Source organism: Pungitius pungitius, chromosome 20 (assembly GCF_949316345.1).
Source record: "Pungitius pungitius chromosome 20, fPunPun2.1, whole genome shotgun sequence".
NCBI lineage: Eukaryota > Metazoa > Chordata > Actinopteri > Perciformes > Gasterosteidae > Pungitius > Pungitius pungitius.
In genome coordinates this window covers 1,476,257-1,537,871 of record NC_084919.1, presented here as the reverse complement: position 1 = coordinate 1,537,871, position 61,615 = coordinate 1,476,257, and the positions used below count along the sequence as shown (strand labels likewise).

Here is a 61,615-nt window from a genome sequence, read left to right as displayed (position 1 = left end):
GGGGGGGTGGAGTGTTAGATGAAAAGGCAACAGATATGAGAAGCGATGCGCAGAGAGAAAGAGAGGTGGCAGAAAGATGGAGAATAGCTGAAGCTAAAGGTGTTGATGGATGCAGGGATGAAGAATGGAAGAAGGAAGGAGAAGAAGGGTGGAGGGATAAAGATGGATGGGGAGGGAGGGGGGGGGCTGTATGGTGGTGGTGACTCTGGAGGCCTGAGGCTAAATTTGGGGCCTCAATTTCACCTTCTTCATTCCTCATTCACCACATGTTTTCAGGTCAGACGTCGGTGTCAGTTGTTTGTTACATCACACTGTGAATGTGACATTTTTCTTTCTTACAATGGTCACTTGTGTTGTGAACATTGTGCGTTTTTGTGTGCTGACATGAAGCGAGTTCATGAAAAGTCCACATTCAACATATCGGTGGTTGGAAGAAACGCCGACGTCTTCGACTGGTTTGAACCAGTCTCTCTTGATCTCTGACGTGACATCACAGGTGAGAAAGCGCGTTTTATGTGACATCATGAAACAGCAGCGCAGTGCAGCGCTAATCCGTGAGTCCCCTTCCTCCTTCCTCATCTTCTTCCCTTCTCCGACTTCTTAGATGACAATTGTTGTTTGAGGAGCTTCTCCTGGAGGGGCAGCTCTTTCCTCCTGAAGTCTCCCTCTGGAGGGATGAACGAGGAGGAGGAGGAGGAGGAGGGATTACGAGGAAGAACAGGGTCAAGTGTTGGGTGGGACCATAATTCAGACGGCTTTTTACAGCTGGTCAAATGAAACGCAGCTACGTGGATGAATGGCTGGATGAATGGGTGGAGGTGGGGGGGGCACCTGCTCAGTGGCGACCAGACAGCTGCACTTAAACATGCTGAATTAATGCCCATTGTGTGGCCTGCTTGCCCCCCCCTCCCCCCCTCTGCATGAGACAAACTGACTGTGCAGAGACTTCTCTTCTTTCATCTCGTTTTTAAGAAGATAAATATGATGAGATAAAATATAACAAGATGAGATGAACAAGATCAAAGCAAATGAGATAATTCACATAAAATGCTGGATTACAGCAGCAAATAGTGACAAATGTGGAATAAATGAGTCATTATAAAAAAAGAGAGTGAATGATAATAAAAACTGTTTAAACTAAAGTGATGAATTGGACTGATTTGGAAAACCTTCACAGGTTTTGATGTGGTACCACGTGATGAATGCTGTAAGCGGGGGAGGGGACGGGGACGGGGACGGGGGACAGGGGGGGTCTTGAATGGGTGTCTGGGGGGTGGTTAGTAAAGTACTTTGGGGTCCACGGGGAGGCAGGATGGGGGGGGGGGGGGTCGCAATAATTGCCCTGAGCTCTGATTGGCTGGTGTTGGAGTTTGAATTCATCACAAACGCTGCAGCTGTTTTGTCTTTAATTTGTCTCAGTGTCTGTCTCTTTGTCTCTTTGAATCTTTGTCTCTTAGTCTGTGAGGGAAAAAGCTCGTCCCACAATGCACTGCTACTTAACCCAAGTGCTCATGTACATAATACTAATTTATACCCGTTTGTCAATTTATTAAATACAACTGAAGCAACTTGCAGCCTGCGATGAATCATCTGTTTTTATCTGTCATTTATCCAACCTTCACTTGCAGCCTAAAGGATGGAAACACTAAAGAAACCTCGATCAACGGAACACATGTAAAAAAAGAACAATTGTACGTCTTTACACATGTAAACATGTTAATGTGTTAATCTAGACACATGTTTTCTAAAATCCACATTCAGGTAAATTAAATATAGTTAAGACTGATGATGTATTTACAGAGTGAGTTTTTATTTTTCTTTGCCGCCTTTTGCTTGAATGAACACATTATTTCCATCTTTGTGCTTCTCAAATCGGCAGACGGGGAATATTTGAGGAATATCGGTTTGTGCCAAACGAGATTCATGAGAAGTCACTTTGGATGGAGGAGCATCTTCAGCAGCACGTGAGAAGAAGCAAAAGGATGGAGACGATTTACACGGCTCCTTCCTCTCATTAAAAAGTGAACCAGATTCCATTCCACATCACGTGACTGAGCGAACCAAAGGGAACAGGTAGAACACGATGGACTCATCCTTCTGCTCAGCTTCTTCTTCAGTGAGGAGCATCGGCGCCACCTGCTGGCCAGCGGCTTGTATGACTCGGAGATATCAACAAGATGATTTCTAACATGAAAGAAATCGATTGATTTATTTATTTTTCAAAATGTTTTACTTGATTATTTCTTTGAAATTTGTTATTGAATATATACATTTTTTTTCATCCATTAGTTTAAAATGAATTTGGGCAAGTCATAGGTATCCCTAATTTCCTTTTATTATTATTGTATTTCTTCTGATTATGTAAATTATTTTTTTTGCATTTGTTTGAACATCTTTTTTGTTGTTTTTGGAAAAAACTACAATCCCACTGGTTCTTTAAAAAAACATTTTCCTCCGATTTTTGATTTTTTTTAATGTTTGTTGATAATATATTTTGATACATTTTGAATGTTTTTGAATATTCTAATATTCATTTTGAATTTTTTTTGTGACAACCGCACTGCTTCCTTCAAAACACAACCATATCTTCGGATTTTTTGCAGAAATATAATGATTCTTCTTTCATTTCATTGTCTTTCTAATTATGATCAATTTTCAAATATCTGTTTCACTCAAAACAATTATTCTTCAGTTTTTTTTACAGATCTTTGCAGAAAATAAGACAATAAGAAATACGGCAAACATAACTTTTTTGCCTTTTCTTTGTCTTTTGAATTTTCAACATATTATACCCCCAGTTCCCCCAAAACACAATTTTGTTTTTCCTCATGTCTTTGAAGAAAATCAATTGTGTGGCTTTGTGTGGTCATGTGTGTAATTATTTTAATACATTTATTTGTGACACGCTATTATCCCACTCAAAACACAACTTTTGAAACAATTTTTTTTCATTCATTCTTTTGAATATATTTTTAAATATCAGATTTTTTTGTTAGAATATTTCTCATTCAATTTTTTCTTTCTGAATTAAAAGTTTTAAACATGCAAATGATGCATCATCAAATACGCACAAATGTTTATACAGAACATAAAGTTGTACCTTTGTCCTGCAGAGTGTTCCACAGACAGACGGCAGGTGGCAGCACTGCTGCAGCTTGATGATTCACCTTCAGAACATGAAACCAGCAGCAAAGGAACCTTTTTCCACCCTTCACTCACAAAGACTTTTAATGAAACACTTAATGAAATAATAGCTTTATATTTCAAGAAACGTTTTTAGTCGATTTATCATTTTTAAAATCCACATTCTCTCTCTCCTAAAGAAACATTTTCTGGCCACAACAACAACAACATTATGTTTAAATGTATTTTATAATTAATGCTGAATCAGAAAAACATGATGAAATAATGTGAAAATAATGTTAAAGGAAGTAGACAAGGAACTCAAAAGAAAAGACAAACGGACTCCCCCTGCACCTCTACCGAGCCCCAGATGCAGCGGTTTCTCCCCTGGGGGGGAGAGGTGGGGGGGTCAGTCCACGAGGTCAGCGCAGTGTTGATCAGGTGGAATAAAAGGGGTTGTAACCCCCCCAGAGGGATCAAAGACACCCCTCTACCCCTCTGTGCCTGTTCTGTGAGGGCAAACTCACTGACCCTTCAAACCGAGCAGGGCGGGGGGGGGGGGGGGGCACAGAGAGAATGAGCATCAACAGTCAGCTTGAACCCCCCGACTCCCCTTCCTAATATTCCGTGCTTTGATTCATCGACATCATAAGCAACTTAATGTTACGTTTAAAGGGGTTTATACTGTGACCTCTTGGGATGAAGGTTCCTTAAAGCTGCATTCTCTCTCCTGACCAGCGAGGGAGCGACTCCTCTGCTCCCATAGACGTCTATGAGGAAATGACTCTACTTCTGTGTAGTGACCAGCAGGGGGCGACTCCTCTGCTCCCATAGACGTCTATGAGGAAATGACTCTACTTCTGTGTAGTGACCAGCAGGGGGCGACTCCTCTGCTCCCACAGACGTCTATGAGGAAATGACTCTACTTCTGTGTAGTGACCAGCAGGGGGCGACTCCTCTGCTCCCATAGACGTCTATGAGGAAATGACTCTACTTCTGTGTAGTGACCAGCAGGGGGCGACTCCTCTGCTCCCATAGACGTCTGAGGAAATGACTCTACTTCTGTGTAGTGACCAGCAGGGGGCGACTCCTCTGCTCCCATAGACGTCTATGAGGAAATGACTCTACTTCTGTGTAGTGACCAGCAGGGGGCGACTCCTCTGCTCCCATAGACGTCTATGAGGAAATGACTCTACTTCTGTGTAGTGACCAGCAGGGGGCGACTCCTCTGCTCCCATAGACGTCTATGAGGAAATGACTCTACTTCTGTGTAGTGACCAGCAGGGGGCGACTCCTCTGCTCCCATAGATGTCTATGAGGAAATGACTCTTCTTCCCTCTGGATTTATTCAGTAAACATCGTAAACATGAGTGTTAACTTGAGGCTTCAGAGCTGCTCGCTGGTTTTGTGGCCCATCGGCTGCAGCTCAATCCATCAGCTCCTCATCTCCAACCACAAACTACCATCGGGAGTATCCGTGGTAACGATGTAAACCCCGCCCTTTAAATTCCCGGCCTGTGAAGTTCATGTCGTTACCCGCTCGAAATCGAGTACCAACAGCACTCCGTCCAATATCCGTACGACCTCAGTCACGCCGTCTGTTGGCGCCGCGTCACACACGCAAATTCCACGCCGTTTGTTCTGAGCTCCATTCATGAGTTTTAAGCGGCGTCACAATAACTGGAGCTTTGTGCTCCTGGACAAAAGCTTCTACTCCAGCGGGATGTGAACCAACGCCCCGATTCTGGGGGAAATTTTAATTGGAAGCGAAAGCACTCGAAAACCGTGCAGCCGGGAACGTCGCCCGCTGGCCTCGGTCCAACTGGTTCATACGCGCACAGACACACACACACACACACACACACACACACAGCAATAGACTCACTAACAGTTAGTTTTAGCTGTCTAGAAAGCTTTGTTTGATCGTTTCGGGTGTCTCATACGAGGACACGTCGACCTGTGGACAGATCTGTGGTTAATGGACGTCTCTCACTTTGTCCCCTTTTGTCTTTGTAGCGGTTTTGTGTCTCTTCGTAGTAATTCTAAGGCTATTTAACGTTGCTTTGTTGTTGTTTCTTTGCCCTTCTTTCGGCTTGTCTGTGTCTTCGCGGTCCCTTTGCGTCTCTCTTCGGTGTCTTTGTGTCCCGCGTGAGGCCCAGTGGGTCCGTTCAGGATTCTATCATCTATCATATCTGCTCATCCAGTCCCCAAAGTGGATTTGAGGCCTGACGGGTGTTGTCTTTGGAGCAAAGGTTTGTGGTTTGTCCGTCTTTGAGGACGACGCAGACGATTCAAGCCAGAAACACCCGCAAAATCTTCAGACTGAGAAAGCTGGAACAAATATTTCACATTCAAATAGCGTCTTCTTCTCTAAAGTCCTCTTTCACTTGGGTGGTGTTTCATGTTATTTTTGGAGAATTTGTAAACATTTTATTCAAAGTTTAGTTTTGTAAGGTTAAAAGTGAACTTCTTTGTTTCTTTGTGTCCCGCTGGCTTCAAATAATGAAGCTTTTTTTTTTTTTCTTACTTGGGGGGCGGATTCTGGTCCAACGTTACCGGGCCGTGTGGCCTCTGATTGGCCGACGGGGGAACTGCCTGTGGTCGGCCCATACGAAGGAGGGACCGGGCCACAAGAGGCTTACAGCAAACCTCAGTCTGAGGCCGGACCCCCACCAGGGCACACACACACACACACACACACACACACACAGAATGGTCGCCGCTGATGAAGGAGCCCATTCATGCCCGCTGACAAATTACTACTGAAGCATGAGACTAAAGACCGCCCCCCCCCCCTTTCTGTCTCCATTATAGACAGTGTGAGACTCGGGTGTGAGGGAACATCACACGGGGCACCAGCGCTATGAAAGGAGCTTCATGGTTCTGAGGCTCTGAATAAAAAAAAAAGGAGAAATGTGGAACTAGATTTAAAGAAAGAAAACCACAACACGCCACCCTGGAGGGAGGAGTCAAAGGACCCGGGGGTCAAGGTGTCCGTTGATGTCACGACTGTTGCTTAGTGACGAGATGCATTTCCTCCGCGTCCCCCCCCCCCCCCACGAAGGAGGCCCCTCACTTCTGTGCCGAGTCCATTCTTCTCACTCGGAGACTATTTCTCGTCTGCAAAGAGTTTCAGTAGAAAAAGAGTAAAGAGCATTAGAAACCTCAACGAACAATGGGACAGATTAATGAGATCAGCTGCACAGAGATTATGGGGTTATGCAGGGTGTGGGGGGGGGAGCGTGAGGAGGGGGGGGTTGATTTGAGATGCAGGACGGAAGCACTTCAATGCAAATAAATAAGTTGACTAATGACTCAGCAGCAAACGCCGCTAATCGCTGCGAGTCGAAAACCCCAAACAGACGACGGCTGTTTCTCCACAAAGGGATTAGAGTCCAGGCGGAGGGGAGGGGGGGCTGGGGGGGGGGGGGGGGGTCACCTGAGGTCACCGCGCCACCGCTGGCTTTGCATGTGAGGTGAAAAAGAAGCTGAGAAACGGGCCGCAACCTCGAACGCCACTCGGAGGCCCCCGCGTGCACGGGGACGCGCCTGCAGGGACGTCCCAGGGAATGTCCCATGGGACGTCCCAGGTGATCCCCCTTAAAGGGGAACCTGCGTTGGGAGACCTTTTGATCCTTCTGAAGATCAGGAAACATCCATCAACCGGATCGATGCAACAGTCGAGTTCAGTTCAGTATTGTTCGTCCATTTCGACCTTCTGTCTGAAGTCTTTATAAAGTGGTAGATGCCAGACCTTGAGGCCGGTCCCACGGTCTCGTGGGATTTGGAGCTCTTAATGTATCACGTGTCATTTTATTAAGTTTCAACGTGTCTTCAGGGGACAAAATTCCATCTTAGATTCCCGACATGAGGTCGGTTCCTCCGAATGGAACCAGGCCATGTTCCCAGAAACGCTGAGAGCCTCAGAGCTCCTGTGAGTCTGCAGATAAAATCATCCTTCATCCTCCATTTATTAACCACACGAGGACAGATTGTTTGCTTGTGGAACACAGCCAGCGTTCCCTTCATGGTGAACCACGTTGTGCTGCTCTGCTCCTACCAAAAGGAATCGATGCTCCATGTGAGTCTGAAGCAGCAGAAGAAAGAGGAGAAACGGAACCTGACTAATGAGGAGAAGGTCACCTCCTTGGTAGCGGTGTGGGATCCGTGCGCTTCGCGGGTCAGAAGAAGCCAGTTCGAGACGAGGCGGTTAGATATTAAAGAGAGGGACAGTTTAAAGGGATTAGGGTGGAAGTCTGAGGGGCAACGTGCACACACACACACACACACACACACACACACACACACGCACACACACACACACACACACACACACACAGATTCCGGCTCCCCAGGAGCGGCCTGCTGGACGGCTCTACTGTCCTGACAGTAATCCCCAGATTAACTGGTTGTGGGGCACCAGTCAGCCACCAGTCAGCCAGACTGGAACAAAAGCACCAGCGTTAGCGGCGGGGGGGGACACGTGGGAGAACCAGACAAACACTGAGGGGGGGGGGGGCTTATGATCACGTTCGTCTTTTGTCTCATAAAGAGGACTTTTTCCTCCTGAAGAGGTGGAAAGATGGACGTGAAACCCTGTGCACATTTAGAAAATGTATTTAAATAAAATGCAATTTTTACAAATGGCCACACGGGGCATCTTGAAGCTACTAATTTAAACAAGTGAAACATCAATAAAAGGATCAGAAAGACCTTTTGAGTCAGGATTCATGTACATGAGAAATAGTAAAAGTATTCTGAGTATCTGAAGTACTTAAAACAACTTGAAACAAAGCGCATCAGAAGGTACGTTTGTACCCTGTTAACCAAATAAAGGTGTATTTGTACCTCTTTTTTCTAGTTTCACCCAAGGATCAATAAAGTTATCTTAAACTCTGTTAGAATCTGCATGTTAGTTTCCTCCGTCCTACAGGGGGCGCCGGCTGGTGAGTCACAACACAAATAGAGGCCTTCAACCTCATGTTCAGTACCACGAGGGTCAGTTTGTGCACACTGGACTGAGTCCAATGTAAGTGGAGCTTTATTTCGTTTATCCATATTACGATGCAGCTTAGTTTGTACATCATTGATTAGTTAGGACTGATAATATGTTGTAATCTCCTTTCTTTCCTTTATGTATACACCATGGAAATATGATGCATCTGAATCAAATGGCTGAATATACTGTTGGTTTGTGGCTTCAGTCGAACATTAAATCCACTACATATAGTTTCACTTTTATTATTATGTTTTATTATCAATCTGGATATGCAAAGTAACAGATGATTAACAAAGAAGTAAAAAGCACAAAATACTTCTACAAAGGTGGAAAAACGTCGCAGTTGCTCTTGTTTTGCATTATTTGTAAAAGTGAGTACACACACACACACACACACACACACACACACACACACACACACACACACACACACACACACACACACACACACACACACACACACACACACACACACACACACACACACACACACACACACTACTTTAACTGCGTTACCGAGGCGACCGAGTCCTCTCCATCGCCATGCAGGGCACCGTCTCCACGGTTACGTTCTGTCGGGCTCTGAGTGTGATGGTGAATGTTTAACAAACACTCACAGATCCTCAGGAACTTTCCAAACTCTCTCTCTCTCTCTACGACATGTGAATAATAAAGAGTTCGTGATTATTGATTATTCCGCGAATCCAGATTAAAAAAATACCACTTAATCTCAGTTAACGCTAAAGTAGCCGTTGCTAATTAGCATTTAGCTTCCCTCTGGTTGGCCCTGACCTCTTTAAACTAAAGTAAGTCCCCATGTTTGGTTTGTTTGATCAACTCAAAGGGTCCAAACCGACACAGTGACGTAGCAGCTTTTAACAGACGCAGCGACGATGGGTGGAGAACGAACTCCGTCACTTGTGCTGGTGCTGCTACGTCGTCTGGTTCTTTAAATCCTCGGCAGAGGTGCCGTCCACATTCTAGGGAGGCAGAGGGGACAAAAGAGCCGGGGTGGACAGGAGGGGGGGGGGGGGGGGGATACTTGAGCTGGAGGCTGAGAAACAGGAGGAGAAAAATGAGAAGGAGGGGGGGTCAGACGGGGGGGCGCTGAGCATTCAGACACAAACAAGCTGTTACTGTGACTTCATCGTCAGCTACAGAACGACTTTTATTTGAAGAAGACGTCTTTACATCGTAGAAAAATACACTGCAGCATAAAATACTAAAACCTCAAGTGGTGCTTTGGTCACAAAGTCCAACAGGAAGAAGATCACAGATGAAACATGAAGAAGAAACACGACTTTATACATGTGATCATTATCAAATAGAATCAGTGATCATCTGGTCATAAAGTCTCACCCAACCATTTAAAATCCCTTTGTCTCCACATAATACGTCCCTGTGTGTGTGTGTGTGTGTGTGTGAGAGGTCACCCCCCCGCCACACATCTGGAGTAGGCCCGTCGGTCCAGGTGCATCACGGCGCACACCTGCAGCAGCTTGCACTCGCCCTCGCACGCGGCGCCGCGGCCGTAGCTGACGGTGAAGTGAGCGAAGTAGCGCCGGAAGGCGTCGGCCGGCGGCAGCAGGAGGCGGAGGCCCAGCTGGAGGAGGCGGGGGGGCCGCAGGTCACGCAGGCCGAAAGCCTCCGTCATGATGTACTCCAGCCTCCAGTCGGCTCTTTGTTTCTCGTTGGCTTCCGTCAGGTTCAGAAAGTACTGCCAGACGTCCTTCAGAGGCACAGAAAGACCACACAAACAAGGGGGGGGGGGGCAGGGGGGGGCTTTGAGTCTTTTTGAAAAGCAGAAGCGGTTTTTGTTGTGATTAATCATCGTGACGGGCTGTTTTTCTAAAAGGGAGTCGGCTTTACTTCCTGCAGCTTCTTAAGTTCCTCATATGTGGCGCTCGACCCTTATATGTTCAAACGGGGGGGGGGGGGGGGGGTTATTTTTAGAGATGCTCAGAGAGACGTTCCTACTTCCTGATGAGGAGGCTCAAACTTACAAATCAGTCGACTCCGAAAGCCGAAATGGGACATTCACTTGCTCACATTCATACATTCACTATTTAACGTTTAGGATTTCCCTCAAACGTCTTTATGTATCAAAACATAACTAAATATCTTAAACCAACCGTTGCATAACGATAATTTTAACTAAAATGGAGCCTGAAGGCGTCGTGTAGCTCAATTCAGCCTCCGTTAGCTTTGGCTGTTTAGCATAGCATGCTAGCCACTAGCTGCTAACGTTAGCGTCGGTCCCCCTGCCGACTTCAAACCTTGGGTGTTTTGTTCAGTGTAACTTCGGTAACCCGTATGAGAGCTGGTCACCAGGACAGCGAAGTCCTCGGGGTCGTACAGGTAGGCGCGCAGCGCCGGGTTGTTGGAGTACGGCTCCTCCGCGTCTTTGATGGGCGTCACAGCCGGTGACACGAAAAGAGAAGTCAGCGGTTTGCCTGCAGGACGGAAACAAACGCCAAAGTGACGTCACCCCGTTGCAGAGTGTCCCTTTGCAGTTCAGACATCGGGACGCACGTCTCACCTCGCGGGTCCAGCAGCACCATGACGCTGTCCCGGTGGGTGTGGCCGTAGAAATGCCCCGCGATGACGCCGCTGTGCGCCCTGAAGATGGCGACCAGCCGCTCGTTGTGGCGCTCCCTCACAGCGGGGGTGTCCCTGGCGTAGGGCAGGTACCCCACGGGCACGTGGGCTATGACGTACACCTGGAGCGCAGGAAGCAAGACGCGTGGTTAATTGACGAGGGGGTGGGGGGAGGGGTCAAAGGTCAGCGCGCGTTCTCATCCCTGCGTCCTCGCCTTCTCCCGGCTGCGAGCCGCCTCCCGCAGCGTGGCCTCCAGCCACTGGAACTGCCCGGCCGGGTCGGTGGCGTTCTCCGTGGCTCGGTCGGGGCCGTAGTAGAGGACGGTGTTGAGGCTGAGGACCCGCAGGCCCGGCCTCGCCAGCTGCGAGTAGAAGCCGCCTGCGGCACCAGAGTCAGAGCGGTTGGTGACAGACGCGGGCGGAGGAAACGGTCGCGTGTCTCGGCGGGCGCGTTACCCCGTGAGAGGGTGAGCAGCGCGTCGGGCCGCAGCCAGGGCTCCCACAGCTGGGCGGCAGCCCGGTAGATGGCATTGGATGAGCCGGGCATCTGGTCCTAAGAAATGCATGCGGGGGACAGTGTTTGGAGCGCGGAGGAGAGGCGGCGCGCCGGGGACGCCGTCGGCGAAGGCCGGCGAATGAAGATACCTGCGGCCAGTAGTCGTGGTTCCCGAGGGCGGGATAGACCGTCAGGTTGGGGAAGTGTTGCCGGATGGTCTGCGTCATATTAGCCATCAGCTGGACCACCGCGTCCGTAGAGAGCTCGTCTGCGGGGACGTGGGGGGGGCTGTCCCTGGTGGGGAGGGACGAGGACATCCGGTACGTCATTAACCGAGGTTTACCTGCTCAGGTAGCTACATGGAATAAAAACATGCAATAAAAAGGTTCGGAGGGACAAAACCCCCACTGATGTGTGTCCACCGCCTGCAGGGAGTAAAACAGATTATTAGAATCCGGTGGATTTTTGCGGGTATTTGGGATTAAAAGAAGATTTTGGCAACACGCTGATTTGCAGGGTCAGAGGTCAGTTAGTTGGTTACTGTAATAAAAATAACTCTCTGAACCTCTGCAGTGGGACAATAGTGACTGAATGTTAGTCTTGTCTCACACATGATGTCTCATGTGCACAAAGAAGATACAAAGTTACCAAATGTAGCTTTAAAAGTTATTAAGGCGTATCATGGGTGTCAATCAACCTTAAAAAAAAGCACTTCATTGAGGAAGTGAGATCCGTTCAGAGTGACTTCTCAGCTCAAGAGCTTCCTCAATCCTCAAGTCTAAAACCGCAAAGTAGTAACCCACGAAAGCACACACACACACACACACACACACACACACACACACACACACACACACACACACACACACACACACACACACACACACACACACACACACACACACACACACACACACACACACACTCTTCAGAAGGCAGTGGGTTCTACGAAGAACTTCTTAAGAACCATTTCATCTATTTGTTTATTGGGATATTAAATGGTTCTTTGAGATATTATTGTTATGTTTCATTTATATTAAAACACATCTCTTCTGCTTACCCGTAGCCCCCCCCCATCAGCCCATGTGTTTCTATGTGATTGTACCTGTGTCGCCTTTTGTCACTCGTCTCCTGTCTTTCTGTCTCATACCGTTTTCGCCCCCGACTATGTTAAAGCGTCTTTGAGACTACTATAAAGCGCTATATAAATCCAATTATTATTATTATTATATTTTGTTAATCAATGTTTTTGAGAGAAAGATGGATGCTTACGGGCACACATAGAGGGCGCCTTCCACAAATTCTAGCCGCGCCAGTTAGTCACACTGCTCACTAACAATCTCCCCCCCCCGCCCCCCTGGTGGTACCGACCCGGTCCATATGATGAAGTCCTGGGGCCGGGTGAGCGGCGCCATGTGAGCGAAGGCGGACTGGATGAGCGCGTAGGGCGAGTCGCACAGGAAGTCGCCGAAGGGGCCGGCGTGGGAGGCGGGGGCCCCTTTGGAGGAGTGGCAGACCTTGGTGGGGTCGGGGGACAGGTGGTAGGACGGGTCCAGGTGGAGGTCGGTGATGTGCCAGAACCTTGCTGGACAGGTGGAGGCGATGGGGGACAAGGGATAGCAGAGAGGAAGTGTTTCAGAAAGACAAAACAAGAAGGAGGGCTGGAAATGTCTCACAATGTCAAAACGAGTCTCTGTGTTGCATTTAGTGTCTTTAAGGCTTCCGTAATGACGCTGGTTTGTGCACAGGAATAGGAAGCTTTTTCAAGCCCCACCTCTTTGTTATTACGTCATCAAAGCGCCGTCTCTATGCACATTACGCATCACGTGAGCGGTGTTCTTTCCTCAGAGGAAACTTTTCCGACCAAACTCCGTTTTAAAAGCTCTCGATCATCTCGTTTCTCGTCATTTGCAAATAAAAACGCAACCTTCACAGCAACAGAAAAACTGTTGAAGCCACAGCGTCTCATCGCGTGCGTGTGCAGCAGGAAGGAAGGAACCCCTGAGCTCTGATTGGACCGGGCTCCACTCACCTGCGGCCGGCAGGTATCCGACCCCCGTGGGGGCCCCCCCGCCGGGAGCCGCCGCGCACAGCAGCAGAACGACCCCCACGAGATGCGCCATGTTCGAGTTACAGGAGACGAAGCACAACACGCACGTGACTGTGATAAACACGGAAGAAGCCTCCGGGGGTCACGTGATGCTCAGAGCTCAGGGGGAGGGACTTATGGAGGCAGACAGTCTGCAGTGGGGGGGGGGATAAAGTGGTTTTTATACTCAAATAGTCTAATTATTAGCAAATAGTTTACATCCCAAACTCATGTAGATGTTGTAAAATAGACTTTGTTTGAACAAAACGTAGAACTTTTAAAATAAGCTCCACTTATCTCACCTCACTCACCTGTGCCATGCATTATATTTAATCTAAATCACAACATTCCCGTTGCAGGCTGTTTACTTGTAGTGGTATTTTGACCCCCCCCCAAATATTGCTGTTGGCTGCAGCAGAACGTGAGACCGTTTGGGTGTACTGGCCCTTTAAGAACAGACTACTGACAAAGCATAACTCTGAATGATGGAAGACTCATAATGAAATGATATTTTCACTGATTCATTCGGTAAAAGTCTGATAATGAAACCATCGAATCACAAGAGAAGAAGCAGACATTGGCTCTGTGTTTTCTTTATTTTTTTTTGTTTCACACAGGGTTACAAAGACGATCAATTCATGACGACGGAAATGTTTTCACGTGTAAAAAAAAGACGTTCATGCCGAGGAGGATGAAGTGCAAAGAGAAGCGTACAGTCAATAATAATTAATACAATCAGCACTTCCTGGCCGGGAGGCTCTCAGGCTCTCAGGCCTTCTCGTAGCTGCGCACCGCGTGGATGTCCTCAAAGGTCAGATTCTGCAGAGGAGAGACGGCGTTTAGGACTCAACTTAAAAAAACACTGGTCTTATTTGAATGACTGTTTTCCTCTGAGAGCAAACAGAAGAATGAGAGAAAAGACAGGACAGGAAACCTCCTAAATACTGCAAGACTCCATTTATGTGTTGTTTGTCATATTCCAATAATACACAACGTCCCCACAATGACACACACACTTTGTGCAGTGTGTGTAGACAGGTGTGTGTGTGTGTGTGGTCGGGGTGCGTTCCACTCACCATGACCAACTTGCCGTCCTTGATCTCCCTGACGAACTTGGTCTCCTTGCCGTCCCACTTCTGGACGTGGACCAGCTTGTCCCCCTCCATGGTCACCGTGGACTGAGAGACAAAAGGAGGAGAGAGCGGTGAGCGAGCTCCTTCGGGCCTCCTCAGAGGAACATCTCCTCCTCCTCCTCCTCCTCCTCCTCCTGCAGACGCCGTCACTTTCATCTTTGGGGTCATTTGAAATAAAAGCCCTCTGAGCTACTGAGGGACACTCGTCCCCGGGACACGTCGGCGTGGAGCCTCCACGGCTTCCCGCTGCCGCCTTACTTTGCAGCTCCTGTCGTCGGCGGTGGTCTCGTCGAACTCCTCCCCCAGCTTGAAGGAGATCTCCGTGTTCTTGAAGGTGCTCTGGGTGCGGACCACCACCTTGTCGCCGTCCTGGCTGATGATGACGGTCGGCTTGGTGACGTTGCCCACCTGCCGGGTGGCAAAGCCCACGCCTGACCAGGGAGAGAAGAAGGGAGGGAGGGGGGGGGGGTTAGATGTGAGTGAAGGGAATGAAAAGGGGACCCGGATGGAAGGCGGCCCCCACTCACCCAGAGCTTTCATGTACTCGTCGAAGTTGTCGCTGTCCACCAGCTTCCAAGTGGCGCAGAAGGCGTCGACCATGATGGCGTCTTACGGGGGGAAACGTCCGGAGCAGACTGAGGACGAGCTGCGGCTTCTGCAGGAGTCCCCCCCCCTCCTGCTATTATCCACGGCATGCCGGTGGCCCCGCCCACACCCTCCCTGGCTGTGATTGGGTGTTCAAAGTGGGTCAAAGTCGGTCGGACCCTCGGAGTGGGAGGAGAAGAAAGAAAGAGGCAAAGAGGCTAAATAAGCTCATTTGTATGCAGGATGATGTAATGATTCTCATTCATGGGGGAGGAGGGGGGATCAAGTGTGTGCTGGCCATGCCCCCCCCCCCCCCCCCCCGTCTTGGGGGCCGGGCCTCCCCCTGAGTGGAATGTGTCGTGTTCCACTGCAGCGAAGCAGAATCAGTCCGTCTGACAGCTCTTTGTCCAAATCGCCGTTAACAACCACACTGCGATTTGTTCATGCTCAACACACACACTAATTACTGTGTGTGTGTGTGTGTGTGTGTGTGTGTGTGTGTGTGTGTGTGTGTGAGTTTGAAAAGAAGAAAAGTGACTTTGATTAGATGAGTTTCATCTGTCAACAAACTCACCTTTCAGAGTTCATTCAAACATCTGAATCAATGCTCCAATTAATGATGAACTGGTGAAGTTTCATGGTGATTTCTACTCTTTACTTCTTTAAACCTCCTCACCTGTAGTGTCTTCATCATGTTGATCATGTGACTAAACATCCGAAGGTTCTTAAATCACCAAACTTCAGCTTCTTTCCTCTCTGGATTCTGGAGGTTTTTTTAACCTCATTCAAAACCTCCGTTTTTCTTCTGTCTCTTTAAACATGAAACAGTTTGTGCTTTAAAGCAGCTGAGAAGGACCTCTGGAGACAAAGAGCAGAGACGCTGCTGTTCTGTTGGACATTTTAATAAAGCCAACAATCCACTTTTCATTCAACCTTTATTTGAAATTAAAATGCTGAAACAATAAGAATTAAGCTCAAAATTTATTTCTATCCCAGTAAGCTGAAAACTTTACTCAGTTAAAACACGACAGAATCACATTTAACAACTAAAACAGCAAAATTCACTTAAATGGTGACACAATAAATGCCAAGAAGTCCTAAAGCGTCATTGTGTGTCTGCAGGGACGCAGTATAACGAATGCATGTGTCTCTAAGCGTCTGCTTCCCTGAACTCCCACAATGCATCACTGCAAACATCAACACGTCTTCACCACGCTACAGTCATGTGACCTCTTATCTGGCTGGTCGGTTGACGGTGGCGTAGAGGTCGCCGGGGTCAGCTGCAGCGGAGGAACGGGGGGGTTTCAGGGTGGTGTAGGTCACTGCGTCACCTTCATCCTCATCATCAGGATGAAGGGCAGCCTGCAGGGAGAGAGGAAGACTCAGGAACCCAAAGTCAACATGTAGAGTCCTCCCTCTGGGGACTGAGGAGACGGTGGGACACGTGGGTCCGGTTGGACCTGGTCCAGCTCGGCTCACCTGGGCTCTGCCGGCGGTGTTCTTGGTGAAGCTGACGGAGGCGTAGGCCACGCCTCCTTCAGGGTCGGCCTGCAGAGAGGAGGAGACAAGATGGCTGCTCAGAGACCCGCTGACTCCCTCTCTCCTCCCTCAGTCCAATGTGACTGGGCTCCTAGTGGAGGTCATGAGGTCAAGGCCTCACACGGCCTCATCACGTGGCTCCACGCTGTCCTCCACAGACACCATGGTTTCATCCCTCATCCACGCCATCATCAACATGGAGGTGTGAATGAGCCACAAAGCACAGCGCTGCCCATGTGGGACTGATGGAGTCACTTTAGAGGCTTGTGCTGCTTTTCATGTGTTTCTCATCACGTTTGTGTCTTTGGCTTCATGTTCCTCACTTTGCATCCTTGACCTTTGCTGCAGCCCAACTCTTTACTGTCGTCACCATCAAGTCACCAGTGTTTTACATCTTTTTAGGATCAAACCTTCTTTCATGTTTACACTCAGGATGGTTTACAAGTTGAATTATTCATATTTTAAACTCACCGCCTCGTCATCCGTCTTTGTTTTGTTCCCTGAAAAGACAAAAAAAGAGGAGGTGTTGAGCTGCATCATTTAAAACGTGTTGTTGGTAGCAGTTGGATCTGTTGATGTCGTCACCTTTAGTTCTCCTCCATGCGACGAGTCCCAGTGTGATCGCCACCAGAGCTGCAGCCCCCACAGAGACGGAGACCAGGACTGAGACAGAGACACAGGAGAGAGACACAGGGTTCAATAGATGATCTCTGATAGATGGTCAATAGATGATCTCTGATAGATCATCAATAGATGATCGCTGATAGATGATCAATAGATGATCTCTGTAATAGATTGTGTCTTATCTCTAACACAGCAGGATTTCTACTCGCAGTGAATGCAGTTTTTTTCTACTCATTATTAATGAGAGATGTAATTTATAAGATAAATAATGAACAAATACCTTTGTGATTATTACCACCTGAGTTCCCTGATTCCTCTTTTACAGGTGGACTTGTGGTCGTCTTTGTTGCATCATCACCTGGATGAACAAAATATAAAAATGAATCAAACTGAAGCTGCAGCCCCCACAGAGACGGAGACTCTGTCACAAGATTCATGATCAATAGATGATCTCTGATAGATGAACAGACTCTACCTGGAGTCACTGGTTTCTTGTCTTCAGGTGGACTTGTGGTATTTGGGGTTGTTGCAGAAGGATCTTAATGACAGAAGTTACAAAATATATCTCTGATATCTGAACACAACACGTCTTTTCTAGCTGTGAATGTAGTTCACTTCTCGGTACTCAAGTATCTGACGTCATGATTAAAGAGTGAACTAATTGTTTTGTGTCACTACCTGAGTTCCCTGGTTCCTCGTTTCCAGGTGAACTTGTGGTCGTCTTCTTCTCAGGTGTCTTAGTCACTGGAGGTTTGTTAGTCGTCTTTGTTACAGAAGGACCTTGATGAAAAACACAATATATCTCTGCTATCTGAACAAAGTCAATGAAGTTCTCATCTGCTCAGTCTCTACCTTCTTCCTTCTTGGTCGTCTTTGTTGCATCATCACCTGGATGAACAAAATATAAAAATGAATCAAACTGAACAGTTAGAAAAGAACTCAAGTATCTGACATCATGATTAAAGAGTGATGTGATTTAAAAGGTCAAATATGATCAAATACTCTGTGATCCTCTGAGAGGTTTGTGTCTCTACCTGGATCCACTGATTCCTTGTCTTCAGGTGGACTTGTGGTCGTCTTCTTCTCAGGTGTCTCAGTCACTGGAGGTTTGTTAGTGGTCTTTGTTGCAGAAGGACCTTAATGAATAAATAACAAGATGCATCAAACTGTAGAGTAAGAATCAGTATCTGACGTCATGATTAAAGAACAATGTGATTTAAGAGCTGAAACATGAACAAATCCTTTGAGTGATGATCCTCATGTGACTTTAAGCAGCTCATCATGTTCTCACCTGACTGAGGACACCTGAAGGAGAACTGATGACTTTCTGCACTTTGACTATCAATCACTTGACATCTCAGTGACTCATAATACTTTGACTCTGCTTTAAGGTGATCTTTTTTAATGCTGAATGAGGCTGAACAGACATGTGATGTCATCACTTCAGTGTGACTTCCCTCTTTGAGCCACTTCACTGTGTGTCCACACCGTCCATCAGTCCTCACAGAGCACTTCACCTTCACCTCATCACCCTCCTCCTCTTTAAGGACTTTCATCTTTCAGCACATTGTTCCAACAAGACAGTTTGACAACATTATGATGTGAATACTCACTGGTATCAACAGACAGATGATGAACGACGTCTTTTCCTACTTGTTTTCCTCCTCCTGATTCAAACTGTCTGCAGGTGTAATCACCAGCATCCTGACCTTTGACCTTCTTTATAACCAGAGAACATTTCTCTGTAACATTCAGTCTGTCTGATCCAACTTTGTCTCCTTCTTTCATCTCCCCAAGTTCAAACAGCGCTACTAATGCTGCTGTACTTCCTGAACTACTGAAGAGCCACGTAGTACCGTTACACTTCTTCTGATCAGGAATCACACTCTTACAAGGAAAAGTGACTTTATTTCCATCTCTCACAGTGACGGATGAAGCTTCTACAGATGTTACTGTTGAGAAATACAGAAAAATACAGTAAACATGAGCGTAAAGTGTTGTAATAATTGCAGATGTGTTTGTAGATGCGTCTCCTTCATTCCGTCTCACAGACTCCAGAAGACTCCTGGTGACGTTAAACAGAAGCTGCAGACTTACCTGTACAGCTCAACACCTGCAGCATCACCAATGAAGACATCATAATCCACCTGAGTTCAGCCATCGTGCTTCTCTCTCTCAGCCCTCAAAGCGTCTGCTGCTTCTTCAACATGGACGCAGTGGAGACGCTGAGCGTGGACTCCACGTCCTTCACACAGGAAGTCCGTCCTCTAAAGTCAGCGGCTTCCTCATTTGATCTTTGCAGCGTTTTCTCAGAACTGAAGGAGAAGTGTTTTGGTGAGAATGTGGGTAACAGCAGCAGAGCTCTGCAGGTTTGAGTCTGTGACGAAGACGAGACGGACACATGAGGACAGTCCTCACTTTGTAGTCCTTAAAGGACTCAAACACAGAGGAGGGTCCTGGTTTTTATGCTCGATGCTCTGTTTCATATTACATTCTACATGAATCTCTGTGTGCTTTCTGTCATTTGTGTTTAACAGTTCAGTGACTTTAAAAGTGATGAAGCATCCTGCAGTTTAAGTTGCTTTGGATTCTCTCGTGTCGCGACCTTTGCGTCGCTCAGGTGTTCACATGGAGGGAGCCAATCAGAAGGAGGGAGGGGGGCGGATGGAGAGAAAGAGAGGTGGAGGTTAGAGGAAGGGGAAGTGAAGCTACGTCACTTTCAAACAGCAATAAGGACGAGGACACACACACAGACTCAGATTGCATCACTTTTAGCTGCTTGGCTGCGTCTCAATTCCCCAGTCTGCATCCTTGTAAGACCTTCACGACCTTCTGCGTCCTCCAACCGTTAAGGCTGAACCTAAAGGTCTCTGAAATGAGACGGTCTGTCTTACGGGGGACGTCCTGCTTGTGTCTTTATAAAGAACAGATGGAGAAGATCTTATTTCATTTAATTTAGGAAGACGGGCTTCACTTCAGCAGCATGAGATATTTAAGGCTGAGAGAAAAACATGTTCCACTTTAAATTTAAATTAAATCGGTTCCTCCTCGTACTGTTGTTGTTGTTGTTGTTGTTGTTGTTGTTTCTTCACCTGAACAAGTGAACCATCAAGGGCCCGTCATGTTCAGTCTAACACTGGGGTTTTAACCTTTTTGACCCCAGGGCCTAAATTTCAAGTACAAAGTGGCCCTGTTGAAATATTAACTAAACATAAAATAATGTGTCTTGGTTAGAATCACTAACTGGTGGCCGCGGTCCGGATCCAGAAGACGTCCCATCTGGACCAGAAGTTGAAAAAAGAAGGTTGTGGTCTAAATGTGACGGGGCACATTAGAGCTTTTAATCATGATTTTTTTTTTTAATGCATCCCTACATTTATTTGGTTAATTGAGAGAACATTATTTATATTTACAGTCACACATATATGTTCAGTTCTTTGTTACGTGACAATAAATATTGTCAAAAGAGTTAGAATTCTACTGAATTCATTTGTTAGTTGTGTATTGATCAGATGCGAGTGTTGATACAACTTTATTCCTCTATTTAAACCCACTAAGTGGAGGCCTGGGGTCTGTAATCGGGAGAATATTATAATTAGGGCTGTCAGTTAAACATGCTTTTAACGACGTCAATTCTTTTATCGCGAGACTAACGTTTCTTTTTTTTGTTTTTTGGGGGGGGGGTGGATGACTGATAATGAAAATGTCCACATGTCTGTCTGTCTGAGGAGCTGCTGAAAGCAAAGAAGTAGTAGCTCACCTTTTATTGGTGACCTCACTGTTACGTTTCATTGGTTCTGAAATAAGGCCCGACTGCTTTGTTCAATATTAAACCCTGGTTTAACTGCACTATACGCTGAGTCCTTGTTTACCTCAAATGTCCACTTCATCATTTTATTTTGTTCCGTCCTGTTTGGCAATGTTGTTTTTCTGTAAAATAAAACATTTGCTAAGAGCATTAAAATGAAGAAAAAATGATGGAAAAAAATAAATGAAGAGACATTTAGAATAGATACAAATTTGCAATTAATCGTGATTAAATATTTTAATCGTTTGACAGCACTCATTTCTATAGTATAAAATATATGGCGATCCAGACTTTGCAAATATTGATAACAAAACTCAAACTTGATCTTAATGTTTCTTTGTAGCTTTTGAGCAGCTGATAAAATGATGAGCCTGACATTTTCAATGAGGAGGCCATGACTACAGGAGCAGGTAGAGAGGATTACAGAGTAAACACCATGGATTAAAGTTATTTAATGGAGGAAAAAGCTGAATATGACACAGTTATAAATAAAGGGTCTGAAACCAGTGCTGAGATGGATTCTGATGCTGTAGATGCTGTAATCTTTGTTTTGCTGCACCTTCAGCCTTCTTTCCAACAATTGAATCCTTGCCATCATGCACAGGTAGAAGTGACGTTATTACACAGACACACAAAGACTCTACAGTGATTATTGCAGTGGAGGATTGTTTTTTTTTTTTTAAGTAAAAACTATAATCAGATGAACATACGGGTTGATTTTGATCTGTTGGTCTATGATCTGTGGTCTGGTGAGAACTCTGTGCTCCCTCTACCTGTGTCACCTGTGCCCCTCATTTACAAACCAAGTGCATCTAATTACTGCCACCTAGTGTCCTAAATACCAACATAAATATGTCCCAACTAAATAAAATATCATGCCAACAATGAACATATTTATGTTATTTGTGCCTTCTTTTGAAAAGCCTGGTTTAAAGTTATGGATTAAACCTTTTTGTGTAAAAACCTTTAATTGCCGTAATCATCCATCATCTGTTGTGTTCCAGGAGCCAGAAGGTAACAGCAGTGTAGGCGCCGGTCCAACCCCTGACCCCACCCCCCCCTCAAGGGCCGGATTCCAGACGGCCCGCAGGGGTGGGGGGGAGAGGACCAAGGGACGGGAGGGAGGGGGCATGATCAGGGGACGTGGCTGGAGACGGGAGTCCTGGGGCCGGGAAGTTTGAAGGGAGGACTCAAATGCAGGATGTCTAGAAGTGTTCTTTAATAAACTGAAGACGTGCACCAACGACAGGTAGACTTAGACATTAACTTAGACAATGACGCAACAAGGGACAAGAGGCCCACAGGGCTTCAATACACTAGGGGGGTGCAGGTGATTGGACACAGGTGGAAACAATCAGTCAATCACACGACAAGGCAGGAAGTGAAGTTACCCAGGAACACAAGAGACATGAAACTACAAAATAAAACAGGAAGGTGAACCAAACCGTGACACCGCCGGGGTCAAAGGTTTCTGTCGTGGCGCCGATGGCTTTAAGTCACGTGTAGAGTTTCCAGTCGGTGAGATGAGGGACTTCTTCTGCATCTGGGGCCCATTTTCTAGTGATGGCAAAGTGAAGCTTTCTGAACCAGTGAAGCTTTTTAAAGCCAATTGTATCGGAAAAAGGTTCATTCATTCAATGCATCGCAGACTCTATGATGACGTCTGCTGATGAAAACTTGTAGTCCATGTTTCAAATAGACTACCAGTATACTTTGGCCGACTCTCTGTGGGTTGAACATGATTATGAAAAGTTGAACCAATAAATCATCTAATAAATACATGGATTCCTATATGAATACAACTATTGTTTTTCAGGTTTGAATTGTGCCCTTGTTTGTGTTTTTCAGTTTTGTAAATCGGGAAGAAGTAGAACAAACACTTATCTGTGTCTTTCTGCACCTTTGTGCATGTATGTTTGTGATCATACTAGCAGAAGAATTAATAGAAGATATATATATATATATATATCATAGAGACTTATCTGGAATGTGGGAAGTGATTTACAGAGGAAGGGGCAGTGATTGTACAGGTTTGTTATGACAGGATATTGAGGTACTTGTGGACACATGGGATGGGGCATGAAATTATTTTTATTGAGATATAATATCCATAATTAAGTAATAATTACACAAGACAAGTGACAGAATTGGCCTGCCTATTGCCAACGTTGTTAGAGGAAATCAAACTACCATTTTCCTTCCTTTTAAAAGCGGTGGATCTTTGGCTTCCACGTGAGGCTTTGATTTGGGCTTCAGGGCCTCGTTGGAGAGCGATGGTCCACACTCCACTGACTGGGCTCTGCACCTCATCACCTCCGTTTACAGAGACCACTTAATGCAGTCAGGGGGGGACTTTCACACAATTGGACTTTTGGGAGGGTTTGGCACCACTTTCCTCCATTTTAACAACTCATGTCATGTCTCATGTCTTCTTTCAAAATACTTTCATCACTCTTGTTTCTGCTGATTTGGAGGTTTAAACAACTGACTGACGCGTTAGCGCCACCGAGTGGCAGGACGCTGTATAGCGTGTCATGGATAACTAATATCTCTTTACATGTTATACCCAGTTCGGCCCTCTAGGTGGAGCTCGGGGCCCAATCAGGGGCCCTATGGTTCAGAATGTTGTCTCTCGTCCACAAACACGGTGGCTTCCTGTCTTCTTCCAGATGTGTTTCTGATATCCAGCAGAGGTCACGTGTCATACATGTGGCATTTAGTCACGTGCTTTACTCCGGTCAGACCGTCATGGAGTACAATGTGTTGTTCTACATCACAGACAGATGTTGTACCTTTTATTCCCTTTGCTTACGAGCTGCAGCTGTAGTTTATTTAGTACATTCACAGATAAACGCATCACATCTCCCTCCATCCTTCACTCTGTTTTTCTTCTGTCTCTTTAAACATTAAATATTCCTTTGTTACTTTCTTCTTTCACTTTTCTCTTCTCCATCGGATCTGAAAACATGAATCTTTGATCTCAGACTCTCTCTTTGCCTTCTAAAGTCGTTCCTTCATGTGCACACTGGGTGGCGCTGTTCTTGGGTCCGGTGCTGACCTTTATAAGCAGTCAGGTCATGATTGACAGCAGGAGTTGGACCCCAGAAGGGAAAGGGATTGGACCTCTGTCGCAGTGACAGTGAGTTGTCTCCACTGTAAACAAAAGAGTTTCTGTACACAACAAATGACCTAAAAGTCACTGGATGATGTCATCAATCAAAGGTGAGCGCAGAGGGACCTGAGGCTGACAGAACAGCGTCAGACGGATCAATCCGGAGAAAAAAGACACCTCAGTCGACCAAGTAATGGACCTTTAAGAGGCCGAGTGGTTGGTTGTGGTCAGTTTGTGCTTTAAAGCAGCTGAGAAGGACCTCTGGAGACAAAGAGCAGAGACGCTGCTGTTCTGTTGGACATTTTAATAAAGCCAACAATCCACTTTTCATTCAACCTCTATTTGAAATTAAAATGCTGAAACAATAAGAATTAAGCTCATAATTCATTTTTATTTCAGTAAGATGAAAACTTTACTCAGTAAAACACGACAGAATCACATTTAACAACTAAAACAGCAAAATTCACTTAAATGGTGACACAATAAATGCCAAGAAGTCCTAAAGCGTCATTGTGTGTCTGCAGGGACGCAGTATAACGAATGCATGTGTCTCTAAGCGTCTGCTTCCCTGAACTCCCACAATGCATCACTGCAAACATCAACACGTCTTCACCACGCTACAGTCATGTGACCTCTTATCTGGCTGGTCGGTTGACGTTGGCGTAGAGGTCGCCGGGGTCAGCTGCAGCGAAGGAACGGGGGGGTTTCAGGGTGGTGTAGGTCACTGCGTCACCTTCATCCTCATCATCAGGATGAAGGGCAGCCTGCAGGGAGAGAGGAAGACTCAGGAACCCAAAGTCAACATGTAGAGTCCTCCCTCTGGGGACTGAGGAGACGGTGGGACACGTGGGTCCGGTTGGACCTGGTCCAGCTCGGCTCACCTGGGCTCTGCCGGCGGTGTTCTTGGTGAAGCTGACGGAGGCGTAGGCCACGCCTCCGTCAGGGTCGGCCTGCAGAGAGGAGGAGACAAGATGGCTGCTCAGAGACCCGCTGACTCCCTCTTTCCTCCCTCAGTCCAATGTGACTGGGCTCCTAGTGGAGGTCATGAGGTCAAGGCCTCACACGGCCTCATCACGTGGCTCCACGCTGTCCTCCACAGACATCATGGTTTCATCCCTCATCCACGCCATCATCAACATGGAGGTGTGAATGAGCCACAAAGCACAGCGCTGCCCATGTGGGACTGATGGAGTCACTTTAGAGGCTTGTGCTGCTTTTCATGTGTTTCTCATCACGTTTGTGTCTTTGGCTTCATGTTCCTCACTTTGCATCCTTGACCTTTGCTGCAGCCCAACTCTTTACTGTCGTCACCATCAAGTCACCAGTGTTTTACATCTTTTTAGGATCAAACCTTCTTTCATGTTTACACTCAGGATGGTTTACAAGTTGAATTATTCATATTTTAAACTCACCGCCTCGTCATCCGTCTTTGTTTTGTTCCCTGAAAAGACAAAAAAAGAGGAGGTGTTGAGCTGCATCATTTAAAACGTGTTGTTGGTAGCAGTTGGATCTGTGGATGTCGTCACCTTTAGTTCTCCTCCATGCGACGAGTCCCAGTGTGATCGCCACCAGAGCTGCAGCCCCCACAGAGACGGAGACCAGGACTGAGACAGAGACACAGGAGAGAGACACAGGGCTCAATAGATGATCTCTGATAGATGGTCAATAGATGATCTCTGATAGATGATCAATAGATGATCTCTGATAGATGAACTGTCTCTACCTGGATTCACTGTTGTCTTGTCTTCAGGTGGACTTGTGGTATTTGGGGTTGTTGCAGAAGGACCTTAATGACAGAAGTTACAAAATATATCTCTGATATCTGAACACAACACGTCTTTTCTAGCTGTGAATGTTCACTTCTCGGTACTCAAGTATCTGACGTCATGATTAAAGAGTGAACAAATTGTTTTGTGTCACTACTTGAGTTCCCTGGTTCCTCGTTTCCAGGTGGACTTGTGGTCGTCTTCTTCTCAGGTGTCTCAGTCACTGGAGGTTTGTTAGTGGTCTTTGTTGCAGAAGGACCTTAATGAATAAATAACAAGATGCATCAAACTGTAGAGTAAGAATCAGTATCTGACGTCATGATTAAAGAACAATGTGATTTAAGAGTTGAAACATGAACAAATCCTTTGAGTGAAGATGCCAACGGTTCCTCACTAGTGTTCTTTGACCTCTGTGTAAATGGTCACAGGGTCAAGGACAGATGGTGAGGATAGTTCATGAGGAGGTAGGAAAGGACAGTCTTAAGGGAATCCGACCCCACTGTCACTAAGCCACGTCATGACGATGTGACGGGAGACGCTTGTTAGTGACGTCAGTCTGCAGCGGTGAAACTCTCATTTCTCCACAGATGGACCACAAAGAAGCCTGTTAGATGCCTTCATGTGTTGTTACAGTGATTCATGCAGACGACATGAACCACCAGCTTCAAAGTGGTCCTCCATGAACCAGGCTGCTACATGAATGAGTCCTTGCTGACGGTTAATCACATGATCTGCTCTTCTCCTCAGTGAGGAACCTTCCTAAGCAAGTTGGATGAATGGAGTCCAGCCGAGGACCTTTGAACTTGAACAGCACTCGGACTGCGACTGATGAGTAAGATTGATGCTTTCTGCTGTTCAAAAGCTGCAGTCTGTAAGCGAGACTTCATTCATCCACACTAGTGAGACGCTTTCACGTCCTCATGTGAGAGCAAACGTCCATAGAAGGAAACACGGATACAAACACATTTAAACATGGACGCTAATGGATGTGAAACATGTTCATGTCTTTGTAATCACATGCAAGACATTCACTTATTAAAGTGTTCAACAATATAAATACAACCTTCTCATATGTATGTGTGTCTCAGTATTTATGTCCTAAAGGTCCTTCATAGAATCTTCTCACCTGTTTCATCACCTGAGGGAGAATTCCTGAGAGAAAACTGCATCACTTTGTCCCCATCGGTCACTTCACACTTCAATGAAGTGAAGCTCGATGTGTAGAAGACATGAGAAGTCTTAAAGGACAGAGAGGTGGAGCAGGGAGACTGTGATGTCTTCATGTCTTTGTCCACATCTTGACCACCATTCGTCCACTTCACTGTGTTTGGACATCGATCAAATGTCCTCACAGAGCATCTTAACGTCACATCGTCTCCGTTCGTCTCTTCAGTCACTGGTGGAGACGGAGACATTATGAGAGAAAGAAGAGGAACTTAAACACTAAAATCATTATTATTATAATGTTTCATCATATTAATCTGATACGACAGTTTATAAACATTATGATGTAAATACTCACTGGAAACAACAGACAGATCAACCCAAGCATCTTTATATTGTCCTCCTGATCTGCAGTAATAATAACCAACATCTACATCTGTGACCTTCTTTATGACCAGAGAACAGTTCTGTGAAACACTCAGTCTGTCTGATTTATCTTTGGCTTTTTTATCAATCTGCCCATTTCTAACCAGAACTACAACTGATGATCTGTTTCTTGAAGGACCAAAGAGCCACTCAGTAGAGTCACAGTTGTTCTGGTCCTCAGTCACAGTGTCACAAGGCAAAGTGACTTCATCTCCATCTTCAACAGTGAGGGTGAGAAATGATTTTGCTGCTGCTGCTTCTAAGAAGATGAGAGAGAAGTAAAAGGAACAAGGAGAAATAAAACATGACTTTTAGTGTCAGTGTGAAGATCATTTTAGACACAACAACAGTTTACAAATGTGCCTCATTGTTGGTTTCTAAGAGTTCATTAAAGTCACGATTCACCTGCTGGAAACAAACAGACTACTTGTGTGTCTTCTTTAAATGAAGCTTTGCTTCTAAATAACATTCATCCATTAGTAAATGATCTTTCTAGTGTTTCTGTAGTCATACACACATTCTATGTGTTCTTACCTGCAAACTGAAGCATCACAATCAGGAACAAACAGCTTTCAATCCCTCCCAATTCAGCCATGGTTCCTCTGCGTCTCTCGTCTCTCTGTGTCCTCTACTCGTCTCTCTGTGTCCTCTACTCGTCTCTCTGTGTCCTCTACTCGTCTCTCTGTGTCCTCTACTCGTCTCTCTGTGTCCTCTACTCGTCTCTCTGTGTCTTCTACTCGTCTCTCTGTGTCCTCTACTCGTCTCTCTGTGTCCTCTACTCGTCTCTCTGTGTCTTCTACTCGTCTCTCTGTGTCTTCTACTCGTCTCTCTGCGTCTTCGTCTTAAAGACAAATGTTGAATCTACTTCCTCTTGTTGATAAAGAGTCACTTCCTCGTCCCTCTCGTCTCTCATACGTCACTTGATGCTTTTTTTACCCTCTTAAGGCGGACATGAGCAGGTGTGAAGTTCACACTGACATCAAACATCTGGATTTAACACCAGAGACAATTTAACCCTTTTGGTTCAAACTGTTTCCTCTCATTCAGTTCAGTTTGACTCAACTCTCAGAACTCAAAGTTACACCTTTCTGCATTTAATGATCTGATGGAGCAACAAACAAACTGCACCAAGACGCTGAGTCTCAAGTCCAAGAGTCCTTTCCCATGATGCATTTGTGACGCCGACATCCAAGCGAACCTTTAAGGGCCGTCGTGTTCAGTCTCAGAGTGAAAAAGAAGAAGAAGAAGACTGAGGAAGTCAAAGGTGTGAAGCTGCTGCTAAAGATACATGTTTGCAGCAGAGCAGCTTGTTTTCTTAAGATGTTTTTATTCAGAACAAATACCCGATTTATGGTGATTATTGACAGCATGAACACACAGGTCAAAGGTCAAAGGCTTTCTAAAGGAATGGTGTCATCCACCTTAGTCATGTCCCTGATGACGTCACTCTTTAACCACGTTGGTGAATTTTAACTACAGCTGAAGACGCTTTATTTTCTTAAATTTTCAGTGACTCATAAAACTTTGACTCTGCTTTAAGGTGATCTTTTTTAATGCTGAATGAGGCTGAACAGACATGTGATGTCATCACTTCAGTGTGACTTCCCTCTTTGAGCCACTTCACTGTGTGTCCACACCGTCCATCAGTCCTCACAGAGCACTTCACCTTCACCTCATCACCCTCCTCCTCTTCAGTCACTGTGGGTGAAGATGGGAACGTTGGGAGAGAAAGAAGAGTAACTTTATCATTGAGACTCATCGTTGGTTTATTGTTAAGCAGCAGAGACGCTGAGCGTGGACTCGATGTCCTTCACACAGGAAGTCCGTCCTCTAAAGTCAGCGGCTTCCTCATTTGATCTCTGCAGCGTTTTCTCAGAACTGAAGGAGGAGTGTTTTAGTGAGAATGTAGTTAACAGAAGGATGGATGAAAAGTTATGAAGCCTCCTGCAGTTTAAGTTGCTTTGGAATCTCTCGTTTAGCGACATTCGTGTCGCTCAGGTGTTCACATGGAGGGAGCCAATCAGAAGGAGGGAGGGGGGGGCGGGTGGAGAGAAAGAGAGGTGGAGGTTTGAGGAAGGGGAAGTGAAGCGCTGGTGTTTGTAGAACCAATAGTGAGCGTGGTGGAGGCCGCGAGCATCGGAGGGCAGAGGTCATCAGAGTGTGACATCAGCAGCTACCAGGCTACAAGCTAACACGCTAGCTGCTAACGGGCTAAAGCTGCTGAGGACTGTTGGGTTGTTGTTTTGCTCTCTGTCCGACGGGTTCATGCACCCACAACCCCCCCAAAAAGAAACACAAGAATTGGACCAATGAGAGAGCAGTTTGCTCACGTTTGTTGTTTGTTTAGAATATTTGGCTGTTAAATGTTGTGTGTGAACACAGACCAACAAAGAGGCAGCTGCTACGTCGTATGAATCCTGATTCACAACAAAGCAAACAAACTACAGGTGTGAAAAAGCCCTGAAACTCTGCAACAAAGTCTCAATAAACTCCAGTTACGTCACTTTCAAACAGCAAAAAGGACGAGGACACACACAGAGAAGAAAGAGAGCGACATTTGAGAAAGAGACGAGTGAAACAAATGAGGAACAAAGTAGAGATTTTAATCATGACTTTTTTTTTCTGATGCAGCCCTACTTTTATTTTATTTAGTCCATCTGCTCTTAAAGTAGGCGACACACGATCCATGACTACAGGAGCAGGTAGAGAGGATTACAGAGTAAACACCATGGATTAAAGTTATTTAATGGAAGAAAGAGCCGTATATGTCAGGATCCTCGTCTGACCCCGTCTGTCTTTTCCCTGTTTCCCCCCCAAGTCTCCTTCCCTCATGTGTCTGTCACCCTGTTGGTTTTGTTGGGCCATGTGCTCGTTGTCTGTGATTTCTTGGTCCCACCTCCAGACGTCTCTCATTGTCTCATCCAAGCAGGACACAGCTGCTGCAGATGAGGACTCTTTAAGGGCTGTAGTTCAACCCTGGCCCTGCAGGCTTGGGTTGTCAGTCCGTTATCGTCTTCTTCCCTGTTAGTCACCTGACATGTTGTGACTTAATCTGTCTGACCTCGAGCCTCACAGAGTTTCTCTCTTTCCCTGTCGGTAGTGATGGCAAAGTGAAGCTTTCTGAACCAGTGAAGCTTTTTAAAGCCAATTGTGTGGAAAAAGGTTCATTCATTCAATGCATCGCAAACTCTATGCTGACCTCTGCTGTTGGAAGCTTGTAGTGCATGTTTCAAATATCCTACCAGTGTATTCTGGCCCAGTCTCTGTGGGTTGAACATGATCATGAAAAGTTGAACCAATTAATCATCTAATAAATACATGGATTCCTATATGAATAAAACTAGTGTTTTTCAGCTTTGAATTGTGTCCTTGTTTGTTTTTTTCAATTCTCTGCACATTGGGAAGAAGTAGATCAAACACTTATCTATGTGTCTTTCTGCACCTTTGTGCATGTTTTCCGTGTGTTGCTATGGTGATTTCGCCAAACCTGCTTGAACCAAAAAGCCTGATCTACGTCATCTTATCCTGAAAATGATCCGTCTAACTCAGTAAACCACGTAGAGCACATGTGTCAAACTCAAGGCCCGCGGGCCAGATGTGGCCCGCCATGTCATTTTATGTGGCCCGCGAGAGCTTAAAAGTTTTGAGTGTCTAAAAATAAATACCAAAAAATAGCGTTCCATCCAAAAAAAGAGCGCGCTTTGACCAAAAACTACATTTCCCACAATGCCTTTCGACTACGCTAGCCGCGGCAGTGTCCATGCCAACGAGTGGAATTGAGATATAAATAATGATCCGAAAATGTCCGGAAAGAGAAAAGTTGATGCAGACGGAAGACTGTTTCAAGAAAGATGGGAAGGCGAATACTTGTTTGTGCTTCAAGGAGAAAGACCGGTATGTCTTTTGTGTTACGAGGCGGTGTCGGTTGTCAAAGAGTACAATCATGCGTCGACATTTTGACACCAAACACGGAGCTAAGTACGCTAAAGTTAGCCTTCAAGAAAAGCAACAAATTGCCCAAGAATTAAAAAGCAAACTGCGGTGGCAGCAGAGTTTGTTCATAAAATCCACAGCCAAAAACGAGGCCGCGGTGAAAGCTAGCTTCATTGTGGCTGAAGAAATCGCCCACGCTTCCAAGTCTTTTTCAGAGGGAGCGTTTTTGAAGCAGTGCATGCTGAAGGTCTGTGAGCAGGTGTGTCCCGACCAGTTACAGACATTTAAAAATGTCAGTTTATCAAGAAACACCATCGCCGACCGAGTGAAGGAACTAGCTAAAAATCTTACAACACAGCTGGCCGAGGAGACACGCAGCTACACAGCTTTTTCATTAGCTGTTGATGAAAGCACAGATAACACGGACACAGCGCAGTTATCAATTTTTATTAGAGCCTTAAAGTCTGACCTCTCTATCACTGAGGAGCTGTTGGATGTGGCTGCAATGCATGGGACCACGACGGGACGGGACATTTTTGATGCGGTAGAGAAGTCCGTAAGTAAAAATGCATTGCAGTGGGACAACTTGGTAGGATTAACTACAGACGGTGCACCGGCAATGTGTGGAGGAAAAGTGGGCTTGGTTGGACTAATGAAGGGGAAAATGCTAAAAATGAACTGTTACACGCCTCTGATAACGTATCATTGCATTATCCATCAAGAAGCTTTGTGTGGGAAGGTGCTGGGGATGGAGGACATTGTGACCACAGTCATGAAAACCGTGAACTTCATTCGGGCGCGTGGCCTGAATCACCGTCAGTTCCAGCAGTTTTTGCTGGAGATGGGCTCGGAACACGGGGATGTGCTGTACCATACAGAAGTGCGGTGGCTGAGTAGGAGCAAAGTCCTCAAGCGATTTTTTGAGCTCAGGGAAGACATTGCTCTTTTTATGCAGAGTAAAGGAAAACCCATGTCTGAACTATCAGATCCAAAGTGGATGTGTGACTTTGCTGTGTTGTGTGACATAACCGACCATCTCGCCCAGCTGAATCAGAAGCTGCAGGGACGCAAACCAGTCATCACGCAGATGTCCGACACGATCACGGCTTTCCAGCGTAAATTGGACTTACGGATGTGGCAAGTGAAACAGGACAAACTTGTCCACTTTCCTGTTTGTCAGAGCATGTCAGCCTCATTTCCCGAGACTTTTTCATATACTCAGTTGGCTACCAAACTGAGCAGGTTAAAGACTGAGTTTGATCGGCGCTTCTCTGACTTCAGAGCACAACAGTCTGGCTTTGACATCTTTGCCAATCCTTTCACCACCGATGTCTGCACTGCACCCAAACACCTTCAGATGGAGCTAATTGAGCTTCAAAGCGACAGTGGCCTGAGAGCAAAGTTCCAGGATGCTGCAATCCAGGACTTTTACCGTCTGCTGCCCCCTGGTTTGATGCCACAGCTTCGACTTCATGCTGCCCGTGTTCTGTCCATGTTTGGGAGCACCTATCTGTGCGAACAGTTTTTTTCCATAATGAATCTGAACAACAACAAGCACAGATCACGCCTCACGGATGACAACCTCCATGCTGTTCTACGCAGTATCTTCTCATCAAAGACTAACCGAAAAACATGACCAATATAGTTGTGAACTGAGTCAACCTTTATTTTGGTATTTTTAGTTGACTACATATTATTTATGTGTAGCTGCTGTTGTAATGATTTAATGTTTGCAGGTCTTATGTGTGAATGCAGACAAGTTGTTGTCATCAAACCATCTGTTGGATGCAAGGCTGTGTGCAGCCTTTTTTTGTAAAATGCTACATGTGTCATACATGTTCTTTGCAGCTCAGTTTTATGTTATTTTTCTTGTTCAGTTGGACAGTTTGATCCTTCATTAATGGAGTTATGTGGGTTTTCATAAGCTGACAAAATTTAAAAGGATTTATGTTAGAGCAACAAGCAAACATATGTTTTCTATGCAACTGTAATTGTCACTTGAATAAGTTATAATAAATAATGAGTTATTTAACATTAAGGAGTAGTTACATTTATTTTACATTACATTCGATTACATTTATAAGTTACATCTGGCCCTTTGAGGACAGCCATTATGCTGATGTGGCCCTCGGTGAAAATGAGTTTGACACCCCTGACGTAGAGGAAGGGGGCCCTGTAGTGTCCTCAGAGTCCCGCCCATTGCTGCGTCTTCCTCCTTCACACAGCTGTGTCTCGTCTCTCGTTATCCCTTAAAATACCGAACCGACCCGTATTTGAGGATAAAGTAGCTCGTCCCGTTTTGAATCAACACGGGACGGGGTTTGTCCCGTATTTCCCGAGTTGTCTTCGATGCAGCGTCCCGTGAAAATAATCCCGCCCGAATTCTGTGAAAACTGGTCCTGTTCTACTCCTGATTGGGTGATACTCGCTGCCATCGATGCTTTGATTGGCCGTGAAGCTGAAACAAACCAATCAGAGTCAGAGGGGGGCGGGTCTCTTGACGGAGCTTCGAATTGAAAGAATGGCGGAGCGAGCTCCCGATACCCGCGAGTCTGTCTGTCTCTGTCTGTCTCTCTGTCTGTCTCTCTGTCTGTCTGTCTGTCTGTCTCTCTGTCTGATGGGAGCGCCCATAAGGTACATACATTGAGGAAATGAATGTACCTTATTAAACGTATTAAATTCAGTTGCATAGCATGTACTTTCCACCCTGTAGCCGACAGGGGGCGGAGCGGCGCTCTATTTCGCTTTAGACCGACGTCACGACCACAACGTCACGAGGGACGTTCCCTCATCCTGCGGAGCGACGACGTGAAAGAGCTGTGTGTCATTTGTGTTCTGTTTACAGAGTCCTATTATCTGCCTACTTGGTACCGATCCTGGTACCTGTAACACGGACAAACAGGACAAGACCCGTTATATTCATCAAATGTGTGGATCTTTGTGTAGGCTGAAAACAAATTAAAATGCAGGAATATCACAACAATAGATTCACAGCAACGCTGTTTAAAAGTGGTTTGAAATTAAACTGAGCTCGAGCTCTTTCAAAAACAAAAATGTTGTATTTCCTCTGAGTGAAAAACTGTAACTTGTAGTTCTATTTGTAATGATGTGCGTTGTAGTTCAGAGTGAAGGAGAACAGAATGGAGGAAGCAGAGCGTGTTCAGTTCAGGTAAATGTTTGCAGGAAGCATCTTGTGGTCTCTGATTGTGGTCGGTTCCTATTTCTGTCTTTGCAGCTTTCCTGAGACGTGTCTTGGTGAGAATGTGGGTAAGAGGTTTAAACCTCTAACTAAGACCGACTTACATGAGAAACACCTTCAGGGGGTCTGACCCTCAAACTGTGGCAGGTACCAGCTTTTTGTTCTGAACGGGTTCGTCTTTGGCCTTAAACCTGAAGAAGTGGATCTTTAATCAGAGGTCATGTGACGTCACCACTTCAGGGTTTAAAGGGAGATGATGCAACGCTGTGGCTCTGCTATTGGATGAGAGAGACCAGCTGACCAGAACAGCTGATTCCATCATCAACAGCAGCAAACAGCAGTGTCTCAGAGGACTGATGAGACATAAACCACAGGCTTCATGGAGACATCGTCTCAAAGACTCAACTAAAGCTTCAACACGTTGGAATCAAACTGCATCAGAATCACTTCCTGTGTCCTCTGAGGGACAAAAGTGATACAAACCTCTTGTGTCTTCAGATGAATCCTAAACTCAAGGCTCCATTTTGCAACAAGACGACAATTTAGACTGAAGATTCTATTCAGCTTTATTGTTGTTGACCAGAGTTCAAATACTGAGATGATGAAGTGAAGTTTAAACAGGAGAGCAGAGTAATGAACATATAACATTGTGTAATAGAAGCCTCTTAAAGCCTCTTAAAGCGTCTGTTGTCGTGGACAACGGCGTCATGGTGGGTGACATCAGGGGACTCTGTGGTGGCTTCACGTCGTCCATCAGTCCAGTGAGACGGAGGCAGAAGGCTCTCCATCGTTTTCATAGTTCACCGAGTCGTCTTCTTCAACCACCTCATCCAGCTGCTGTAAACAACAACAACAACAACTGTGCTGAGATGCTGAAGGACACGCAGCAGATGGGTTTGTAGAAGCAAAGAGCAGCTCCAGAGGAAGCGCTGGGGTTTGTGGGGGCTCCTCAGTGAGAAGTGGATACCAGATGTTACAAACACTTTACTGACGTTACCATTCTCTCATTAAACTCACCATGATTTCTTCCATCCGGGTTTCTTTCCCTGAAACACAAGAAAAGACTCCAGTTTAGTTTCAACGGTAAAATGGAGCTTCATCAAAACCTTCTGGCTTCATGTCTGAATGTTGTCACCTTTAGTTCTTGTCCAAATGTTGACTGTAACAAGACTTATTAAAAGTGCTGCTAAACCCAAACACACAACGAAGGTCCTCAACACTGAAACAGAGGAGTGAAACACAGTCACAGGGTGAAGGTCAATAGATGATCTCTGATAGATGATCAATAGATGATCTCTGTAATAGATTGTGTCTTATCTCTAACACAGCAGGATTTCTACTCGCAGTGAATGCAGTTTTTTTCTACGCATTATTAATGAGAGATGTAATTTATAAGATAAATAATGAACAAATACCTTTGTGATTATTACCACCTGAGTTCCCTGGGTCCTCGTTTCCAGGTGAACTTGTGGTCGTCTTCGTCTCAGGTGTCTTAGTCACTGGAGGTTTGGTAGTCGTCTTTGTTACAGAAGGACCTTGATGAAAAACACAATTTATCTCTGCTATCTGAACAAAGTCAATGAAGTTCTCATCTGCTCAGTCTCTACCTTCTTCCTTTTTGGTCGTCTTTGTTGCATCATCACCTGGATGAACAAAATATAAAAATGAATAAAACTGAACAGTTAGAAAATAACTCAAGTATCTGACATCATGATTAAAGAGTGATGTGATTTAAAAGGTCAAATATGATCAAATACTCTGTGATCCTCTGAGAGGTTTGTGTCTCTACCTGGATCCACTGGTTCCTTGTCTTCAGGTGGACTTGTGGTCGTCTTCTTCTCAGGTGTCTCAGTCACTGGAGGTTTGTTAGTGGTCTTTGTTGCAGAAGGACCTTAATGAATAAATAACAAGATGCATCAAACTGTAGAGTAAGAATCAGTATCTGACGTCATGATTAAAGAACAATGTGATTTAAGAGCTGAAACATGAACAAATCCTTTGAGTGATGATCCTCATGTGACTTTAAGCAGCTCATCATGTTCTCACCTGACTGAGGACACCTGAAGGGGAACTGATGACTTTCTGACCATTGACTATCAATCACTTGACATCTCAGTCACTCATAATACTTTGACTCTGCTTTAAGGTGATCTTTTTTAATGCTGAATGAGGCTGAACAGACATGTGATGTCATCACTTCAGTGTGACTTCCCTCTTTGAGCCACTTCACTGTGTGTCCACACCGTCCATCAGTCCTCACAGAGCACTTCACCTTCACCTCATCACCCTCCTCCTCTTTAAGGACTTTCATCTTTCAGCACATTGTTCCAACAAGACAGTTTGACAGCATTATGATGTGAATACTCACTGGTACCAACAGACAGACGATGAACGACGTCTTTTCCTACTTGTGGTCCTCTTCCTGATTCAAACTGTCTGCAGATGTAAACACCAGCATCCTGACCTTTGACCTTCTTTATAACCAGAGAACATTCCTCTGTAACCTTTAGTCTGTCTGATCTAACTTTGTCTCCTTCTTTCATCTCCCCAAGTTCAAACAGCATTGCTGCTGCTGTACTTCCTGAACTACTGAAGAGCCACGTAGTACCGTTACACTTCTTCTGATGAATCACACTCTCACAAGGAAAAGTGACTTCATTTCCATCTCTCACAGTGAAGGATGAATCTTCTACAGATGTTACTGTTGAGAAATACAGAAAAATCCAGTAAACATGAGCGTAAAGTGTTGTAATAATTGCAGATGTGTTTGTAGATGCGTCTCCTTCATTCCGTCTCACAGACTCCAGAAGACTCCTGGTGACGTTAAACAGAAGCTGCAGACTTACCTGTACAGCTCAACACCTGCAGCATCACCAATGAAGACATCATAATCCACCTGAGTTCAGCCATCGTGCTTCTCTCTCTCAGCCCTCAAAGCGTCTGCTGCTTCTTCAACATGGACGCAGTGGAGACGCTGAGCGTGGACTCCACGTCCTTCACACAGGAAGTCCGTCCTCTAAAGTCAGCGCCTTCCTCATTTGATCTTTGCGGCGTTTTCTCAGAACTGAAGGAGAAGTGTTTTGGTGAGAATGTGGTTAACAGCAGCAGAGCTCTGCAGGTTTGAGTCTGTGACGAAGACGAGACGGACACATGAGGACAGTCCTCACTTTGTAGTCCTTAAAGGACTCAAACACAGAGGAGGGTCCTGGTTTTTATGCTCGATGCTCTGTTTCATATCAAAATGAATCCACATGAATCTCTGTGTGCTTTCTGTCATTTGTGTTTAAAAGTTCAGTGACTTTAAAAGTGATGAAGCATCTTGCAGTTTAAGTTGCTTTGGAATCTCTAGTGTCAGGTGTTCACATGGAGGGAGCCAATCAGAAGGAGGGAGGGGGGCGGGTGGAGAGAAAGAGAGGTGGAGGTTTGAGGAAGGGGAAGTGAAGCGCTGGTGTTTGTAGAACCAATAGTGAGCGTGGTGGATCAGCAGCTACCAGGCTACAAGCTAACGCGCTAGCTGCTAACGGGCTAAAGCTGCTGAGCACTGTTGGGTTGTTGTTTTGCTCTCTGTCCGACGGGTTCATGCACCCACAACCCCCCACACTTACAAACCAACAAAAAAGAAACACAATGATTGGATGAAAATACTAAGAGGAAGAGAGATTCTACATGAAGACACAAACTTGTAGAGTCACTACTTTGTGGTTCTGGTGAAGTTTCTTTTATAGAAGTTGTCGTGTCGCCGAGTCCTCTTCTGTTGTTGTTGTTGTTGATGTTGTTGTTGTTGTGTCTTCACCTGAACAAGTGAACAATCAAGAACCCGTCATGTTCAGTCTAACACTGGGGTTCTTAACCTTTTGGACCTCAGGGCCTAAATTTCAAGTACAAAGTGGCCCTGTTGAAATATTAACTTAACATTAATGAATATGTCTTGGTTAGAATCAGAGGTCACTGACTGGTGACCGCGGTCCGGATCCAGAAGACGTCCCATCTGGACCAGAAGCTAAAAAAAGAAGGTTGTGATTTAAACGTGACGGGGCACTTTTTGACTGCGCAGCTTTACTGGTCTTTACGGTAGTGGCTTAAAGCACCGACCAATAGCATTCGAGCTAAACCATTCCACGTGACACCACTCGACCAATCGAGTCTTTGCATTCCAGGCAGGACGATGACATCGTCTCAATGCTGCTGACAGACGAGAGAGGTAGCAGCAAATTACAAATAAAAACACTGTAGGAAAAAAAGAAAGAGACGAGTGAGATAAATGAACAAAGTAGAGCTTTTAATCATGACTTTTTTTTAAATGCAGCCTTACTTTTATTTTATTTAGTGCATCTTCTCTTAAAGTAGGCGACACACAATTCGCATTGTGACAGCGCAGCTTCTGCATGACTAGAGATCAAAATGAGTGACACCCTGACTATTCACAAGCAAAATATTAAATTCAATTAAAATATTACTATATTATGAAATATATGGCGATCCATAGACTTTGCAAATATTGATACCAAAACTCGAACTTGATCTTAATGTTTCTTTGTAGCTTCTGAGCAGCAGATAAAATGATGAGCCTGACATTTTTAATGAGGAGGCCATGACTACAGGAGCAGGTTATAAAGTTATTTAATGGAAGAAAGAGCCGTATATGTCAGGATCCTCGCCGGACCCCGTCTGTCTTTTCCCTGTTTCCCCCCCAAGTCGCCTTCCCTCATGTGTCTGTGTCCCTGTTGGTTTTGTTGGGCCATGTGCTCGTTGTCTGTGATTTCTTGGTCCCACCTCCAGATGTCTCTCATTGTCTCATCCAAGCAGGACACAGCTGCTGCAGATGAGGACTCTTTAAGGGCTGTAGTTCAACCCTGGCGGTGCAGGCTTGGGTTGTCAGTCCGTTATCGTCTTCTTCCCTGTTAGTCACCTGACATTTTGTGACCTAATCTGTCTGACCTCGAGCCTCACAGAGTTTCTCTCTTTCCCTGTCGGTAGTGATGGCAAAGTGAAGCTTTCATTCAATGCATCGCAAACTCTATGCTGACCTCTGCTGTTGGAAGCTTGTAGTCCATGTTTTAAATATCCTACCAGTGTATTCTGGCCCAGTATCTGTGGGTTGAACATGATCATGAAAAGTTGAACCAATTAATCATCTAATAAATACATGGATTCCTATATGAATTAAACTAGTGTTTTTAAAGTTTGAATTGTGTCCTTGTTTGTGTTTTTCAATTCTCTGTACATTGGGAAGAAGTAGAACAAACACTTATCTATGTGTCTTTCTGCACCTTTGTTAATGTTTGTGATCATACAGGCACAAGAATTGATAGAAGGTATATATATATATAGCTGACCTGAGCACCAGTGGGGAACACAGTAACCACAAACCCTTTTGAGATGGTCTCAATAGAGTCTCTGGAAAGCTGTAAAGGAGGGTTTGAGCACATCCTAGTTGATCCTCATTGAAAATGCATTGAAGGCTTGATTTTCGAAAAAAAAAGTTTTAACACGAGAGTCAACGGGAAAATGCTTGGGGAATTTTCCACGTCAATGTATTCGCCCCGAGAGAGGCGGGACCATTTGAAACGTGACCTGAATCTGACAAATCTGATTTGACAATGACAGATAATATGTCTAGAACACTGAAAACTACTTTCACTGTGATAGAATTTGTTGAACCCAGTTGGTGAGGCGTTGCCCAAATCGCCCCTATACACCATCCGCCCCTGGGTGTCAGTCTACTGTTGGTAGCCCCGTTCTGACCGGCCCGAGTATGGTTCGCAGACCTTACGTCGCTCCTCGCAGGTCCTCCTTTGGAGATTCCCATAAGGGCGGACCTGCTGTCTCAGGCGTCGGGGTCCATTGTTTACCTGGACTTTTCATCTTTCAGCACATTGTTCCAACAAGACAGTTTGACAGCATTATGATGTGAATACTCACTGGTATCAACAGACAGACGATGAACGACGTCTTTTCCTACTTGTGGTCCTCTTCTGGATTTAAACTGTCTGCCGGTGTAAACACCAGCATCCTGACCTTTGACCTCCTTTATAACTAGAGAACATTTCTCAGTAACACTCAGTCTGTCTGATCTATCTTTGTCTCCTTCTTTAATCTTCCCAAGTTCAAACAGCGCTGCTGCTGAACTTGAACTACTGAACTAGTGAAGAGCCACGTAGTACCGTTACACTTCTTCTGATGAATCACACTCTTACAAGGAAAAGTGACTTCATTTCCATCTCTCACAGTGAAGTTTGAAGCTTCTACAGATGTTACTGTTGAGAAATACAGAAAAATACAGTAAACATGAGCGTAAAGTGTTGTAATAATTGCAGATGTGTTTGTAGATGCGTCTCCTTCATTCCGTCTCACAGACTCCAGAAGACTCCTGGTGACGTTAAACAGAAGCTGCAGACTTACCTGTACAGCTCAACACCTGCAGCATCACCAATGAAGACATCATAATCCACCTGAGTTCAGCCATCGTGCTTCTCTCTCTCAGCCCTCAAAGCGTCTGCTGCTTCTTCAACATGGACGCAGTGGAGACGCTGAGCGTGGACTCCACGTCCTTCACACAGGAAGTCCGTCCTCTAAAGTCAGCGGCTTCCTCATTTGATCTTTGCGGTTTTTTTGAGAACTGAAGAAGTGTTTTGGTGAGAATGTGGTTAACAGCAGCAGAGCTCTGCAGGTTTGAGTCTGTGACGAAGACGAGACGGACACATGAGGACAGTCCTCACTTTGTAGTCCTTAAAGGACTCAAACACAGAGGAGGGTCCTGGTTTTTATGCTTTTATGTTTTTATATTAAAATGAATCTACATGAATCTCTGTGTGCTTTCTGTCATTTGTGTTTAACAGTTCAGTGACTTTAAAAGTGATGAAGCATCCTGCAGTTTAAGTTGCTTTGGAATCTCTCGTGTCGCGACCTTTGCGTCGCTCAGGTGTTCACATGGAGGGAGCCAATCAGAAGGAGGGAGGGGGGCACGTGGAGAGAAAGAGAGGTGGAGGTTTGAGGAAGGGGTGGAGCGCTGGTGTTTGTAGAACCAATAGTGAGCGAGGTGGATCAGCAGCTACCAGGCTACAAGCTAACGCGCTAGCTGCTAACGGGCTAAAGCTGCTGAGGACTGTTGGGTTGATGTTTTGCTCTCTGTCCGACTGGTTCATGCACCCACATCCCCCCACACTTACAAACCAACAAAAAAAAACACAATAACTGGACCAATGAGAGAGCAGTTTGCTCACGTTTGGTGTTTGTTTAGAATATTTGGGCTGTTAAAATATTGTGTGTGAACACAGACCAACAAGGAGGCAGCTGCTACGTCGTATGAATCCTGATTCACAACAAAGCAAAGAAACTACAGGTGTGAAAAAGCCCTGAAACTCTGCAACAAAGTCTCAATAAACTCCAGTTACGTCACTTTCAAACAGCACAAAGGATGAGGACAGACACACAGACTCAGATTGCATCACATTTAGCTGCGTGGCTGCGTCTCAATTCCTCAGTCTGCATCCTTTTAGGACCTTCACGACCTTCTGCGTCCTCCAACAACCGTTAAGACTGAAGGTCTCTGAAATGAGACGGTCTGTCCTATGGGGGACGTCCTGATTGTGTCTTCAGCTTTGCCTCCACTGCTCCCGTTGCCTAGCAACCTGCTGCTTGACACTAAAAGCCTTAAAACCTGAAAAACTGATGCAGAAGAAATGTGTGTGCACTAATTTGGGCTACACTGCAGTGACGTCATCGGTCTTTGCGTCAGTTATTAATATCTTGAGCAAAGGCAACTTCTGTGTCCAGCGGAGAAAACGAACGGAACACACACACACACACACACACTCACACACAAACACACACACACCCTCTTTGCTTCCGCCTTCCTGGTGGATGTGAGATGCTTCCATAGTGAGATGCTCATGAGTGATTCATCAGTACGTGTGAGAGTGTCTCAGCAGTTAAGTCCCTAACGGCCCCTCATATAACTGTTTGAAATGGTGGGAGGACGGATGTGAAAGTAAAAAGAAAACAAACGGCTCAAGAATTGAGCAAAAAACACAAAGGGTTGAAAAAACGGATCCAAATGTTTCTGCACAAAATGACCAAAGTGCTTCTTCTCCCAAGTGTCTGAGTCTCACAGGACTCAAGTCCTGCTCAACTTCATCCTCATGAGTCACGTAGGTCTTCAGATGGATCTTAAACTCATGACAATTTAGACTGAAGATTCTATTCAGCTTTATTGTTGTTGACCAGAGTTCAAATACTGAGATGATGAAGTGAAGTTTAAACAGGAGAACAGAGTGATGTACATATAACATTGTGTAATAGAATACAGCGTAGCAGGGTGAATAAGAACAAGTGAACATATAAACAGCAGTTAAGAGCAGAGTAATGAACATATAACATTGTTTAATTGAAGCTTCTTAAAGCCTCTTAAAGCGTCTGTTGCCGTGGACAACGGCGTCGTGGTGGGTGACATCAGGGGACTCTGTGGTGGCTTCACGTCGTCCATCAGTCCAGTGAGACGGAGGCAGAAGGCTCTTCATCGTTTTCATAGTTTACCGAGTCGTCTTCTTCTACCACCTCATCCAGCTGCTGTAAACAACAACAACAACAACAACAACTGTGCTGAGATGCTGAAGGACACGCGGCAGATGGGTTTGTAGAAGCAAAGAGCAGCTCCAGAGGAAGCTCTAGGGTTTGTGGGGGCTCCTCAGTGAGAAGTGGATACCAGATGTTACAAACACTTTACTGACGTTACCATTCTCTCATTAAACTCACCATGATTTCTTCCATCCGGGTTTCTTTCCCTGAAACACAAGAAAAGAATCCAGTTTAGTTTCAACGGTAAAATGGAGCTTCATCAAAACCTTCTGGCTTCATGTCTGAATGTTGTCACCTTTAGTTCTTGTCCAGATGTTGAGTGTAACAAGACTTATTAAAAGTGCTGCTAAACCCAAACATACAACGAAGGTCCTCAACAAGGCTGAAACAGAGGAGTGAAACACAGTCACAGGGTGAAGATCAATAGATGATCTCTGATAAATGAACTGTTTCTACCTGGATTCACTGGTTTCTGGTCTTCAGGTGGACTTGTGGTCGTCTTCTTCTCAGGTGTCTCAGTCACTGGAGGTTTGTTAGTGGTCTTTGTTGCAGAAGGACCTTAATGAATAAATAACAAGATGCATCAAACTGTAGAGTAAGAATCAGTATCTGACGTCATGATTAAAGAAAAATGTGATTTAAGAGCTGAAACATGAACAAATACTTTTCTTACTGTCACTACCTGACTTCCCTGGTTTCTCTTTTCCAGATGAACTTTTCGTCGTCTTTTTCCCAGGTGTCTTATTCTTTGCAGAATCTTTAGTCGTCTTGTGATGTGATTGAGAAGCTGAAACATGAACAAATCCTTTGAGTGAAGATTCCAACGATTCCTCACTAGTGTTCTTTGACCTCTGTGTAAATGGTCACAGGGTCAAGGACAGATGGTGAGGATAGTTCATGAGGAGGTAGGAAAGGACAGTCTTAAGGGAATCCGACCCCACTGTCACTAAGCCACGTCATGACGATGTGACGGGAGACGCTTGTTAGTGACGTCAGTCTGCAGCGGTGAAACTCTGATTTCTTCACAGATGGACCACAAAGAAGCCTGTTAGATGCCTTCATGTGTTGTTACAGTGACTCATGCAGACGACATGAACCACCAGCTTCAAAGTGGTCCTCCATGAACCAGGCTGCTGACGGTTAATCACATGATCTGCTCTTCTCCTCAGTGAGGAACCTTCCTAAGCAAGTTGGATGAATGGAGTCCAGCCGAGGACCTTTGAACTTGAACAGCACTCGGACTGCGACTGATGAGTAAGATTGATGCTTTCTGCTGTTCAAAAGCTGCAGTCTGTAAGCGAGACTTCATTCATCCACACTAGTGAGACGCTTTCACGTCCTCATGTGAGAGCAAACGTCCATAGAAGGAAACACGGATACAAACACATTTAAACATGGACACTAATGGATGTGAAACATGTTCATGTCTTTGTAATCACATGCAAGACATTCACTTATAAAAGTGTTCAACAATATAAATACAACCTTTTCATATGTATGTGTGTCTCAGTATTTGTGTCCTAAACGTCCTTCATAGAATCTTCTCACCTGTTTCATCACCTGAGGGAGAATTCCTGAGAGAAAACTCCATCACTTTGTCCCCATCGGTCACTTCACACTTCAATGAAGTGAAGCTTGATGTGTAGAAGACATGAGAAGTCTTAAAGGACAGAGAGGTGGAGCAGGAAGACTGTGATGTCTTCATGTCTTTGATGTCTTTGTCCACATCTTGACCACCATTCGTCCACTTCACTGTGTTTGGACATTGATCAAGTGTCCTCACAGAGCATCTTAACGTCACATCGTCTCCGTTTGTCTCTTCAGTCACTGGTGGAGACAGAGACATTATGAGAGAAAGAAGAGGAACTTAAACACTAAAATCATTATTATTATAATGTTTCATCATATTAATCTGATACGACAGTTTATTAACATTATTATGATGTAAATACTCACTGGAAACAACAGACAGATCAACCCAAGCATATTCATATTGTCCTCCTGGTCTGACCTGTCTGCAGCCGTAAAGACCAACATCTACATCTGTGACCTTCTTTATGACCAGAGAACATTTCTGTGAAACACTCAGTCTGTCTGATTTATCTTTGGCTTTTTTGACAATCTGCCCGTTTGTAACCAGATCTACAGGTGATGATCCGCTTCTTGAAGGGTAGAAGAACCACACAGTAGAGTCACAGTTGTTCTGGTCCTCAGTCACAGTGTCACAAGGCAAAGTGACTTCATCTCCATCTCTGACAGTGAGACGTTGGTCTGTTGCTGCTTCTAAGAAGATGAGAGAGAAGTAAAAGGAACAAGGAGACATAAAACATGACTTTTAGTGTCAGTGTGAAGATCATTTTAGACACAACAACAGTTTACAAATGTGCCTCATTGTTGGTTTCTAAGAGTTCATTAAAGTCACGATTCACCTGCTGGAAACAAACAGACTACTTGTGTGTCTTCTTTAAATGAAGCTTTGCTTCTAAATAACATTCATCCATTAGTAAATGATCTTTCTAGTGTTTCTGTAGTCATACACACATTCTATGTGTTCTTACCTGCAAACTGAAGCATCACAATCAGGAACAAACAGCTTTCAATCCCTCCCAATTCAGCCATGGTTCCTCTGCGTCTCTCGTCTCTCTGTGTCCTCTACTCGTCTCTCTGTGTCCTCTACTCGTCTCTCTGTGTCCTCTACTCGTCTCTCTGTGTCTTCTACTCGTCTCTCTGTGTCTTCTACTCGTCTCTCTGTGTCTTCTACTCGTCTCTCTGCGTCTTCTACTCGTCTCTCTGTGTCTACGCCTTACAGACAAATGTTGAATCTACTTCCTCTCATTAATAAAGAGTCACTTCCTCGTCCCTCTCGTCTCTCATACGTCACTTGATGCTTTTTTTACCCTCTTAAGGCGGACATGAGCAGGTGTGAAGTTCACACTGACATCAAACATCTGGATTTAACACCAGAGACAATTTAACCCTTTTGGGTTCAAACTGTTTCCTCTCATTCAGTTCAGTTTGACTCAACTCTCAGAACTCAAAGTTACACCTTTCTGCATTTAATGATCTGATGGAGCAACAAACAAACTGCACCAAGACGCTGAGTCTCAAGTCCAAGAGTCCTTTCCCATGATGCATTTGTGACGCCGACATCCAAGCGAACCTTTAAGGGCCGTCGTGTTCAGTCTCAGAGTGAAAAAGAAGAAGAAGAAGACTGAGGAAGTCAAAGGTGTGAAGCTGCTGCTAAAGATACATGTTTTCAGCAGAGCAGCTTGTTTTCTTAAGATGTTTTTATTCAGAACAAATACCCGATTTATGGTGATGATTGACAGCATGAACACACAGGTCAAAGGTCAAAGGCTTTCTAAAGGAATGATGTTATCCACCTTAGTCATGTCCCTGATGACGTCACTCTTTAACCACGTTGGTGAATTTTAACTACAGCTGAAGACGCCTTTTTTTCTTCAGTTTTCAGTGACTCATAATACTTTGACTCTGCTTTAAGGTGATCTTTTTTTAATGCTGAATGAGGCTGAACAGACATGTGATGTCATCACTTCAGTGTGACTTCCCTCTTTGAGCCACTTCACTGTGTGTCCACACCGTCCATCAGTCCTCACAGAGCACTTCACCTTCACCTCATCACCCTCCTCCTCCTCAGTCACTGTGGGTGAAGATGGGAACGTTGGGAGAGAAAGAAAAGTAACTTTATCATTGAGACTCATCGTTGTTTTATTGTTAAGCAGCAGAGACGCTGAGCGTGGACTCGATGTCCTTCACACAGGAAGTCCGTCCTCTAAAGTCAGCGGCTTCCTCATTTGATCTCTGCAGCGTTTTCTCTGAACTGAAGGAGGAGTGTTTTAGTGAGAATGTAGTTAACAGAAGGATGGATGAAAAGTGATGAAGCCTCCTGCAGTTTAAGTTGCTTTGGAATCTCTCGTGTCGCGACCTTTGTGTCGCTCAGGTGTTCACATGGAGGGAGCCAATCAGAAGGAGGGAGGGGGGGGCGGGTGGAGAGAAAGAGAGGTGGAGGTTTGAGGAAGGGGAAGTGAAGCGCTGGTGTTTGTAGAACCAATAGTGAGCGTGGTGGAGGCCGCGAGCATCGGAGGGCAGAGGTCATCAGAGTGTGACATCAGCAGCTACCAGGCTACAAGCTAACACGCTAGCTGCTAACGGGCTAAAGCTGCTGAGGACTGTTGGGTTGTTGTTTTGCTCTCTGTCCGACTGGTTCATGCACCCACAACCCCCCACACTTGCAAACCAACAAAAAAGGAAACACAATAATTGGACCAATGAGAGAACAGTTTGCTCACGTTTGGTGTTTGTTTAGAATATTTGGGCTGTTAAAATATTGTGTGTGAACACAGACCAACAAGGAGGCAGCTGCTACGTCGTATGAATCCTGATTCACAACAAAGCAAACAAACTACAGGTGTGAAAAAGCCCTGAAACTCTGCAACAAAGTCTCAATAAACTCCAGTTACGTCACTTTCAAACAGCAAAAAGGACGAGGACACACACAGAAAAGAAAGAGAGCGACATTTGAGAAAGAGACGAGTGAAACAAATGAGGAACAAAGTAGAGATTTTAATCATGACTTTTTTTTTCTGATGCAGCCCTACCTTTATTTTATTTAGTCCATCTTCTCTTAAAGTAGGCGACACACGACCCATGACTACAGGAGCAAGTAGAGAGGATTACAGAGTAAACAACATGGATTAAAGTTATTTAATGGAAGAAAGAGCCGTATATGTCAGGATCCTCATCTGACCCCGTCTGTCTTTTCCCTGTTTCCCCCCCAAGTCGCCTTCCCTCATGTGTCTGTCACCCTGTTGGTTTTGTTGGGCCATGTGCTCGTTGTCTGTGATTTCTTGGTCCCACCTCCAGACGTCTCTCATTGTCTCATCCAAGCAGGACACAGCTGCTGCAGATGAGGACTCTTTAAGGGCTGTAGTTCAACCCTGGCCCTGCAGGCTTGGGTTGTCAGTCCGTTATCGTCTTCTTCCCTGTTAGTCACCTGACATGTTGTGACTTAATCTGTCTGACCTCGAGCCTCACAGAGTTTCTCTCTTTCCCTGTCGGTAGTGATGGCAAAGTGAAGCTTTCTGAACCAGTGAAGCTTTTTAAAGCCAATTGTATGGAAAAAGGTTCATTCATTCAATGCATAGCAAACTCTATGCTGACCTCTGCTGTTGGAAGCTTGTAGTCCATGTTTCAAATATCCTACCAGTGTATTCTGGCCCAGTCTCTGTGGGTTGAACATGATCATGAAAAGTTGAACCAATTAATCATCTAATAAATACATGGATTCCTATATGAATCAAACTATTGTTTTTTATAGGTTTGAATTGTGTCCTTGTTTGTTTTTTCAGTTATCTGCACATTGGGAAGAAGTAGAACAAACACTTATCTATGTGTCTTTCTGCACCTTTGTGCATGTTTTCCGTGTGTTGCTATGGTGATTTCGCCAAACCTGCTTGAACCAAAAAGCCTGATCTACGTCATCTTATCCTGAAAATGATCCGTCTAACTCAGTAAACCACGTAGAGCACATGTGTCAAACTCAAGGCCCGCGGGCCAGATGTGGCCCGCCATGTCATTTTATGTGGCCCGCGAGAGCTTAAAAGTTTTGAGTGTCTAAAAATAAATACCAAAAAATAGCGTTCCATCCAAAAAAAGAGCGCGCTTTGACCAAAAACTACATTTCCCACAATGCCTTTCGACTACGCTAGCCGCGGCAGTGTCCATGCCAACGAGTGGAATTGAGATATAAATAATGATCCGAAAATGTCCGGAAAGAGAAAAGTTGATGCAGACGGAAGACTGTTTCAAGAAAGATGGGAAGGCGAATACTTGTTTGTGCTTCAAGGAGAAAGACCGGTATGTCTTTTGTGTTACGAGGCGGTGTCGGTTGTCAAAGAGTACAATCATGCGTCGACATTTTGACACCAAACACGGAGCTAAGTACGCTAAAGTTAGCCTTCAAGAAAAGCAACAAATTGCCCAAGAATTAAAAAGCAAACTGCGGTGGCAGCAGAGTTTGTTCATAAAATCCACAGCCAAAAACGAGGCCGCGGTGAAAGCTAGCTTCATTGTGGCTGAAGAAATCGCCCACGCTTCCAAGTCTTTTTCAGAGGGAGCGTTTTTGAAGCAGTGCATGCTGAAGGTCTGTGAGCAGGTGTGTCCCGACCAGTTACAGACATTTAAAAATGTCAGTTTATCAAGAAACACCATCGCCGACCGAGTGAAGGAACTAGCTAAAAATCTTACAACACAGCTGGCCGAGGAGACACGCAGCTACACAGCTTTTTCATTAGCTGTTGATGAAAGCACAGATAACACGGACACAGCGCAGTTATCAATTTTTATTAGAGCCTTAAAGTCTGACCTCTCTATCACTGAGGAGCTGTTGGATGTGGCTGCAATGCATGGGACCACGACGGGACGGGACATTTTTGATGCGGTAGAGAAGTCCGTAAGTAAAAATGCATTGCAGTGGGACAACTTGGTAGGATTAACTACAGACGGTGCACCGGCAATGTGTGGAGGAAAAGTGGGCTTGGTTGGACTAATGAAGGGGAAAATGCTAAAAATGAACTGTTACACGCCTCTGATAACGTATCATTGCATTATCCATCAAGAAGCTTTGTGTGGGAAGGTGCTGGGGATGGAGGACATTGTGACCACAGTCATGAAAACCGTGAACTTCATTCGGGCGCGTGGCCTGAATCACCGTCAGTTCCAGCAGTTTTTGCTGGAGATGGGCTCGGAACACGGGGATGTGCTGTACCATACAGAAGTGCGGTGGCTGAGTAGGAGCAAAGTCCTCAAGCGATTTTTTGAGCTCAGGGAAGACATTGCTCTTTTTATGCAGAGTAAAGGAAAACCCATGTCTGAACTATCAGATCCAAAGTGGATGTGTGACTTTGCTGTGTTGTGTGACATAACCGACCATCTCGCCCAGCTGAATCAGAAGCTGCAGGGACGCAAACCAGTCATCACGCAGATGTCCGACACGATCACGGCTTTCCAGCGTAAATTGGACTTACGGATGTGGCAAGTGAAACAGGACAAACTTGTCCACTTTCCTGTTTGTCAGAGCATGTCAGCCTCATTTCCCGAGACTTTTTCATATACTCAGTTGGCTACCAAACTGAGCAGGTTAAAGACTGAGTTTGATCGGCGCTTCTCTGACTTCAGAGCACAACAGTCTGGCTTTGACATCTTTGCCAATCCTTTCACCACCGATGTCTGCACTGCACCCAAACACCTTCAGATGGAGCTAATTGAGCTTCAAAGCGACAGTGGCCTGAGAGCAAAGTTCCAGGATGCTGCAATCCAGGACTTTTACCGTCTGCTGCCCCCTGGTTTGATGCCACAGCTTCGACTTCATGCTGCCCGTGTTCTGTCCATGTTTGGGAGCACCTATCTGTGCGAACAGTTTTTTTCCATAATGAATCTGAACAACAACAAGCACAGATCACGCCTCACGGATGACAACCTCCATGCTGTTCTACGCAGTATCTTCTCATCAAAGACTAACCGAAAAACATGACCAATATAGTTGTGAACTGAGTCAACCTTTATTTTGGTATTTTTAGTTGACTACATATTATTTATGTGTAGCTGCTGTTGTAATGATTTAATGTTTGCAGGTCTTATGTGTGAATGCAGACAAGTTGTTGTCATCAAACCATCTGTTGGATGCAAGGCTGTGTGCAGCCTTTTTTTGTAAAATGCTACATGTGTCATACATGTTCTTTGCAGCTCAGTTTTATGTTATTTTTCTTGTTCAGTTGGACAGTTTGATCCTTCATTAATGGAGTTATGTGGGTTTTCATAAGCTGACAAAATTTAAAAGGATTTATGTTAGAGCAACAAGCAAACATATGTTTTCTATGCAACTGTAATTGTCACTTGAATAAGTTATAATAAATAATGAGTTATTTAACATTAAGGAGTAGTTACATTTATTTTACATTACATTCGATTACATTTATAAGTTACATCTGGCCCTTTGAGGACAGCCATTATGCTGATGTGGCCCTCGGTGAAAATGAGTTTGACACCCCTGACGTAGAGGAAGGGGGCCCTGTAGTGTCCTCAGAGTCCCGCCCATTGCTGCGTCTTCCTCCTTCACACAGCTGTGTCTCGTCTCTCGTTATCCCTTAAAATACCGAACCGACCCGTATTTGAGGATAAAGTAGCTCGTCCCGTTTTGAATCAACACGGGACGGGGTTTGTCCCGTATTTCCCGAGTTGTCTTCGATGCAGCGTCCCGTGAAAATAATCCCGCCCGAATTCTGTGAAAACTGGTCCTGTTCTACTCCTGATTGGGTGATACTCGCTGCCATCGATGCTTTGATTGGCCGTGAAGCTGAAACAAACCAATCAGAGTCAGAGGGGGGCGGGTCTCTTGACGGAGCTTCGAATTGAAAGAATGGCGGAGCGAGCTCCCGATACCCGCGAGTCTGTCTGTCTCTGTCTGTCTCTCTGTCTGTCTGTCTGTCTGTCTGTCTGTCTCTCTGTCTGTCTCTCTGTCTGTCTGTCTCTCTGTCTGTCTCTCTGTCTGATGGGAGCGCCCATAAGGTACATACATTGAGGAAATGAATGTACCTTATTAAACGTATTAAATTCAGTTGCATAGCATGTACATTCCACCCTGTAGCCGACAGGGGGCGGAGCGGCGCTCTATTTCGCTTTAGACCGACGTCACGACCACAACGTCACGAGGGACGTTCCCTCATCCTGCGGAGCGACGACGTGAAAGAGCTGTGTGTCATTTGTGTTCTGTTTACAGAGTCCTATTATCTGCCTACTTGGTACCGATCCTGGTACCTGTAACACGGACAAACAGGACAAGACCCGTTATATTCATCAAATGTGTGGATCTTTGTGTTAATTAAAATGCAGGAATATCACAACAATAGATTCACAGCAACGCTGTTTAAAAGTGGTTTGAAATTAAACTGAGCTCGAGCTCTTTCAAAAACAAAAATGTTGTATTTCCTCTGAGTGAAAAACTGTAACTTGTAGTTCTATTTGTAATGATGTGCGTTGTAGTTCAGAGTGAAGGAGAACAGAATGGAGGAAGCAGAGCGTGTTCAGTTCAGGTAAATGTTTGCAGGAAGCATCTTGTGGTCTCTGATTGTGGTCGGTTCCTATTTCTGTCTTTGCAGCTTTCCTGAGACGTGTCTTGGTGAGAATGTGGGTAAGAGGTTTAAACCTCTAACTAAGACCGACTTACATGAGAAACACCTTCAGGGGGTCTGACCCTCAAACTGTGGCAGGTACCAGCTTTTTGTTCTGAACGGGTTCGTCTTCGACTTAACCCTGAAGAAGTGGATCTTTAATCAGAGGTCATGTGACGTCACCACTTCAGGGTTTAAAGGGAGATGATGCAACGCTGTGGCTCTGCTATTGGATGAGAGAGACCAGCTGACCAGAACAGCTGATTCCATCATCAACAGCAGCAAACAGCAGTGTCTCAGAGGACTGATGAGACATAAACCACAGGCTTCATGGAGACATCGTCTCAAAGACTCAACTAAAGCTTCAACACGTTGGAATCAAACTGCATCAGAATCACTTCCTGTGTCCTCTGAGGGACAAAAGTGATACAAACCTCTTGTGTCTTCAGATGAATCCTAAACTCAAGGCTCCATTTTGCAACAAGACGACAATTTAGACTGAAGATTCTATTCAGCTTTATTGTTGTTGACCAGAGTTCAAATACTGAGATGATGAAGTGAAGTTTAAACAGGAGAGCAGAGTGATGAACATATAACATTGTGTAATAGAATACAGCGTAGCAGGGTGAATATGAACAAGTGAACATATGAACAGCAGTTAAGAGCAGAGTAATGAACATATAACATTGTTTAATTGAAGCTTCTTAAAGCGTCTGTTGCCGTGGACAACGGCGTCATGGTCGGTGACATCAGTCCAGTGAGACGGAGGCAGAAGGCTCTCCATCGTTTTCATAGTTTACCGAGTCGTCTTCTTCAACCACCTCATCCAGCTGCTGTAAACAACAACAACAACAACAACTGTGCTGAGATGCTGAAGGACACGCGGCAGATGAGTTTGTAGAAGCAAAGAGCAGCTCTAGAGGAAGCTCTGGGGTTTGTGGGGGCTCCTCAGTGAGAAGTGGATACCAGATGTTACAAACACTTTACTGACGTTACCATTCTCTCATTAAACTCACCATGATTTCTTCCATCCGGGTTTCTTTCCCTGAAACACAAGAAAAGAATCCAGTTTAGTTTCAACGGTAAAATGGAGCTTCATCAAAACCTTCTGGCTTCATGTCTGAATGTTGTCACCTTTAGTTCTTGTCCAGATGTTGAGTGTAACAAGACTTATTAAAAGTGCTGCTAAACCCAAACATACAACGAAGGTCCTCAACAAGGCTGAAACAGAGGAGTGAAACACAGTCACAGGGTGAAGATCAATAGACGATCTCTGATAGATGGTCAATAGATGATCTCTGATAAATGAATTGTTTCTACCTGGATCCACTGGTTTCTGGTCTTCAGGTGGACTTGTGGTCGTCTTCTTCTCAGGTGTCTCAGTCACTGGAGGTTTGTTAGTGGTCTTTGTTGCAGAAGGACCTTAATGAATAAATAACAAGATGCATCAAACTGTAGAGTAAGAATCAGTATCTGACGTCATGATTAAAGAAAAATGTGATTTAAGAGCTGAAACATGAACAAATCCTTTTCTTACTGTCACTACCTGACTTCCCTGGTTTCTCTTTTCCAGATGAACTTTTCGTCGTCTTTTTCCCAGGTGTCTTATTCTTTGCAGAATCTTTAGTCGTCTTGTGATGTGATTGAGAAGCTGAAACATGAACAAATCCTTTGAGTGAAGATTCCAACGGTTCCTCACTAGTGTTCTTTGACCTCTGTGTAAATGGTCACAGGGTCAAGGACAGATGGTGAGGATAGTTCATGAGGAGGTAGGAAAGGACAGTCTTAAGGGAATCCGACCCCACTGTCACTAAGCCACGTCATGACGATGTGACGGGAGACGCTTGTTAGTGACGTCAGTCTGCAGCGGTGAAACTCTGATTTCTTCACAGATGGACCACAAAGAAGCCTGTTAGATGCCTTCATGTGTTGTTACAGTGACTCATGCAGACGACATGAACCACCAGCTTCAAAGTGGTCCTCCATGAACCAGGCTGCTGACGGTTAATCACATGATCTGCTCTTCTCCTCAGTGAGGAACCTTCCTAAGCAATTTGGATGAATGGAGTCCAGCCGAGAACCTTTGAACTTGAACAGCACTCGGACTGCGACTGATGAGTAAGATTGATGCTTTCTGCTGTTCAAAAGCTGCAGTCTGTAAGCGAGACTTCATTCATACACACTAGTGAGACGCTTTCACGTCCTCATGTGAGAGCAAACGTCCATAGAAGGAAACACATTTAAACGTGGACACTAATGGATGTGAAACATGTTCATGTCTTTGTAACCACATGCAAGACATTCACTTATAAAAGTGTTTAACAATATCAATACAACCTTCTCATATGTATGTGTGTCTCAGTATTTATGTCCTAAACGTCCTTCATAGAATCTTCTCACCTGTTTCATCACCTGAGGGAGAATTCCTGAGAGAAAACTCCATCACTTTGTCCCCATCGGTCACTTCACACTTCAATGAAGTGAAGCTCGATGTGTAGAAGACATGAGAAGTCTTAAAGGACAGAGAGGTGGAGCAGGGAGACTGTGATGTCTTCATGTCTTTGATGTCTTTGTCCACATCTTGACCACCATTCGTCCACTTCACTGTGTTTGGACATTGATCATGTGTCCACACAGAGCATCTTAACGTCACATCGTCTCCGTTCGTCTCTTCAGTCACTGGTGGAGACGGAGACATTATGAGAGAAAGAAGAGGAACTTAAACACTAAAATCATTATTATTATAATGTTTCATCATATTAATCTGATACGACAGTTTATAAACATTATGATGTAAATACTCACTGGAAACAACAGACAGATCAACCAGAGCATCTTTATATTGTCCTCCTGATCCATACTGTCTGCAGTAATATTGACCAACATCTACATCTGTGACCTTCTTGATGACCAGAGAACATTTCTGTGAAACACTCAGTCTGTCTGATTTATCTTTGGCTTTTTTATCAATCTGCCCGTTTGTAACCAGAACTACAGCTGATCCACTTATTGAAGGGTAGAAGAACCACTCAGTAGAGTCACAGTTGTTCTGGTCCTCAGTCACAGTGTCACAAGGCAAAGTGACTTCATCTCCATCTCTGACAGTGAGATGTTGTTCTGTTGCTGCTTCTAAGAAGATGAGAGAGAAGTAAAAGGAACAAGGAGAAATAAAACATGACTTTTAGTGTCAGTGTGAAGATCATTTTAGACACAACAGTTTACAAATGTGCCTCATTGTTGGTTTCTAAGAGTTCATTAAAGTCACGATTCACCTGCTGGAAACAAACAGACTACTTGTGTGTCTTCTTTAAATGAAGCTTTGCTTCTAAATAACATTCATCCATTAGTAAATGATCTTTCTAGTGTTTCTGTAGTCATACACACATTCTATGTGTTCTTACCTGCAAACTGAAGCATCACAATCAGGAACAAACAGCTTTCAATCCCTCCCAATTCAGCCATGGTTCCTCTGCGTCTCTCGTCTCTCTGTGTCCTCTACTCGTCTCTCTGTGTCCTCTACTCGTCTCTCTGTGTCCTCTACTCGTCTCTCTGTGTCTTCTACTCGTCTCTCTGTGTCCTCTACTCGTCTCTCTGTGTCTTCTACTCGTCTCTCTGTGTCCTCTACTCGTCTCTCTGTGTCCTCTACTCGTCTCTCTGTGTCCTCTACTCGTCTCTCTGTGTCTTCTACTCGTCTCTCTGTGTCCTCTACTCGTCTCTCTGTGTCCTCTACCCGTCTCTCTGTGTCCTCTACCCGTCTCTCTGTGTCCTCTACTCGTCTCTCTGTGACCTCTACTCGTCTCTCTGTGTCCTCTACTCGTCTCTCTGTGTCCTCTACTCGTCTCTCTGTGTCCTCTACTCGTCTCTCTGTGTCCTCTACTCGTCTCTCTGTGTCTTCTACTCGTCTCTCTGCGTCTTCTACTCGTCTCTCTGTGTCCTCTACCAGTCTCTCTGTGTCCTTTACTCGTCTCTCTGTGTCCTCTACTCGTCTCTCTGTGTCTTCTACTCGTCTCTCTGTGTCCTCTACACGTCTCTCTGTGTCCTTTACTCGTCTCTCTGCGTCTTCTACTCGTCTCTCTGTGTCCTCTACCAGTCTCTCTGTGTCCTTTACTCGTCTCTCTGTGTCCTCTACTCGTCTCTCTGTGTCTTCTACTCGTCTCTCTGTGTCTTCTACTCGTCTCTCTGCGTCTTCTACTCGTCTCTCTGGGTCTTCTACTCGTCTCTCTGCGTCTTCTACTCGTCTCTCTGCGTCCTCTACTCGTCTCTCTGCGTCTTCTAATCGTCTCTCTGTGTCCTTTACTCGTCTCTTTGTGTCTTCTACTCGTCTCTCTGTGTCTTCTACTCGTCTCTCTGTGTCCTCTACTCGTCTCTCTGTGTCCTCTACTCGTCTCTCTGTGTCCTCTACTCGTCTCTCTGTGTCCTCTACTTGTCTCTCTGTGTCCTCTACTTGTCTCTCTGTGTCTTCTACTCGTCTCTCTGTGTCCTCTACTCGTCTCTCTGTGTCCTCTACTCGTCTCTCTGTGTCTTCTACTCGTCTCTCTGTGTCTTCTACTCGTCTCTCTGTGTCTTCTACTCGTCTCTCTGCGTCTTCGTCTTAAAGACAAATGTTGAATCTACTTCCTCTTGTTAATAAAGAGTCACTTCCTCGTCCCTCTCGTCTCTCATACGTCACTTGATGCTTTTTTTACCCTCTTAAGGCGGACATGAGCAGGTGTGAAGTTCACACTGACATCAAACATCTGGATTTAACACCAGAGACAATTTAACCCTTTTGGGTTCAAACTGTTTCCTCTCATTCAGTTCAGTTTGACTCAACTCTCAGAACTCAAAGTTACACCTTTCTGCTTTTAATGATCTGATGGAGCAACAAACAAACTGCACCAAGACGCTGAGTCTCAAGTCCAAGAGTCCTTTCCCATGATGCATTTGTGACGCCGACATCCAAGCGAACCTTTAAGGGCCGTCGTGTTCAGTCTCAGAGTGAAAAAGAAGAAGAAGAAGACTGAGGAAGTCAAAGGTGTGAAGCTGCTGCTAAAGATACATGTTTGCAGCAGAGCAGCTTGTTTTCTTAAGACGTTTTTATTCAGAACAAATACCCGATTTATGGTGATGATTGACAGCATGAACACACAGGTCAAAGGTCAAAGGCTTTCTAAAGGAATGGTGTTATCCACCTTAGTCATGTCCCTGATGACGTCACTCTTTAACCACGTTGGTGAATTTTAACTACAGCTGAAGACGCTTTTTCTTCTATTTTCAGTGACTCATAAAACTTTGACTCTGCTTTAAGGTGATCTTTTTTAATGCTGAATGAGGCTGAACAGACATGTGATGTCATCACTTCAGTGTGACTTCCCTCTTTGAGCCACTTCACTGTGTGTCCACACCGTCCATCAGTCCTCACAGAGCACTTCACCTTCACCTCATCACCCTCCTCCTCTTCAGTCACTGTGGGTGAAGATGGGAACGTTTGGAGAGAAAGAAGAGTAACTTTATCATTGAGACTCATCGTTGTTTTATTGTTAAGCAGCAGAGACGCTGAGCGTGGACTCGATGTCCTTCACACAGGAAGTCCGTCCTCTAAAGTCAGCGGCTTCCTCATTTGAGCTCTGCAGCGTTTTCTCTGAACTGAAGGAGGAGTGTTTTAGTGAGAATGTAGTTAACAGAAGGATGGATGAAAAGTGATGAAGCCTCCTGCAGTTTAAGTTACTTTGGAATCTCTCGTGTTGCGACCTTTGCGTCGCTCAGGTGTTCACATGGAGGGAGCCAATCAGACGGAGGGAGGGGGGCGGGTGTAGAGAAAGAGAGGTGGAGGTTTGAGGAAGGGGAAGTGAAGCGCTGGTGTTTGTAGAACCAATAGTGAGCGAGGTGGATCAGCAGCTACCAGGCTACAAGCTAATGCGCTAGCTGCTAACGGGCTAAAGCTGCTGAGGACTGTTGGGTTGATGTTTTGCTCTCTGTCCGACGGGTTCATGCACCCACAACCCCCCACACTTACAAACCAACAAAAAAGAAACACAATAACTGGACCAATGAGAGAGCAGTTTGCTCCCGTTTGGTGTTTGTTTAGAATATTTGGGCTGTTAAATGTTGTGTGTGAACACAGACCAACAAGGAGGCAGCTGCTACGTCGTATGAATCCTGATTCACAACAAAGCAAAGAAACTACAGGTGTGAAAAAGCCCTGAAACTCTGCAACAAAGTCTCAATAAACTCCAGTTACGTCACTTTCAAACAGCACAAAGGATGAGGACAGACACACAGACTCAGATTGCATCACATTTAGCTGCTTGGCTGCGTCTCAATTCCAGAGTCTGCATCCTTTTAGGACCTTCACGACCTTCTGCGTCCTCCAACAACCGTTAAGACTGAACCTAAAGGTCTCTGAAATGAGACGGTCTGTCCTATGGGGGACGTCCTGATTGTGTCTTCAGCTTTGCCTCCACTGCTCCCGTTGCCTAGCAACCTGCTGCTTGACACTAAAAGCCTTAAAACCTGAAAAACTGATGCAGAAGAAATGTGTGTGCACTAATTTGGGCTACACTGCAGTGACGTCATCGGTCTTTGCGTCAGTTATTAATATCTTGAGCAAAGGCAACTTCTGTGTCCAGCGGAGAAAACGAACGGAACACACACACACACACACACACACACACACACACACCCTCTTTGCTTCCGCCTTCCTGGTCGATGTGAGATGCTTCCATAGTGAGAAGCTCATGAGTGATTCATCAGTACGTGTGAGAGTGTCTCAGCAGTTAAGTCCCTAACGCCCCCTCATACAACTGTTTGAAATGGTGGGAGGACGGATGTGAAAGTAAAAAGAAAACAAACGGCTCAAGAATTGAGCAAAAAACACAAAGGGTTGAAAAAACGGATCCAAATGTTTCTGCACAAAATGACCAAAGTGCTTCTTCTCCCAAGTGTCTGAGTCTCACAGGACTCAAGTCCTGCCCAACTTGGTCCTCATGAGTCACGTAGGTCTTCAGATGAATCTTAAACTCATGACAATTTAGACTGAAGATTCTATTCAGCTTTATTGTTGTTGACCAGAGTTCAAATACTGAGATGATGAAGTGAAGTTTAAACAGGAGAGCAGAGTAATGAACATATAACATTGTGTAATAGAATACAGCGTAGCAGGGTGAATATGAACAAGTGAACATATGAACAGCAGTTAAGAGCAGAGTAATGAACATATAACATTGTGTAATAGAAGCCTCTTAAAGCGTCTGTTGCCGTGGACAACGGCGTCATGGTGGGTGACATCAGGGGACTCTGTGGTGGCTTCACGTCGTCCATCAGTCCAGTGAGACGGAGGCAGAAGGCTCTCCATCGTTTTCATAGTTTACCGAGTCGTCTTCTTCAACCACCTCATCCAGCTGCTGTAAACAACAACAACAACAACTGTGCTGAGATGCTGAAGGACACGCGGCAGATGGGTTTGTAGAAGCAAAGAGCAGCTCCAGAGGAAGCTCTAGGGTTTGTGGGGGCTCCTCAGTGAGAAGTGGATACCAGATGTTACAAACACTTTACTGACGTTACCATTCTCTCATTAAACTCACCATGATTTCTTCCATCCAGGTTTCTTTCCCTGAAACACAAGAAAAGAATCCAGTTTAGTTTCAACGGTAAAATGGAGCTTCATCAAAACCTTCTGGCTTCATGTCTGAATGTTGTCACCTTTAGTTCTTGTCCAGATGTTGAGTGTAACAAGACTTATTAAAAGTGCTGCTAAACCCAAACACACAACGAAGGTCCTCAACAAGGCTGAAACAGAGGAGTGAAACACAGTCACAGGGTGAAGATCAATAGATGATCTCTGATAGATGGTCAATAGATGATCTCTGATAAATGAACTGTTTCTACCTGGATTCACTGGTTTCTGGTCTTCAGGTGGACTTGTGGTCGTCTTCTTCTCAGGTGTCTCAGTCACTGGAGGTTTGTTAGTGGTCTTTGTTGCAGAAGGACCTTAATGAATAAATAACAAGATGCATCAAACTGTAGAGTAAGAATCAGTATCTGACGTCATGATTAAAGAAAAATGTGATTTAAGAGCTGAAACATGAACAAATACTTTTCTTACTGTCACTACCTGACTTCCCTGGTTTCTCTTTTCCAGATGAACTTTTCGTCGTCTTTTTCCCAGGTGTCTTATTCTTTGCAGAATCTTTAGTCGTCTTGTGATGTGATTGAGAAGCTGAAACATGAACAAATCCTTTGAGTGAAGATTCCAACGATTCCTCACTAGTGTTCTTTGACCTCTGTGTAAATGGTCACAGGGTCAAGGACAGATGGTTAGGATAGTTCATGAGGAGGTAGGAAAGGACAGTCTTAAGGGAATCCGACCCCACTGTCACTAAGCCACGTCGTGACGTCAGTCTGCAGCGGTGAAACTCTCATTTCTCCACAGATGGACCACAAAGAAGCCTGTTAGATGCCTTCATGTGTTGTTAGTGATTCATGCAGACGACATGAACCACCAGCTTCAAAGTGGTCCTCCATGAACCAGGCTGCTGACGTTTAATCACATGATCTGCTCTTCTCCTCAGTGAGGAACCTTCCTAAGCAAGTTGGATGAATGGAGTCCAGCCGAGGACCTTTGAACTTGAACAGCACTCGGACTGCGACTGATGAGTAAGATTTATGCTTTCTGCTGTTCAAAAGCTGCAGTCTGTAAGCGAGACTTCATTCATCCACACTAGTGAGACGCTTTCACGTCCTCATGTAAGAGCAAACGTCCATAGAAGGAAACACGGATACAAACACATTTAAACATGGACACTAATGGATGTGAAACATGTTCATGTCTTTGTAATCACATGCAAGACATTCACTTATAAAAGTGTTCAACCATATAAATACAACTTTCTCATATGTATGTGTGTCTCAGTATTTATGTCCTAAACGTCCTTCATAGAATCTTCTCACCTGTTTCATCACCTGAGGGAGAATTCCTGAGAGAAAACTCCATCACTTTGTCCCCATCGGTCACTTCACACTTCAATGAAGTGAAGCTCGATGTGTAGAAGACATGAGAAGTCTTAAAGGACAGAGAGGTGGAGCAGGAAGGCTGTGATGTCTTCACTTCTTTGTTGTCTTTGTCCACATCTTGACCACCATTCGTCCACTTCACTGTGTTTGGACATTGATCACGTGTCCTCACAGAGCATCTTAACGTCACATCGTCTCCGTTCGTCTCTTCAGTCACTGGTGGAGACGGAGACATTATGAGAGAAAGAAGAGGAACTTAAACACT

At 45.0% G+C, this 61,615-nt stretch overlaps 4 protein-coding genes and 3 long non-coding RNA genes across 11 annotated transcripts in view; all 7 read right to left on the bottom strand.

Annotated features, from left to right (window-relative positions):
* Window positions 1-8,982: 8,982 nt before the first annotated feature.
* Window positions 8,983-13,398, bottom strand: smpdl3a (sphingomyelin phosphodiesterase acid like 3A). Of its 2 annotated transcripts, none has more exons than XM_037449917.2 (8): window positions 13,249-13,398; window positions 12,588-12,801; window positions 11,366-11,510; window positions 11,177-11,273; window positions 10,936-11,099; window positions 10,662-10,842; window positions 10,451-10,575; window positions 8,983-9,851 (listed from the first exon to the last, which is right to left on the bottom strand). In XM_037449917.2, exons 1-8 carry the CDS (start codon window positions 13,337-13,339, stop codon window positions 9,552-9,554), a joined length of 1,317 nt encoding a protein of 438 aa, XP_037305814.2. In that variant the 5' UTR covers window positions 13,340-13,398; the 3' UTR covers window positions 8,983-9,551. The 2 variants fall into 2 exon arrangements, with proteins under 2 accessions (XP_037305814.2, XP_062415723.1); XM_062559739.1 differs by having other exon boundaries at window positions 12,588-12,797; window positions 13,249-13,355.
* A 484-nt stretch (window positions 13,399-13,882) lies between these two features.
* On the bottom strand, window positions 13,883-15,126 carry LOC119195180 (fatty acid-binding protein, brain). 2 transcript variants are annotated; one of them, XM_037449918.2, is made up of 4 exons: window positions 14,966-15,126; window positions 14,697-14,869; window positions 14,382-14,483; window positions 13,883-14,124 (listed from the first exon to the last, which is right to left on the bottom strand). In XM_037449918.2, exons 1-4 carry the CDS (start codon window positions 15,036-15,038, stop codon window positions 14,074-14,076), a joined length of 399 nt encoding a protein of 132 aa, XP_037305815.2. In that variant the 5' UTR covers window positions 15,039-15,126; the 3' UTR covers window positions 13,883-14,073. The 2 variants fall into 2 exon arrangements, with proteins under 2 accessions (XP_037305815.2, XP_062415722.1); XM_062559738.1 differs by having other exon boundaries at window positions 14,697-15,115.
* Window positions 15,127-15,920: 794 nt separating this feature from the next.
* On the bottom strand, window positions 15,921-17,726 carry LOC119195051 (uncharacterized). Of its 2 annotated transcripts, none has more exons than XR_009942823.1 (5): window positions 17,662-17,726; window positions 17,148-17,225; window positions 17,034-17,062; window positions 16,503-16,571; window positions 15,921-16,385 (listed from the first exon to the last, which is right to left on the bottom strand). It is a non-coding gene; the product is annotated as an uncharacterized LOC119195051 (long non-coding RNA). The 2 variants fall into 2 exon arrangements; XR_009942822.1 differs by lacking the exon at window positions 17,662-17,726 and adding an exon at window positions 17,467-17,550.
* A 6,603-nt stretch (window positions 17,727-24,329) lies between these two features.
* Window positions 24,330-56,101, bottom strand: LOC119195285 (uncharacterized). Its single transcript, XM_062559840.1, has 8 exons — window positions 55,761-56,101; window positions 55,165-55,488; window positions 54,760-55,038; window positions 53,680-53,781; window positions 25,633-25,710; window positions 25,519-25,547; window positions 24,988-25,056; window positions 24,330-24,870 (listed from the first exon to the last, which is right to left on the bottom strand). Exons 1-8 carry the CDS (start codon window positions 55,819-55,821, stop codon window positions 24,742-24,744), a joined length of 1,071 nt encoding a protein of 356 aa, XP_062415824.1. The 5' UTR covers window positions 55,822-56,101; the 3' UTR covers window positions 24,330-24,741.
* LOC119194820 (uncharacterized) lies at window positions 35,258-40,566 on the bottom strand. Of its 2 annotated transcripts, XR_009942825.1 has the most exons (7): window positions 40,517-40,566; window positions 36,384-36,485; window positions 36,202-36,237; window positions 36,010-36,129; window positions 35,730-35,813; window positions 35,612-35,640; window positions 35,258-35,431 (listed from the first exon to the last, which is right to left on the bottom strand). It is a non-coding gene; the product is annotated as an uncharacterized LOC119194820 (long non-coding RNA). The 2 variants fall into 2 exon arrangements; XR_009942824.1 differs by lacking the exon at window positions 40,517-40,566 and having other exon boundaries at window positions 36,384-36,667.
* On the bottom strand, window positions 42,823-43,556 carry LOC134107814 (uncharacterized). The gene is made up of 3 exons (XR_009942798.1): window positions 43,467-43,556; window positions 43,349-43,377; window positions 42,823-43,162 (listed from the first exon to the last, which is right to left on the bottom strand). It is a non-coding gene; the product is annotated as an uncharacterized LOC134107814 (long non-coding RNA).
* Window positions 56,102-59,950: 3,849 nt separating the features above from the next.
* The window catches only part of LOC134107823 (uncharacterized), a 14,144-nt gene continuing 12,479 nt past the window's right edge, over window positions 59,951-61,615 (bottom strand). Inside the window, exons 3-5 of the mRNA XM_062559677.1 lie at window positions 61,288-61,566; window positions 60,226-60,327; window positions 59,951-60,126 (exon numbers count right to left, since the gene is read on the bottom strand). Coding sequence (XP_062415661.1) covers window positions 60,020-60,126; window positions 60,226-60,327; window positions 61,288-61,566 — 488 coding nt within the window. The 3' untranslated portion in view covers window positions 59,951-60,019. The remainder of the gene's footprint in view (window positions 60,127-60,225; window positions 60,328-61,287; window positions 61,567-61,615) is intronic.

Bases quoted from the DNA above. Each gene is read 5' to 3' on its own strand.
- smpdl3a (XM_037449917.2), bottom strand. From the start codon at position 13,339: ATGGCGCATCTCGTGGGGGTCGTTCTGCTGCTGTGCGCGGCGGCTCCC. The intron at 11,100-11,176 runs GTAACGCGCCCG...CTGGTGCCGCAG, and splicing joins GCTGCTCACCCTCTCACGGG to GCGGCTTCTACTCGCAGCTG. The intron at 10,576-10,661 runs GTGAGACGTGCG...TCCGTCCTGCAG, and splicing joins GGTGCTGCTGGACCCGCGAG to GCAAACCGCTGACTTCTCTT.
- LOC119195285 (XM_062559840.1), bottom strand. From the start codon at position 55,821: ATGGCTGAATTGGGAGGGATTGAAAGCTGTTTGTTCCTGATTGTGATG. The intron at 53,782-54,759 runs GTGAGAAGATTC...TTATTCATTAAG, and splicing joins TCCCTCAGGTGATGAAACAG to GTCCTTCTGCAACAAAGACC. The intron at 25,711-53,679 runs GTAGAAACAATT...TCTCTGTCTCAG, and splicing joins CCAGAAACCAGTGGATCCAG to TCCTGGTCTCCGTCTCTGTG.
- LOC119195180 (XM_062559738.1), bottom strand. From the start codon at position 15,038: ATGGTCGACGCCTTCTGCGCCACTTGGAAGCTGGTGGACAGCGACAAC. The intron at 14,484-14,696 runs GTAAGGCGGCAG...TTTGTCTCTCAG, and splicing joins CCGACGACAGGAGCTGCAAA to TCCACGGTGACCATGGAGGG. The intron at 14,125-14,381 runs GTGAGTGGAACG...TCTCCTCTGCAG, and splicing joins AGGACGGCAAGTTGGTCATG to AATCTGACCTTTGAGGACAT.